The 53,774-nt window shown below is 37.1% G+C and overlaps 1 protein-coding gene across 1 annotated transcript; it reads right to left on the bottom strand.

Annotated features, from left to right (window-relative positions):
- Nucleotides 1-3,772: 3,772 nt before the first annotated feature.
- Nucleotides 3,773-46,755, bottom strand: LOC108678846 (1-phosphatidylinositol 4,5-bisphosphate phosphodiesterase). The gene is made up of 23 exons (XM_047884329.1): nt 46,326-46,755; nt 45,318-45,413; nt 41,803-41,862; nt 40,633-40,770; nt 35,936-36,015; nt 34,906-35,041; nt 33,667-33,767; nt 31,722-31,882; nt 30,724-30,931; nt 29,812-30,073; nt 29,266-29,454; nt 24,817-25,117; nt 20,862-21,019; nt 19,999-20,205; nt 19,193-19,357; nt 17,381-17,585; nt 13,839-14,033; nt 13,610-13,774; nt 11,322-11,404; nt 11,162-11,256; nt 7,704-7,901; nt 6,057-6,303; nt 3,773-4,923 (listed from the first exon to the last, which is right to left on the bottom strand). The coding sequence occupies exons 1-23, from the start codon at nt 46,407-46,409 to the stop codon at nt 4,855-4,857; spliced, it is 3,603 nt and encodes a 1,200-aa protein (XP_047740285.1). The 5' UTR covers nt 46,410-46,755; the 3' UTR covers nt 3,773-4,854.
- Between the last annotated feature and the right edge of the window lie 7,019 nt (nt 46,756-53,774).

The following is a 53,774-nucleotide window of genomic DNA, read 5'->3' as shown; positions in this document are numbered from 1 at the left end:
CAACAAGTTTAGCTTAAACAGTATACCAGCCCATTTCATTGCTAACGCCACATTCTTCAATGCGATATTCGAACAATAAACATTTTACTAACAAAACTGACATCTAAATTAATTTTTTTGAACATCTTCACTCAAAAAGTAAAACTTCAGCCACATAAACTCTTATGTATAGAACAGTTCTGTGAAATAACCTTAGAAACTATACATAGAAGCTACTCCGTGTTTAACTAACCTTCCAACAAATTCTTACCAGCTCCTTATAACATGACCAACACATTCTCGCCATAAATAGATACTTCTATGCATAAATATAAAGTATTTATTTGAAGCTAAGATAATCTATACACTAGAAATTTACTAGCAGTAGCAAACATCATTTCAACTGATGAAAAAAAAAAAACAAAGAAACGCACACCAACTGCCTAACATCAAAACTTGAGAAGGATCAAGTAAACTTGTGTAAACTTTACGGAGAACTCAGCTACTGCATGGGGTTCTTGCAATATCCCCATACTGCTTGACTACAAATAAAATCGAACTTTAGTGCAGAAGATGTTCGTTATTAAAAACCGCAAGAGGGTTAGACTGAGCTAAATTTCCGTGAAACCAATCAAATACTTTTGAAAATCTTTACTTAAAATCATCTAATACGAGCATCCGACAAGATAAATTAGCTGTCTAGTGTCAATTAGACGAAATATTACTTAAATCCAAGTTTTCATGAGATGAAACCGATTGCCACGCATTACCATCGCAGTGAGAGGCAGAGAAAAACCATTAAATGTTAACAAACATTGTCATAGGTGGAGCATTACGAGAGTAATCAACAACCAAAAGAGAGCAAAGAAAATATCGCTTACCATTTTCACGTTAGAAAATAAATGAGACTCACTCTAATGACAATAAACCTCACGTATATCAAATGCTTTTAGTGATAAAATATTCTAATTGGATATTCCAAACAGTGGGCTGCGTATATATGAATAATACATACCCTCTAGGGAATATATAATATCGTACATGAATTAAAATGGCATCGCGAACAAGAATGGAATCCATTTAAATCAAACCTTCGATGGCCTCAATCTATTAATCGGTTCTAGTAACTCCAACTGAATTAATAAAATTTTTAATCAAATCACAATCGTCTGTAATTTTCAGTGCACGAATTGGTGAAAAAGAATAAAAAAAATAGAGCGCTTTGGTTTTCAGGATTTAAATCGAGATGAAACGATTTTTGATTCGTAGGCACCAGAGATTTGGAGTCGCCAGACCCGAAAATGGGAGCGACATCGAAAATTTGAAAACTACATTACGCTTTATCAATATAATAAACTTAATAATGCAGAGGCCTATGAGTTTTTTCTACTTTCACTAGCACTTACTTCATAACATCTACTAAAGCGAAGCACGCTAGCAGTGAGGCAAGATGGCTGGTAGCACGCACGTTCCCGAGCCAGGCAATACGCTTCGTATGCGTTAATTAATACATCAGAACGAAAAACACTTCTTATGTGTTAATTAATACATCAGAACGAAAAACACTTCGTATGTGTTAATACATCAGAACGAAAAAATACTTCTTGTGTGTAAATTACTACATCAGAAGTTCAGAACGAAAAAACACTTCTTATGTTTTAATTAATACATCAGAACGAGAGAACGAAATGTGGCGTCACTTTACAGGTATCCATTTAAGCCTCCGTGAACAAAATCGGTAAATTATAGCCAACTCGCTGGTATCAATAATATTATTCATAAGTTTAACTTTCGATTCTCAAGAGCCCGTATTTTGGTGGAAAAAATTTGTATTAATGCTGGTACTGTGTTGTTTCTTTGATGCAAGATTGTTCATAGGTTGTCCCAATATTAGCCCGTTCGCGGGCATGCTTAGAAATGTGCAAAAAATCCTAAAACTAGTACAAGAAACTAGACCAATATTATGGGATTTATTTACTTGTATGTATCTTTACGAAATTTTGCATTCTGGAGGAGTAAATCGTTTATGAAGAATTTATCAAATGCAGTAACTATGCGAAAAATTGATATTATTCAAATTTAAGGAGTAATTATTCAACTTCAATTTAATTCAATTTCATCAAGTTACCTTATGTGATTGAAAACATATAGCACATTTCATCTTAAAAAAATTGCGGAATTGGCGTCAATATTGCTGTCCGAGTTAAGACTTCAATTTAATAGAAATGTTCATATTTTATTTTTGGGCATTGTATGGAATGATGCTACATCAGATTGATGATTGATAATGATGGTCAGATGATTTATGATCGGCAGAGGAATGATGGTGTAATCCCAAACAGAGACCAGGGAAGATGGAGGGTATTTTCGAGGAGAAATTTTAGGTGAAAATAAAATAACTTGCTCGCTAAGGAGAAATTTTAGGTGATCATGTATGGTAACTTGCCTGCTAAAGGGTCAAATTTAAAATAAACTTAAAGGAACTTCGATACAACTTGAAATTATCAATTTAAAAAGATGCTTTAAACTTCCTAAAATAATTCTTAAATAACATGACTAACATTACACGAGTCCTCTTCTCTTTGATAACTTCAACATATATAAATATACATCAAGCAACCCGTAAACTCACACAAGGCTTTACAAGCTAACGAACTACTATCGAACGGATCATTAGCGATACAACTATCGTACGGAATAATTGAAAATATATGAGTAAAACAATATACTATCACAACGAAATATAATTAACCACATTCAGGTATAAAACAGCCAACTGTTAATAATCATACAGCATCCTTAACTGAATAGCTACCGATTAAAACAAGGACTACACTTCACAAAAACAACTCTTCCAACCAAAACAATTTTAGACTCGCTACATGCAAGTAGCAGAGAGAAGGAACTCGTATAACACACAATCTTCAAATATCTCTACTCTTGGTCATAAATATCAACTCTACTCACTCTAGTACACCAGAAAGTCATCTCCTGTAAAAAATATTTCATCACCATTTCAGTATTGCACTTCGTTTTAAAAGCTCACAGGCATGTCGTAAATGTCGGGAAAAACGGTAAAAACGTATTGGCGTGTAGCATGAACACGCTCGTTAGTTTAGCAAACTATTTTGTCATCATCGCCAGAAGTGCAAACGATTATTTACTCAACATCAGCAGTGTAAACCATTCATCATTGTCGGCAGTGCGAACAATTATTTCATGATCGTCGCCTGTGATAACAATAATTTTAACATTGTCGCCAGTGAGAACAATCACTTACAAACATGTTACATACGCAGGTCAGAGGTAGAAACATTGTTGAGGTACGTACAAGATTTTTGTTAGAGGTTAACTGATAGCTCTGGGTGAACATGATGCTGTTAATCACTCATCCCGATGAAGCTCTTCTGATTCCGTCAATAATCGTTATTAAGAACTAAAAGTTACTCAAAAATCTGTTGAAGATTTGGTTCAAATCAACGATTATAGGATGACAGTCAAATATATGTACAAAGGAAATACCGTAAGTTGCCTTTCCCAAAATTAGAATTTACCGCATGAAGTTTACCTCCAGATATCCTTACCCGTCTTACCCTAGTCGTCCCTACCCTCCTAGTTGTCCTTACCCTCCCAGTTAGCCCTACCTTCCCAGTTATCTCTACCATCCCAGTTATCCCTACCCTCCCAGTTATCCCTATCCTCCCAGTTATCCCTACCCTCCCAGTTATCCCTATCCTCCCAGTTATCCCTACCCTCCCAGTTGTCCCTACCCTCTCAGTTAGCCCTACCTACCCTCCCAGTTTGCCCTATCCTCCCGTTACTCTATTCTCCCTCCCTCACCAGGCAGAGTAAAAAGTTAAGGCTTAACGAATACCAGAAAATAATAAAAGGATCAAAGAATTCCTCTTAATTTACACCCATTCATTATGCCATCTCACTATACGTAAACAAAAATTTTATCCTGTTTTCGTTCTTCAGTCACGGGAACAAAAACACAATTCGCTTTGGTAAAGAAGAAAAGCAACAAGCACTTACAAATGAGAGTGACAATTTTCCTGCAGCACAATCATGAATGCCGACATTCATTATTGTTTGAATACTAGCGCCGTGAACAATTCGATTGAACTGAGCTACAGTATGTTCATTATCCAGTCTAGTAAAAAAAACCATCGACTCTGAACTAACGGATTTTACTAAAGGTTTGTTGGTTACAAAACTAACAACAATAACTTTAATTCACAAATTATGAAATGCTTGAGTGGATCGCCTCAAGGTAAAGCAAATAAAGTTGGCTGGAATATTTTTAAAAAGATCTTACAGAAATAAATGTTGAACTAATGTTTAGATAGTAGGAGCGTATTATTTATAAGCGTTACTCCACAAATGTACATTATAAATAGCATTTGGAGTTAGCAAAATGAATTTCTAAATTTCTACGCCGCTACCTGGTGATTGATAAACGATATTTTTCCTATTTAATATTAACTAATTATAATTACATGAAGATTCATATATTGTTAATTAAGGTTCAATGAATTTAAAAAAAAACCGCAATTCTTTGTCAGCAACTTTCATTGCAGCGAAAAATTTAAAAATTTTACCGTAAATTACGCAATATCATGAATTAATCCCCTGATTAATTAAAAACGTTCAATGCTGAATCAGGTGTGAAAATAAACTATTTTATAGGACACGCCTTGCATCCTTGCAACCTATAAAATATGAAGAGCAGCCATTTCGGAGAGACATAGCAAAAAATACTCGCAAGCACAGCCGGGACTCGAAAGACCTACAAACATTATGCTCGAGAAAAGGCGTCTAAGTCTGCAATGGTCTTAGGATAGTTAGATTCGTTAACGCTAAGGAGGATGTGGTTCAGCAGAAAAATTCGACTTTGCTTCGCATGGTGTACTCTTTCTCGGTGTTTTCGTAGAATTCGATCGCCTGCAACGGAATGTAATAATGTAAAAGTAATATTAAACAATATATATTAATGATAATACTCAGCTTGGTCATTTCAGATCACATTCAATAGGTAACTGCGATTTAAATTTCAGCAATGAGTTAAGAAAGAAATCATTTGTGACTTTAGAACTTAATAATCTTACTACATATTTTATACATTTTCACACGAGAATGGAATTATTTATTTAAAATCATAATAAATTGTTCAAAAATGCGACCAGAACTCAACCTTCTGTTTCACTGAACCTTCTAACGGGAAATTGAGCTGCTATTTTTTGGGCCAATCACCAGTTTTCGGTAGCTTCCTCGCACAGAGCAAATTATTCATAACCCGATAACGACCAAAAACTAGAATTCCAATAACAAACCTACTTAGTGGCACCGGCAAAGCGTTCTGATAGTTGACCCAGTATGGCTGAAACCTAATTTATATTCAGACTTGTCATATCAGTAATATCTGTGATATCACTTTCCACAATATAAATTCAGTTTTTGCACTCTGATGAGATTCATGGAACTTGAAACAGATTCTTAATATTTTACACTTGCAGTCGTAAGCGCGATGCGCTATACCGTATCCGCTATAACCTCTAAATGCGTAGGCGTAAAAATGCATGAGTCATGAAACTTAATGTCTATTTACAAACACACATTGTATCGAACCCAACAGCAGCAGACTTAATTGCAATTCACTTCCCACACTTCCATTTTATAAGCCATTTACCAGCTCGGTCATTGGCTGTTCGTCAATGATGTTCATTATAATCTTCAGTAGTCAATAATAATAATTACACATCAACTTACCGTACATAAAATCATAAATTTTAAACATTAAAACCGTTATGTAAACTAAACTGACTTCGAAAAAATAGTTATGTTAACTCAACTAACTTTGATAAACGCTTTTTTAACTCATCTGACTTGTAACGTATCAGACTCTAAACACACTTCTAAAGCTCACCGTTGCTCGTGAATCTTCTCCATTGAATCACAAACTTACCTTAAATGCACTGATTAACTTCATAATTTGAACCCACGTTACCTAAACTATCCCCACATGGAATCCACGTTACGTAAAATCATATAACTTGGACCAAAGTTCCATCACTCACCGCTTTGATGTCCTTGACAAGCTCTGTCATCTGCTGCTCGTGTATCTTCTTGAGCTTCTCCTTGCCCCGGCTCTGCTTGATGGCTGTCATCTTCCTCTCCTTGATGAAGCGGCCAGTGTTGTTCTCATTCTTCTCCTTAAGTCTACGGTCGCGGTCCGCCTTGTTCCGCAGCGTTTTGTCGGCCGCCACCTCCTTGGACGTCTCGACCGCCACCTTCGCCTGCGCTGCCTTCATTTCTTTATTTTCTCTGCAATAACCCAACATCATCACAATATATTGTAGCTAAAACAAAAATAGTAAATTCCATGAATAATTCAAAAATACTGACTAACATGGACATCCTAGTTATAACAAAATAAAAAATACTAAACAGGTTTTCAACTTGATATCTCAGGGACAGTCTTTTTGAATTACGAAACCCGAAAGATCCTTAACACATCACACAGTCTAAATAATGTGTACAAGTGAAGTGATTTTATTGAACATAATCGTGTGATAAGTTCCTAACAAGGATGTTTCCCACTTATTCAGCAATCATTAATCGAGTGCGCTGCCAGATTCAAGTGAACCTGGTTTATCGTTCAAGTTTTTTTTTTCAAGTGAACTCATTTTCTGTAACAGATATTAAGGGAAAAAATATAACTCAGTACTCACTGCAGTGAGTGACAGAAAGCGCATTTTCTCGTCGACGAAAACGTGAAGTCACGAATGGACAGACAGACAGACAGACAGACAGACAGACAGACGGACATGACGAGCACAATAGGGCATTTTTCCATAAATGAGAAAATGCGCTAAAAGGGCTGAAATGGCAGTAATTACTGAAGCAGTTAACTGGAGATGACGAATCATGCCATCATTTAGCATTCTGGTCGAGGATTGGCGAACACTGCATCTAGCAGCGCATTCGTATTCGATTAAGCTGCACACCGCGCAATTTAATAATTGTATTTTTTAGCAATTTACTTTTGGACGTGGGCAGTGGGCACGCTCCCTATTAAATAGAACCTGGCTTTTCGAAAGTCTAAATAAACGCAGAAAATTTGTATGATCTCTTTTCCATTTAGCGGAATTTTTCTTTTTCGGGTGATCATGGAGGCGACTTGCCTACGAAAAACGAAAGATCTTTGTATTCATATTGCGGACAATTGGTTGAATATCAGAAAATATAGAACCTCAATGCGTAAGATCAAAACAATATAGATTTCATGAGACTTGTGTGACGGTATAACTTTACCACAATGCACACGACAATTGCACGACAGCGCCAATGTGGGAGAACTAAGTTTAGATGTCCAAACATGCACGATACCGGTAGCTGAACACGAGAAAGGATGATAAAGAGATCAGGTACTATTTATCGTTACAATATTTAAAGGCATTTCCTGACTTGTTAAACCTGGATTCATTCCGACAATCAGCCAACAAAAGAAAGTATAACTATTCGGTTTCAAGAAATGTGCTATGTAAATAATGATAAAATACCATTAATTAATCCGTAGCTATAACTATTTGATGCCCATAACTATTGCCCAACAGGCCATGGGCCTATTTCTTCAACGCCGACACTTCTATTCTATTATTATCCACTATTTTTGACCAAAAAGATCTATGATGAAATGGACCAGCAGATTAAAGTTAACTCACTGATTATATCTCTCCTCAAGTCTCTTCATTTGGTTGGCCTGTTCGGCCTCCATGAGTTTCTTGAGAATATCTTCCTGACTCTTAAGATGTTCCTTCAACATTGACCATTCCTCCTTACGATGTCGCTCCATCATGTCCGACCACTGCTGCATCTGCTCCGACACCATCGCCTTGATGTTAGGATCATCCATCACCTCTCTGGACAAAAACATTCAAACGAAATTATTAACAACAAAACAAGTACACAATTTACACAATCATACAATTTACACAATCAAACAATAGCACCATTTACTCAATTGCACAATTTACACAATCATACAATTTACACAATTTACATAATCAAACAATAACACAATTTACACAAATGCACAATTTACATAATCATACCATAACACAATTTACACAACTGCACAATTTACACAATTAAATTTACACAGTTACACAAAACAATAACACAATTTACACAATTTACACAATTACATTTACACAGTTACACAAAACAATAACAATTTTCCAACCTCTTCCCACATGGGTACACGGAGTGACTGCCATCTCACAAGACACGAAATATTTCCATCGCATTAACAATTTCAATCTAGATGTCGGCTGTAAGCCAGAGAATATAATGTAATTCCTAATTGAATTTCAACAGTCCAACCACTTTTAACACTTGACTTCGCATTTTGGAATAATGTTTGTTTAGATATAAATGGCAATTGCATTGCAATGTGCACATAGTAATAGGCAAAATTAATTATCGTAGTACGTATAGTATAAGTGAGACAGAAATTAGTAGCATTACTTACGCAGTGTACTTACTTACACAATTTACTTACTTATACAAAGTACTTACTTACACAAAGTAATTAATTACACAATGTACTTATGTACCTACTTACACAATGTACTTACTAACACAATGTTCTTACTTACACAATGTACCGGTACTTACTCACAAATTAGATTCTTCACGCACAGAAAATATAACTCGAAGATATCCGAAGTTAAAACTATTCGCTTTCATTAAAATGTTACAAAGAAATTGGATCTTGATTATTTACTATCCCAAAAAGGCAAAATTACTTCGGCTGTCAGGACACGAATTTAGAATCCCGTCAAAATTTTTGATCAGGATTATGGCACTCAAGCTTAAAAAATATGTTCATCGATTAAAAGTGAACCTATCCTACGGATCTTACGGAAGTATAAACGATAACAACACTTCACGATAAGTAATACTTATAATGTCGACTTCGGGAAGGTCATCGTTCAGCTCACATTGTTTAATTTTAGAGAGACGCAAAACACAATAATTCCGAGGAGCGAATTCGTCACGTACAGAATAAGCAGTACACTCCCTCAATACTAAACAAACGATCAACTTTGAGACCATATATTGCATCTCTATACGAGTGGAAAACTTAGCATCTCTACACGAGTGCATCTTAGCATCTCAAAAATTACTTTTACTCTTCAAAACCAGGAAAAAGGTTTGAAGTAGGAACCAAAAAATAACTGAAAATGTCCATCTTCAGGAAATATAAACAAGAATTATGAAAAATACATGAATATATCTATTAGTGAGAAGCGGTTTAGGCACTTGCTATTCTCTAAGATTTATTCATAATTTTTTTAGGTTTAGGTTTAGGCTGCCAAACTTTTCTCCTGAATTAGAGGCCACAATAAAAATGTATCCCAACGCACTAGTATCTTCAACATTGATGCATTGATGAATGGTGAAATTTAATTCTGTCTCTATAGCAATACCACCGAATAATGATGAATACCCTAACAGCGAATTCACGAATCACTGTCGCACTGCGTACGAAGTCCATCTATAGTTTTAGGTATCGCTAGTTTTAGTTAAGAGTCAGAAAGACGCTGCAGCGAACCATATTCGAACTCCGAATCTTGCTCTTTAGCCAATTTATTTACACACATGCACAAGACTTATTTTAGATGCTCCAGGTCTTCATGGAAAAATAAAACGAATTAAATAGACACTTCGCCATTATCCTTAAATCAGTCAGAAAAAAAACTCCACACCAGAATCAGCATGCATTAAGTAAATAAAAAGCTTACAAGATTGGTCCTTCTGGTTCTTTATCCTCATGCCAGAATAAAATTTTGAACTTGCGAGCAGGTGGCGGTGACACACAAGGGATTGTGCAAGTTGCTCTGGATCAGAAAAAGAGAACAAAAGGAGAAATGACATTTACAAGCATAACCAACAAGTTCAATACAAAACAAAAGGCGAGAATCATACGATAAACGAATAAGTGCATAATGTAGAAGAAGCAAATTTGGCTACGTGAATCTAGCGAGACAAGAAATAAAAGATGGCAACTCTATACCTACCATCATTGAAGTCACTAGCGTTTACAAGAACATTTTCTGCACTAGTAAAGTGATAATGAACTACTTTGGTTAGAACGTTGAACAAGACTTGCTATTTCGTCCAGTAAAAATCAGATATGTTTTAGTCAACTCAAAAGAATACTTTAAATTTAGCCTAAATGTTGATTGACAATTAATGCAAGCTCGTAAAAAAACATCAGGTTAGGACAGATTGACTTTACTTTATTAGGTCAACATTTAAAATTATAGGCTAAGAAAACGCCTCGATGAGATGAGTAGTTATCAAATCTGATGTTCGTGCATAACTGAAATGTAACGATAAATTTAAACGGGTAGAAAAAATGTTAACATTAAAAACTTCCTAAGCTGAATATAATCATATTTTAGGTCTATGTGCGCAATATAAATAAAAAATTATAGATTTGCAGTTGCTATTAGAGAGACATCTTAAGAGTGCAGAGTGTAACAAGAGTGCAGACATCTTCAGAAATTTTTGAATATTAGTTTCGAGGCTATCGAAAATATCCCCATGCCAATGCACTAAATGTGATCATAAGTGGCGCTTAACTAATAATATGGACTGAACAGGCACTAAGTGATGGCCATCAGATTAAAAATAATAGCTGCAAATAAATGGCAGCAAAGAATAATGGTAAAATAATAGGAGCTTTAGAATTAGAATAAGAGAAGTTAGCCACATAAATCAGGCACCATACACAGAATTAAAATAATTTATGAGAGTAAGTGCCGTAAGAAGTGAAATCCGATACGTAACAAGTGCACCATCAATAAAAGCAAGAGTGTGGCTGCAGAGATGAATCTTAAAGCAGAAAAAACATGCCGAATAATTATAGATATAATGACTATTAGAATAGCAAGCAAACTAACTTAATGCGAGAAAAATATCAGAGTTCATAGTAGCTCGAATTGTAACAAAAATATCAACAATAATATCCATGCGTACAGTCGAATATCTATCCTCCTACACGGAGAGGAACTACACAAAAAATTACCAATACAACAATAAAAGCATCATGAATTTCATACCAACAATTATAACGACAATATTCAAGGAAAAATACAAGATATTTACTGACTTTTTGCCTTTGGAAGCCTTATCAATGGCAGCGCACTGCTGCTTCTGCACGGACAGTCTCTCCTTCATGTGCCTCTTGCGCATGACCTCGAGTTCCTTCTGCTGCTTCTTGGTGGACTTGAGGAAGTTCTTCTGNGCCTCTTGCGCATGACCTCGAGTTCCTTCTGCTGCTTCTTGGTGGACTTGAGGAAGTTCTTCTGGGTCCGCAGCGACTCCAGGTTGATGGGCTCCAACTCCAGCTCCTCTGTCAGTGTTTATGGTCGTTAATACTTAATATTTGCATTTTGTGGTAGTTTATACGGATAATAGTATTTTATAGCCGTTAATACTTATATTAGTATTTTGTGTTTTTTCTACTTCATGGTAGCATTTTATGGTTATTTATGCTTTATGGTAGCATTTTCTGGTCGTTAATACTCAATATTAGCAGTTTATGGTTGTTTATACTTTATATAGGCATTTTATGGTTATTTATACTTAATATTAGCATTTTATGGTTGCTTATGTGGATGTTAATATTTTATGGACGTTAATACTCAATATTATCATTTTATGGTTGTTTATATTGTGTGCTAGCATTTTTTATTGTTTATACTGATATTAGTATTTTATGATAAGTAATACTTAATGTTGACATTGTATGGTTATTTATATTTAATATTGGCTTGTTATGGTCAGAATTCGTTGTGTTTGCATTTACGGTCAGTCATACTTTATGGTAGAATTTTGCAGCCTTTTACAGCAGCCATACTTTACGTTGGCATTTTAAGGTTAGAAATATGTATGTTTTTATTTTCCATTTTTAATTTCAATGATGGTGAGTAATACGTTAATGTTTGCATGAAGTAAGTCATGAAATCACCGGTTACAATACTTAGAAATACTAACTGATAGAAGGGCGGTTCATGCGAATAAAGCTTACTTAAAAAAATTATGAACGTTTTTTGATACACGGCAACAATGAACAACCCAAGAAGCTAAATGACTTTTCATTATGTATACACGTAGTCTAGATAACTTTAATATTTTTGCAAGAGGTATTACGTATATACATTTTTGAGCAGAATGCAAGTATAGCTTATTGAAAACAAATAATTTAATTTCATAAAGCTACTGAATACCAGGGAATTAGATCAAAATTATTATGTAAAAGAACAAAAAATTTAGTTTAGCGTTACTAAACGATTGAACTCGAAGTTTTTTCCTCCACATTTATCATCTAATATAATCAGCATGAATAAGGTTTCGACATCTTAATTAGGTCCATAGAATTAAAAGAGCCATTAAATTAAAAATAGGCCAGAATATATTTTGAACAAGGCGCTTGGAGATCGAACAACATTTCATCACGAAGTTTGCTAATCACTCAAGACTATGTTACTTAATTGATGCGACGTTTCATCTAGCAATATTTCTTAGTCGTGAGCCTAACTGTGAATATTTTTTCCTCGTTTCCACTCTGGAATTTTCTTGTTTTTATCGCAGGCCATTCGAGTAACGAATAAATGACTGCATTACTCGACTTGAATTAGTATTCTGTCTAATAAGATAATAAAGAAAACTGATAGTTGTCTCAAAAATCGTAATGTATTTAATTATATTCGACGATGTAAATCTCAATGCTTAAACAATTTCACAAACTAAACCATTGTAATTTGGAGAATAAAAAACCTAACCCTAGCACTTGAGCGCGAAAAAAAACTGACTCAAGCCTAATTAAAAAAACTAATGGATTTAATTTTATTTTACAAGCCTCGTCACTAACTTATGTTTGAAACCTATGACATCAACTTTTGCTCATGACATGATCAAAATGACATGTCATGAAATGTACTTCATGATCAAATTTTTGACATACGATTATGAAGAACACAACAAAATCCTACCTAAAATAACACCTCAAAACAATGAAGCGTAGAGCAATAATTGCAAGCAAGGCTCGAGGGCACAATAGTTATAAAAGATTATATTGTAAATTTCACTTAAATTCTTTAAATTTATAGCAAACAATTCTATTTCAAGAAATTATTTTGCAACCAATTTCTTGAATAAATTTAAGGAAATCATTTCCTCTTGAATTTATAAATGATTTGTTACATAGCTCACAAGTATTCAATTATCATCGGAAAGCATAATTTGGCAGCAAGTGTACCTACAATCTATACAAACGTATCGAGTATAGATAAATTCGTACCTCTGCAATACTGCAAGAATTAAACGAAATTCAACCGAGTGTACAATTTCATTCAATCTGTAATTTCATTTAATTAGCGTCATTTCGGTTAATTAATTCCATTCAATTTGAACTTCTTTAGTGCCAAAAGAATTAAGCGAAATTCAACCGCGGGTCAAATTTCAATCAATTTCTAATTTCATTTAATTAGTGTCATTTCGATTAATTAATTCCATTAAATTTCACTCGAATTTGTTGACCGAGCGCAAAACTCACCTCTTTCTTCTTTCTTGGACTCGGCAGCGTTGGACCCGGTAGCGCCGGCAGGAGTTTTCTTGCTGCCTTTGTTGACGATGTTGATATCCTTGGTGTTGATATCTGCAGCCTCGATACCCATCGCCTTCATCTGCTGCTCGCGCTTCTCCTGGGCGCTCATGAACGCTTCATTTCGATTAATTAATTCCATTAAATTTGAGTTGAATTTGTCGACCAAGCCGTGACTCACCTCTTTCTTCTTTCTTGGACTCGGCAGCGTTGGACCCGGTAGCGCCGGCAGGAGTTTTCTTGCTACCTTTATTGACGATGTTGATATCCTTGGTGTTGATATCGGCCGCCTCGATACCCATCGCCTTCATCTGCTGCTCGCGCTTCTCCTGGGCGCTCATGAACGCTCGTGGGTCAGACAGAGCGTCCATCAGCTCTGCATTACGAGAAATTAATGAGACATTGTCCACATAGTGATGTACTTTCATGAACGCTAGTGGGTCAGACAGAGCGTCCATCAGCTCTGCATTACAAGAAATTAACGAGACATTGTCCACATAGTGATGTACTTTCATGAACGCTCGTGGGTCAGACAGAGCGTCCATCAGCTCGGCATTACGAGAAATTAATGAGACATTGTCCACATAGTGATGTACTTTTATGAACGCTAGTACAGAGCGTCCATCAGCTCTGCATTACAATAAATTAACGAGACATTGTCCACATAGTGATGTACTTTTATGAACGCTAGTGGGTCAGACAGAGCGTTCATTGGCTCTGCATTACGAGAAATTAATGAGAAATTGTCCACATATTGACCTACTTTCATGAACGCTAGTGGGTCAGACAGAGCGTTCATTGGCTCTGCACTGTTAGAAAAAACGGTGAAAAATCGGTCTCACTGGCGTTCTAGTGGCCGGTCGCCCCGTGAAAATAAACTGTTTCGTCGTTTTTATCAGATGTTTTACGGATTTTTAGTGTCAAATTGGAATAAAAACGGCGACACGGCGTTTCTTTTCACGTGCCGACCGGCCACTGAAATGCCGGTAATACCGGTAACGGGAATTTTTCTAACAGTGTGCATTACGAGAAATTAATGAGACATTGTCCACATAGTGATGTACTTTTATGTACGCTAGTGGGTCAGACAAAGCGTTCATTGGCTCTGCATTACGAGAAATTAATGAGAAATTGTCCACATATTGACCTACTTTCATGAACGCTAGTGGGTCAGACAGAGCGTCCATCAGCTCTGCATTACAAGAAATTAATGAGAAATTGTCCACATATTGACCTACTTTCATGAACGCTAGTGGGTCAGACAGAGCGTCCATCAGCTCTGCATTACGAGAAATTAATGAGACATTGTCCACATAGTGATGTACTTTCATGAACGCTGTTGCGGGAGAGATGCAACATATTTTGCTACCCCAACGGGATAGTAGAATTATTAATGCAATTGGGGAAAAAAATCAGCAAATATTGGTAAAATCAGAGTTATAAATGTTTATTAAGAGAAGCTTGAAAAATGCTCTGAACCGTGAGCTTCAAACCCCCACGCCCAGACAGCTTAAACTACACTAGTTTTTACCACCTTCAGTAATACTAATACCTATTAGCACAATATATACATTTTTACTAGTACACAAAACCCTAACCTAGAATCCAACATAAGTTCTCATACTTACCCCTAGGCAACGCTAACTTGCTGTACAAAAACCTCTTATACATTCTAAGTGATTGTATTTATTTATTGGTGCAATATTTGTTCATAACCGCAGGACAATGATAAGTGTAAACGCTGACCTCAGTGGCGATTGTCAACGTCAAAAGTATAGGTCACAAATGAAGTCAACGATAGGAAAATCACATGAAGATACGTCATAGGTTCCGAACTAGCTCAGGCAACCTGGCTTAATTTCAGTACAAACTAAGTAATTCATCAGTGAACGACGGCACCTCTGGTGGGTTGAAGGGCTAATTCTTCGGAAACTCCACACATTTAGGCAAACCGCGTTTTTCTAGAGTAAACGTCTTGCCCAACCGTCTAGCTGCGGGACCAGTTTTTTTACAGGCAAAGACAATAACAGTATAGTTCCTGTCTCTTATACACATCTAGATGTGTATAAGAGACAGGNGGCAAAGACAATAACAGTATAGTTCTAAGTGATTGTATAACTAATATTCACAGTTCACATTATTCACATAACACATTCGGCTAGTTCACAAGGAAGGTACATTTTACACTTGCACGGAAATCACATGGTAGACGATGAATGATAGCGTCGGTGGTAGACCCAGTTAGGCACGTTCCATGGTCTTCACCCGACGTTGGCAGCGAACGCAACGGAGCTGGGTTCCATGGATACGGCGGTCCGGTCACAAATCAGAATGTCGTAATTACTCTTCAAGCCATCATCCAAGCGAAGTAAGGGGTCGGCGAAGGGTCACCGTTGAGGCTGGTTCTCTTGAATATCCTCCTGGTAGCCACACCAGCCCATGACCGTGGGCAGGATGTGTTGTAGCAACCAGCCCAGGGATCAACGACGAACAGCGGAGCCTATAGTTGAATAAAGAGCCAAATCTGCAGGCCGCCACACGGCGACCGCAAGCAGTCACGCCCGCTGTGGTAGGCGGCTTAATCAAGAGTGAGCCGAATCAGGCTCATGTCCAATCTCAGCTCTGAGTAAGGCGTCGGAAAGAAAAGAAGAGCGAGACCGACAGTCAGAAAGTCGGGCCGCTACATTCCTCCCCCCCCCCCCAAGACGACGCACTTACTCGGCATAAAGAATCACATATGAATAATTCAACTGTCAGTTAGGCTTGTATGCCCCCAGCTGACTAAATACGATCAAAATTGCACATCGTGACCGAGCAACAAACATGTTGCGGGAGAACTAACGCGCTACCAGTATAGCTAATCTTTCACACCATCACAACCTACCGAAATTGCTGACAACGGAACAAAGACCTATTTGCTAATTATCGATACCTCCCCCTAGTTTCCCCATACTGGCCACCAAAAATATATAGCGGGAGAGCTACGCTCCATACACGAAGTTACTGGGTCTCTGCCTACGGGCCCTAGCGTACGAGGATCAAAGTGGCTCAGCCAATCTTCAAAGGACACAAGGTATATTTACATTTCGCGGACATTACAGACAATTAGACACAGATATTTACAGACATTACAAAGTGTTGTGGCACGGGCAAAAGTCGGCTGCCTACTCCTATCAGCTGCTTCTCGATAACACTATCTACTCGTACTTTTTCTCCCTAGTCTTTGTCAGAGAGGTGCGGCGGCTGAATAACTAGCAGCGTTTTAAGCGCGGCCAAGGCTGGCCCGCTACATTCCCCCCCCAGCTGCTCGCGCTTCTCCTGGGCGCTCATGAACGCTCGCGGGTCAGACAGAGCGTCCATCAGCTCTGCATTACGAGAAATTAATGAGACATTGTCCACATAGTGATGTACTTTCATGAACGCTCGAGGGTCAGACAGAGCGTCCATCAGCTCTGCAACTTACTTGCACATTGTGCTTGACCGTTCTTCATCGTCTCATACATAAACAAGATAGCTAGAAAAATCCTGAAACTTGGAAAGAAATCATATGATACACACTTTGCAAAAAATTGCTCAGAATAGAAAGAAACAACTTCAAAACTTGAATCTAAAAAGCCCCAAACACAGATGCAAAAAGATTTTTTTAACCAAAAAGAACCAAAATGATTTTTAAACCAAAATTATTTTTTCAAAAATTAAGCTTTAAGATTGCGCTGCGGTTACCTCCGAGCCCATCAGGTACGTATATCTTGAGTTCGATGTTACAGAACAACATGGGCAGAGACATGGGGAAGTTCCCTTCAGTCCTCAACGAGATGTGTCGGTAGCCGCTCATGAGGCCGTCCAGAGGTAGGATTCTTTGCCCCAGCATCTTGCCGTTCTCGTCGTACACGCCGAAACGCAGTACAGCCAAGTCCGGTAATACCACCTGCCAACAATATGGTATATTGGTTTCTTGCATGCATAGAAGTATAATGTCTAGTTAAATTAAATTTATATCTGCCTTAGTCTCTGATTAACGTAATAACACCTGCCAACATGGTATATTGGTTTCTAGCACGCATAGAATTATTGCGTCTACTTAAATGAAATAGCTGCCTTAGTCTCTGATTAATTTAATACGACATGCCACCATGGTATGTTGGTATATTGGTTTCTAGCACGCATAGAAGTATAATGTCTACTTAAATGAAATAGCTGCATTAATCTCTGATTAAGACCACCAGCCAGCTGGCAACATGGTATGCAAGTTTCTTGCATGCATAGAAGTATAATGTCTACTTAAATTAAATAGCTGCCTTAGTCTGATTAATTTAATATCACATGCCAGCTGGCAACATAGTATGTTGGTTTCCAAGTACTTATAAAATTAGGTATTGCTTAAATCGCAATTTCACCAAGAATTTAGAAGCAAAGAAAACGACAAATACATTCATCATATCTTCAATGAAAACGTTGTTTTCTTGCAGGCAGTCAAGTACAATTCATGTATTTGAATGAAGTTATAAGCTGCTACACATCTTATGAGTGACGTAATCATTACATGGGACGGCTGTAAATTTCTAGTTTTGAGTAAAAAACTGGCACACTTCAACTGTAGAAAATATTTTCTTCCAGCAAAGTTTAACGATCAAGCTTGGTCCTTAGTGCTGTCCATTTTCATGAATTATTATAAACGATGTACAGTAAGCAGATTTAGTCAATTCTAGAGAATTACTACTCGTTTATCATAGTATAGGGACTACAAAAATTAGCCAGCAATCAAGCGAATACATTTCGGATGATTACAAGAAATGATGACGTCATCGTGAATCGGAATATAAGTGATAGTACGCAATTTCATCACAACTTTCATGATAAGAAGTGCAGCCGCATTTTCCGGGATCCCCAGACTATCTAAACAAAAAAAATCTACACGGCTGAAACTCAATACACATCTTAATTTATTAATTTAATAGAATAGATGCGACGATCCAAGAAGCATATTATTTTTATAATATAATTAAGAATTAATTATATTATTAGTAATAAATATTTTATAAGATGCATATTTTATTTATATTATTTATTTTTATAAAAGCTTTTGGACGAAACAAGTATGGACAGACGATTCTACAAATTTTATTACTGCAGTTAATATTATTTACTCCATTAAGGATAACTTCTCTTTAGAAAGAAGAATAATGTTTCAGCAAAAAACTAATTAGCCACTAAGTGTACAAAAAGAAATAGAAAAATCGTGGAAAACCGTAATTTTTAGCAAAAATACTCGGAAGGTATGGCTGTCTGGAAACATGGCTGTAATTAGGCCTCCACTCTGAAGATTGATCGACACCTTAAGAATAATCGGCTTGCTCACTTTTTTCAACAGAAAACGAATCTCAACTTGCTTACTTTTCCGAAGAGAAAACGTGTATCAACTTGCTCACTTTTCTGAAGAGATAACATACATCACCTTGCTCACTTTTTTCGAAAAGAAAGCATGTATCAACTTGCTCACTTTTCTGAAGAGAAAACATGTATCTACTTGCTCACTTTTCTGAAGAGAAAAGGCTCTTCGTTGTACTGCGGGTTTAGGCCGTTCGCAGGCACCATCCGCGTCCGGAACTCCTTCCTGATGGTGTCCGTGGGCAGGCCGTACATGTCAACCTCCACGTATGTGCCTACTTTCTTGTCCGACAAGAACTGGCCGGCGATAACCTGACACACAAATTGAATCCATATTCAAGATAGCTTTAGTAACTTGACACAATTGAATCGATACACAATACAAAATTTAGTAACTTGGACATACATTGCACTCGAGATTAGAACACAAATAATTAATTCTTTAAAAGGCTGAGTCGGGTTACTTTGCACTATGAATGGTTACTCGATCATACTCCGTCACTACTATCACTGTGTATAAGCACCCTATAATGGTTGAAATAAAATTTAACAACAAGCGCGAGTCTTACACTGAATTCATATTGACTTGAACATTCCTGCTCGGTAAACCATAAACGTAAGCAAAAATGAAGGGTTTTTAAGGAGTTTAGAAACTATAACGGGGGTTCCAAACGAACGCATGTACCAAACATATGTGTGGGTGGTGGACTTTCCAATTTCAGATCAAATTATCAAGATAAACTTAATCAATTTTATTGATCGACTACCGGTTTGGTCGAATTCTAAAGAGTTCGAAAATCGATGTACCACTGAATTATCACTATAACCTCCTGAAGGCCTTAAGAGTCCCGTGGACTCGGCATCAACGCGCTCAGCCGCAATAGTCGCTATGCAGTTTTTAAACTATTTATAACTGCAATAACATAAGAACAATAATAACTGCAATAACTCACGGACACTCCGAGCTGGGCTGCAATTACACCGTCCACGGGGCTCTCGGCGAACGGATCGAAAGATTTGTCCATTCTTCTCATGAAGTCCGGCTTGAGGAGATAGCCGCAGTTGCCGTTGTATTCGAACTTGCCTTGGTTTAGTTGCATAGGCAGGTCAGGAGTCTGATAGTTCAGAGACACCATTTGACAACCGGCGTTCCAAAACACCTGCAATACGTAAATAGTGACTTAAAATACGGTAATTGACAGTTCAGTTACACTATCTGGCAACCGCCGTTCCTAAGCACATGAAATGCATGTATGGTGTAAACTGTAAAGGCATAGTAGCGTACCTATTTTAGTTTCTATACATCGAAAAATTAGTACCATTATACCTCTATAATCTTCAATGTCTACGCATACAAGTTGAAGTTATGATTACAATCATCAATTTTACACAAAAACCAAGACGTCAATATAAATCTCAATGTAAGAAGCTTCGAGAACGAATGATTATCCCCGACAGGATAGAATAACAAAATTGAGAGTTCCAATCCAGTAGATCCTCTGACGAGTTCACGTTCTGGGTGATTAGTACTATTAAATAAACTAATATGTGATGAATTTTCAACAAAAAGCTAACCAGCAAAAATAGATTAATCATGCGTTCAGTTTATTATGCTAATTAACAATTTGGTCAAAAAATTATCGAAAATCACATTTTATTCACAAACTAAATAGACAGACAAACTTAAGCCGAGTGATTTCTCATGAGTACGTTGTTAATAATATTTGGTTTTTAATCTTTAATGAAATTTTGCACTTTTTAAAATGAAATCAAGAGAATTATAACGAGATGATTAAATCGAAAAAAGAACACACACCTGAGGCATGTAATTCGAGGAATCCACTCGAGCGCCCTTAGGGTAAATCCTCGACATTTGTCTCTTATTGTAGTTAACAAACTCGATGGCTTGTGTTTTGAGGTAGCCAAGGCCTGCAGTCTCTGAGAAACTTGACATGTTGTGATGGATATTCTTCTCTGTAATTGTAAATGAATACCACATAATGAACGTTAGAAAAAATTTGAATGAAACTTACAAATGTTTAGATACCACCACAAAAACATTCAAATAAAACGGGTATAAGTAGACTATAGCAGGCAACAGACGGACGTTAGGTTTGAACGTTTGATCGTCCAAAGTAAATATGCAAGTTAGGACAACTTTCACCTACTTAATATTATTCATTTTAAATAGATAATATAACATATGATTTTAACTGTTTTGAGACTGTTATCTTTTTAATTGATGAAAGATTGAAGAAATTGTTGCCTGTGATCAATTTTGTAATCAAGTTCCTAAATTGCAAGATAACAATTTTTGTTTCAATTTAAAACAATTGAATTGTGGTAATCGAAGTAAAAAATAGTAGAATTTTTTAATAATAATCCCACAGCTTAACTCTGGTGATATACATACGTTGTATTTAATCCATCACGTGAGTATTTATCAGGAGGGGGAAATCAGGCATTTAGGAAATATACATGGTGCGGTTCATGCAGAATCCATGCAAGAGTAAACAGAGATAATTAGAGCGACATGCTGAATCAGACAAATTCTATGGGGATAAAACGAGTTTATTGATGAAGCACACATCATTAAAGAGCTCCTATAGATGATGTTACATATAAACATCAAACAAATGAAAAACTATTTTACTAGATGAAGGCCAGGAGTTCAAGCAATTCAAGAATCGAAAAGGTAAAAAATTTATCCACCGCTGAACAGAAATAAATAGTTTACGAGAATATGACAATAAGAAACATATTATCGTAACATCATGGATATAAATTAACATAATGGGCTTTTGATTAGCGAATACGTGACTAAGTTCGCGTATTTAAATTGAATTGTACACATGCACGCAATAATGAGCAATAAATGTAGAATATGGCTAAACATGCAGTGTTCAAGCGGTGCAAACTTATTCGAAAGAGGAATAACGAATATTACAGTTCTTTTCCATAGAAATGCAGCAACCATGTTAGCATAGACTTACGTCATAAACACGAATCGTGCTATGCCTGAACTTTCGTCATAAGCACGACTCGTGCTATGCATGGTTCCCAGTTAAAAAAAAAACAAGAGATACGATTCAAAATATCTAGCATTTCCGAAATGTAAATTTTAGGAGAAAATCCTTTCATTAGAATGGAAAGAAACAAATCAAGGTAATATATAATATCTTATAAGAATATAATATCCGACGCAGTTATCGTTTTGAGAACAAAATGGTGACCGGCATAATGAAAAAGTTTTAAGAGAAATGACAATTACCCGCTCATCAGAAAACAAAAACAGCGAGTATCTTAAATGAAACAACTCCCATATATAAAAACAGTAATTATATATTCTATGCAGCACGGGATACCATTTATGTAATCTAACATCCAAAATTGCAATTGTTAACTAAAAAATTATTTGTCGCAATAATTTGTATGTCTCCAACAGATACGCGAGAGTTTTTAGATCATTTAGAGGTGAGTATAAAAGCGAATATAGATGTGAGTAAAGAGGTGTTAAGATGTGCTGCAGGGAACCCAGATAATGAAGCAAAATAATAGGTAATGAAGAAAGAATACAAGATCCTCCGTAGCATACCAGGTACGAGGCGACGTTTTCGATGCTAGCAATAATGCACAAGACACAAGTGCCACCTGACATAATTTACGTTCCAATATAAATTAAAGGAAAGGTTCAAAATTTTCACAGGGATCTCCCAACTTTAGCCGCACCCCTACACTAACACTGTATAAATAATTCAAGTAAATAAGCCGCTCAGCATTCAAAACTGCTCAATATTACTCAAGCCCAAAGAGAAACAGTGTCTTTAAAGGCACCTTCTGCGGCATCGAACCCAACAAAATGCACCGGCTGCGCGTAGTTGACCATAGAAGATAGCCAAGGGTGGATGTTGGTGTTGGATGTGCCCGTGTAGACGGGCGCCGCGGCGACGGCCGCATCCTGGCCGCCTGGCGCTTCCTAAGTGTAAGCTCGTTAATACTTACGAAATACGAGTAGTATCCAAAACATAGAAATAGTATGGTTGGTTGTTCTTACAGTTAATCAATGGTCAATACTTACGACATACGAGTAGTATCCAAAACATGTAAATAGTGTGGTTGGTTGTTCTTACAGTCAATCAATGGTCAATACTTACGACATAGTATCCAAAAAATGTAAATAGTGTGGTTGGTTCTTGTTAAAGTCAATCAATGGTCAATACTTACGAAATACGAGTAGTATCCAAAAAATAGATAGTGTGGTCGGTTGTTGTTACAGTCAATCAACGTGCTAGTTAGTAAACGAATTTATTTCTTGTAACATTGAACGAAATTGTTTGTTGTTACAATCAACAAGATGGTTCATTGTTGCAGTCAACAAAACTTTTCTGCTCCAAACTCAAGAGTTAAGACATATCGTCATATTGTTTCTTGCGATTTGAGTTTACTTTGCGAGGTTAATCGTTAACAAATTGACGTCAAGTTTCTCTACCAGTTGCAGAATCTAGGTGAGAAACTCAAGTTTAAACCACAAAAACTGGGAGGAAATGAGATACCCGAATGCCAATAAATCAAAAAATATAACTCAGTACTCACTGCAGTGAGTGACAGAGAGCGCATTTTTTCCGTCGACGAAAACGTGAAGTCACGGACAGACAGACAGACGGACGGACATGGCGAGCACAATAGTGCATTTTTCCCATAAATGAGAAAATGCGCTAAAACGAGAGCGAATGCCGTCACAATAAATTCAGCGCCCTCAGTTAACGAAGCTCGAACTGCCTATATATATAACGAATAATTGCCTACTATCCCGTCAACGCAACAGAGGATAGTTGATCAACCTTCGAGTACATGATATCGAACATGCAAGATTGTTGTCTGCGGTAAAGCTAATATAATAATAGCAAGTGGTCGGCTGCTGCAAGAAAATTTCCCGTATGTCATCACATGAAAACACCAAAATAAAAAAATATATATATATATATGAAATCGGAGACGCCTATTTCTTCTGCATATGCTATGCTCGAACGTCAGTTTCGAAAAATATAAAAGGCGAATTGATTAACGATCTAATGAATAAATTCAGATAAATGGGAAACAAACAAGTCTTGAAATAACTGACATGCATCGAATCAACGTTTCATAACGTTGGTAAATAAAACTCCGAGAAAAGTGTAAGTGTCGACACTCGACATGCAGCAACAAAATATTTTAGGGAGAAATTTCAATACTACATACGCTGTTCGGAAAATAACCGTTAAATGATATTACCGGCGTTTCATAGTGACCAACCGACACGTGGAAAAAAATACCATGTGGACGTTTTTTTTTTCATTTCAATTCAACACTAGAAACCCGCACAATATCTTTCAAAATTGTCGAAACTGTTTGTTTTCACGTGGCGGCCGGTCAGTATATAGAACGCCAGTGAGACCGTTTTTTACGTTTTTTTCGAACAGTGTATACATGCGCATGTAAGACACCACAAAGTTAACTCGTGACGCAATTAAAGATCAAACACATCAAAACCATATTAAGAAAGATAACAATGAAAAGGTAAGCAAGCAGTATGCATTCCTTTATCCTTGTCAGGCTGCATATCTTCAACTCTACCCATGTTCTCTAACGTTGAAAAATTATGCAATCTGACAGGGGTTTATACGCTGAAATTTTTTGAATTGCAAGCGTAATTCAAAGTGAACATATAAAAGCAAACATCATGCCGACAACACCAAAAAACGATGCAACAGTGGCTTGGGATACAGCACTACCTTCAGCGATGTCAAATCCTTGGAACTTGACGGGCTGGCTGTAGTTGACCATGGAGGAGAGGTAGGGATGTACAAAGGTTGTGGCGCCCGTATACTGATACGACTGAAAAGCTTTCTCTTCTGCTGTCAACGGCTTGTCATCCTCTATGGACGGCTGGGAAATAGGAGCGTTACTCATGCTACCGCTACTCATACTTGAGGTGTTAATGCCAGTGTGGTTAGCATCAAATGAACTGCGTATTGGTGTAACGTCAGGGTGGTCTATGCTAGCGGTACTGTCGACGCTAACGCTGCCTCCCAGCTACTCAAAATACAGGCAAATACATTTTTTTCGTAATTTCGTAGCGTCACGTGTAGAATCAGAAGTAGAATTTAAGAAAATTAAAGTTAATCGGAATTTTTTAGAGGATTGTAAATTTTGTTAGTAGAAAAGAAAAGCAGCAAAGTTAGCAGCGTTAGTTTCGAGTAAAGTTTCGAAATAGTATTTGTTTTTCTTTTTTGCAATTTATTCGTTTGTATTCGAATTATTGCAGGATGTTCGCTTGAATTAATATTGAATTCAATAAAAATATATAACAGATGAACACAAAAATTAATAATTATGACAATCGGGAGCGATTTTATAAATTTTATCACATTTTAATAATAATAGTGAAATACGAACGATTTTCCCACATAGACGCAGGATGGCCAACATCATTGAAGCAAGTCAAGAGTCGAGGTCGATTTAAATCAAGTTTTTAACACAAAAGATTGTAAAAATTAGAAAATAATAATACGCTAATATAATAAAGACACGAATTAAAACCAATAGCATTAGCATAAACTTCCAAGAATATAAACAATCAGCACGTAAAAATTTTCGATTATTTTTTAAATGGAATTCAAGTAGCAACGGAGGAATTTAAAATTTTTTCTGTCTTCAACAAAAGAGAGGAGTCAAAAAGAACTCCGTTAATGAGGCCAATTTATGATAAAACAGGCATGTTAATGTTATTATATTTGTTCATTGGTTTTGAGCAAAATAACTTGGAAAAGGGAAGTCGAATATAATTATATCATAATTTGATTGAGAAGTGACATTATTACAAAATCAATCATTATTTCTTTTAATCGACATGAATTTCGTGCAATTACCATTGACTCGAGTCATGAAACATAACAATCAAGTTTTTATAAAACGAGCATCGTAAGAAAATTTTGATATCATTGAATAATTAGTCATTGAAATTTGTTGTATATGGTCACTTAATTGAAAATGTTTTCGGAATATTCGTTTAAATAGCGAAACAAATAAAAAAAAGTAACAAGTAAATTGGTTTCGGTTGGTCAAGTCGCAGTAACAGATGGTCAACAGAAAATGAAGAGTGAATAACCAAGACCAACGTTAGTCAAGCCCGGGTGGGTGTTAGTCAAGCCCGGACGGGTGTTAGTCAAGCCCGGGTGGTTGTTAGTCAAGCCCGGGTGGGAGTTAGTCAAGCCCGGGTGGGTGTTAGTCAAGCCCGGGTGGGTGTTAGTCAAGCCCGGGTGGGTGTTAGTCAAGCCCGGGTGGGTGTTAGTCAAGCATGGGAGAAAATTAGTCAAACTCAGGCAAGGGTGAATCAAGTCCAGCCACGGAACTATCAAAGCCAGTCATGGAATGGTCAATTCCAGGCAATGGTTAGTCAAGGCAAGATGAGGGTTAGTCAAGACAAGATGAGGGTTACTCAAGCGTAGACGAGGATTAGTCAAGGCGAGATGAAAGTTAGTCAAGCGTATGCAAGGTTAGACAAGCGTATGCAAGGTTAGTTAAGTGGAAACAAGGATTAGTTAAGGCAAGATTAAGGTTAATCAAACGTAAAGGAAGGTTAGTCGAGGCAAAATGAAGGTTAGTCAAGCGTAGGCGCCGGTAGTCAAGCGTAGATGAGGGTCAGTCGAAGCAAAATGTAGGTTAGTCAAGCGCAGGCGCCAGTTAGTCAAACGTATGCATGGTTAGTCAAGCGTAGGCGCCAGTTAGTTAAGCGTAGATGAGGCAGTACGTAGGAGGAAGAGCAGGACGAGCGCCCAACAGCGACGGTGTGCAGGCGACCACAACAGCAGCGGCCACAAGCGACCAGGGGAAAAGCGACAGGACTTTTAGTGGCTGTAAAGTGCCTACTGTATATTCCTCTTCAGTTATTAGATTACTACAGATACCAGTTATAATGCTGCTACCAGTAATGCTAGATTACAGTAATGCTAGATGATTATCATTTCATGTAGCACCACACACTTGCTATATGTACTGTCACTGCAACTACTGCTACTAACAACCGAGTATCAATGCCGGTTATCAATCACCTCATTCGTCCTGCAATCATTACTTCTAAGCCCTCATTATACAAGCCCCTTGAAACGTATGAATGGATTATTAAATAAGATAAAATAATTATTAGGAAATGTTAGTTGTGGAAACACTGGACGGCATGCGTTTGAAATCTTAGGCGTTCGTCTGAACAAGCAAAGTCATATTTTTCTGAACTAGTTTCGGGTTCCGCAGAGACTGAAATCTTGGTGTTGAGTTTAAGGACCTTTAAATTATATCTATGATCCATCAAGATGACCATTTAAAAAATAACCGGGTTGTCTTAGAATGAAGTAAAAAATTAATAATTTAACAGTAGCAAGGGCGAAAGATGTCTGAGAAACCACGCAACAAATATTACGTCAAGAAACTCGTTGCAAAAATCCATTGTTTAGACACGGTCATAATTCTTGTTAAACTTTAACGGGACAAAACTCGATCGACGGTCATGGCAGGATTCAAGTTAGTTTTAAAACAAAATAATCGAGGCTAAGCAGTGATGATGAAGTAGCTCCACATGTAATAAAACTAATAAAGAACCCACATATACCGATTTTAAAAAACAATATTTTACATTGAAAACAGTACTCTTAAACCATAAATTGCTTCTCACAATATCTTCTTAGGATTCAATTTTACCCAGAATTTTTATCAGTGTTATTGTCAAATGACACGCAAGAAACCATCTCAGGAAACAAAGCCAATAATTATTGTATTATTACTAAATTAATAATGCAATAATAATAATATAGCTTTTTCATGTTACGAGCCCCACGAACCGACTAAATTAACTATTGTATAGTTATTCGAAAGTTAGTAGATATAGTGTATTAAACTGAAGGCAAATATAGAATTAAGTGTAAATAAAATCACCAGCAATGGCACTATATTTTGGCATACTAAATCAGAAAGCATTAATAACAAGCGTCAAATGAGCTACGCTCAACAAGACGGACACTAGAATGCGTATAAGTAGTAATCAATAAATTTTAACAAGGACTTTCGAGAACAAAGTACATAAAACATATTTTCCAGTACATAAAAATTGACATGAATGTGCCTGTAGTCAGAGAAACGGCATTCATTCAGCGGAGCGTGAAGTTTTTTAAATGTTACAGCTTAATTTAAAAGATATAATCTTGATTGCTTTTGGTGCAGCTAATTTAAGTGATGTCAGCCCTTGGAGGTAGGATAAGTTTTAAATTTCTAAACCAAAATATGACATAAATTCAAAAGAATCATCTCAATAAGACAGGGCATACCAGCAAGCTTCTGATTGGCATCATTTTTGTCTATTATCAACTACCTAGACCAAATCAATCGAGTTTATACTCTTAAAGAATTAAACATATTAACTAAATAATTCACTTTTAATTTAGGGATAAATTAAATTTTCTCAATTGGGCCAGTAATTGAATTGAATCATCAAGTTGCAGTCTCGTATTTCAAAATTTTTAATAACGTGAGAGAGAAGTTCTGCAGATAAGGATAATTTTCCAGAAGATTTATCCTTTTTTTATGAATCATGAACAACATGCGATTGTCAAAAAACCCTATAGACTAATGGCGATAAGACCAGAATTTACATACAATAAATATATTGTATACAATAAATACAATAAATATATATTGTATGTAAATATATAAGTTGAATATACGTTGTTTATTGAATAGCAATAATGTATGAGTGTTAACCAAAGAGTCGCAAAACGTATACCCTATTCCTACTGATTTTCTTACTCGGTAATTGGCCGTACTATGGAAAAATAATCAAGAGTTTATCGCTACGGAACCCAATCACTGACGGCTTTTCAAGCTTAACCCATCAATCACAGACGAGAAATCGCCACCTCACTTAACTACTATGTGTAGTTAAATAAGTTTTAATTGCACAACCCCTGGGCTATAGCATTAAAAAAATATAACTCAGTACTCACTGCAGTGAGTGATACAGAGCGTATTTTCTCGTCGACGAAAACGTGAAGTCACGGACGGACGGACAGACAGACGAACAGACGGACGGACGGACATGACGAGCACAATAGGGCATTTTTCCGATAAATGAGAAAATGCGCTAAAAATTGTATATTTATCTAAGAAGAAAAAGCTTAGTTTACGGACAATACCTTCTCTTTGAGCGGGGCGCCGGTGGTGGCAGCGTCTTCCTTAGCATCATCCTCGTCGACGAGCTCGAGTTGTCCTTGCTCGAAAAGCTTCAGTTCCTGCTTCTCGACCTCGGGCTTCAGACGCTTGTTCTTTATAAGGATCTTCCTCTTGAGCTGGTTAGGAGACGGCAGTGGCTGGCCGGGCACAAGCTGTACCAAGTAAAATTTTTTTAAAGATAGTCAATGGTTTGGTTAGTAACTGATCAGTCATGAGCTCTCCAAAAAATCCTGAAACATAGCTTTTGCACTCACAATCAAGCGTGAAGGACTCGCAATAGTTTCAACCTCGAAATCATCGATAAAATTCACTTTTACAAAGTGAAAAATGCTCTGCCACACATATCCCGGAATCCTTTCTTACACAATTTCCAGATTTTTACAAATTTTCACGGTCCTGCTACTCCTTTCAGATAAAGTCTATAAAATAATTTAGTAAATATTCTCCTAATAAAAATTTTTCTTCATAAATAGATTCATTAAATTAAAACACTATCAAAATCGACTCACTGGACTCTCAGGCAAAGGCTCCTTAAGAAGAAGGTCCCCGAAAATCTCGTCGCAGTATTTGGCGAGCTTGTACTGCTGTTTCTTGCAGCAGTGATTCTCGAAGGACAAAATGATGGGATAATCTGAGGTGACGAAGGCACAATCTCTGATGGCGATAATGGCGTCCTTGAATAAAATGTCCGTGCACATGGCCATGCCGTGGGTGATGATGGGTTCCTCGTCCTCGCTTTTACCGTCCCAACAATCCAGCTCCACGCATCTAACCACGAGCGAAGCGGAGAGAAGCAAAAAATATAACTCAGTACTCACTGCAGTGATTGACAGAGAGCACATTTTCTCGTCGACGGAAACGTCAAGTCACGGACGGACAAACAGACAGACAGACAAACGGACGGACAGAGGTACGGAAAGACAGACCGACGGACGGACGGACATGGCGAGCACAATAGTGCATTTTTCCATAAATGAGAAAATGCGCTAAAAATGAATAGCAAGTAATTGGAAATAAGTACTAAGATCACTTTATTGCAACGCAAATTAACAAGGAATCTAAAGACAAAGACGATGACATAGAAATTCACCATATATTAGTAAAAGAAAAAGTTTTAGGATTTTCAAACTGGCGATGGATCTGAACTCCTACTATTATTCGCTGGACTCCAATTATCTAGAATTGAGATTTTTCTTTCATTTTCAAGTACCAATAACTTGACTGAAAATTTTTTCTAGTCAGTTGCTACAAAGAACTACATTAATTGGGCCACACTCGCCTGCTTTCAGGGAAGAGACTTATTTAATTCTCACACAACCTCTCAGTAGTGGAAGACGTACCGAACCGAAATATGCACCTATCAACCCCCAAAAACATTCAACCCCCTCATAACCTTAATCGAGCGCTCATGATCTTAAAAACAGCCAGCGAGCAGAGTCTGTCTGTACATCTCTGCCGTGCTCTTGCCACCGAACTGTCGGCCGGAGAGGTAAGTGTTGTGTGAAGAGTTGATGTAGTAATGGCTCAGTGGCTGGTCCATGTCCTGGTAAATGTCAAGACGGTCCAGGAAAACAGGCGCATTCTCGTCTGACATCAGGTAAGCCAGGAGACCGTCCTTGCTTATGCATTCTGAAAGACAACTCAGTTGAAATTTGGTGGTGCTAAACACGAGAACTGCACCCAAAATATGCTTGTTTCAAGTGTCTTCACACGTGATGGACCTAACGTTAAACCTTTTAATGTTAAAATTTCAGGTTTCACGAGCGACGCGTGAATATAATAGGGAAATGGGTGGTCATCCTATACACACGGAATAATAATAACAACAATAAAGATAACTTACTAAACTATCGTGTAAATATGATAACAGATCTTGTCCCTAATAATAAAATATAATACGCTCGTAGCACGATAAGTACCTAGTTAACTTTGGGCATCTAATTCAAGTGCTATCTAGTCTAGATGCATCTGGCTAAATTAGCTAGTATTGAAGTAACTAGTCTAAGTAGCTAGCCTAGAAGCACCTAGTTCAAATATCTAGTCTAGAAACAGCTAGTCCAAGTATCTAGCCTAGGAGCAGCTAATGCAAGAATCTAGCCTAGAAACAGCTAGTTCAAGTATCTAGTCTTGAAACAGCTAGTCCAAGTATCTAGTCTTGAAACAGCTAGTCCAAGTATCTAGTCTTGAAACAGCTAGTCCAAGTATCTAGTCTTGAAACAGCTAGTCTAAGTATCTAGTCTTGAAACAGCTAGTCCAAGTATCTAGTCTTGAAACAGCTAGTCCAAGTATCTAGTCTTGAAACAGCTAGTCTAAGTATCTAGCCTAGAAGCAGCTAATGCAAGTAGCTAGTCTAGAAACAGCTAGTACAAGTAGCTCCTCTACATGCCTAAAGTATTTAGGTTATCATCATTTGGCTCACGTAAGTCGCGGTACTCTTGCTTGGGCTCGTGTGCCTCGATGATCTCGATGCATCGCTTGTCATCGTACAGCGGATACAGGATCTCGTTGAGTCGCGGGTCGCGCTGCTTCTCGTTCATGAACGTCACGAACTGCTTCAGGCTGATCGTGTCTTCTTTCGTGCTGTGGCAAAATTAAATTTAGATTTGAGGCTAATTTCGGTATATTCGTTTATTTTAAATGAATTTACAAACTTATGTTTAGATTTATGGTAAATTTTGGTATATTCATTTATTTTAAGTGAATTTACCAAATTGTGTTTAGATTTATGGTAAATTTCGGTATATTCATTTATTTTAAATGAATTTACAAAATTATGTTTAGATTTATGGTAAATTTTGGTATATTCATTCATTTTAAATGAATTTACAAAATTATGTTTAGATTTATGGTTAATTTCTGTATATTCATTTATTTTTAATTTTTTTATACGTGACACTGTGACACTAAAAGAAGATATTTTATTAATATTAAAAACCAGTCTCATCAATAGTTGCTAGTGACTTTTTAAGCATAATCGTGTGAGGAATTAGTCTTTAAACGCAAAAAAAAATCCTAAAAATTAATAATACTTTATTATTTGTAAGTACAGTTACAAATAGTGTTGATATTTTATTCTAATTTATATGGTTTGAGTGTTTTAAAAAAGCGAGAGAAATTAAGATAGCCATCGTTATTAATTAGCCTATATATGTAATTTTTCTTTGCACAAGCAAAAATTTTTTATATTGAAAATAAAATTGAAAATCTAAATACCGTGTTTATATAAAATTATGTAAATCGCAACTTTATTTTAATTTTTTTTTCATCAAACTTATAACCTTGCTAATTAAGTGCAACCACGTACAAAAGCCAATAAACGCGCACAAAAAGTTAAGCACAGTAACTTAGATAAACAGGCGAGTTGCGAGTTCAGGACATGTTGACAAGTAAGCACATGCAAATGTATAATCACATTTTGATTAAATGATCTTCACAGATAACCCATGAAACATGCACGAGTTTAACCAAGGACACAGCAAGTTCCGTCAGTAGCAGAACCTATTGGGTTCTCAGAACCTAGGAACCTTGTTTAACTCTAAACCAAAAGGTTCTAACAACAAACAAAGACCTTACAAATATTCCATAACATGCGTATGACAGGTTCTGTTAAGTGGGACGGACACAATGATCACAATCATGCAAGTTATTTGATAAAAAACATGCAATTAAATTCATGCACTGTTGCGTGCCTCACCCATTGTCGAAGCTCAGATTTGGTTGGTTTTCTCTCCCAGTTCTAATGGGAAAACAATCAATTCAATGGTGATTCATAATGGTGGTAATGCGGCCGTAGATGCTATCAACCCCTTTTGACACTTCCAGCATCACCATTTATAGAAAAAAACATATTTGCAATCTAATTCCAACCATCAACTGCTACGTTTCAACCATCAACTAGCATCAACTGGAACAACTTTATCTCCACAAATAAAGTGAACGGATAGAGAACCTGAGGCTGTTACTTCGAAATTTTCAAAATTTCCACAAAAAGTGCAACAAAATAGCAATTACGCTCAGGCAAAACACCTCTTGCTTTTATGCTATATATGTTTCTAATTTGTTAGGTCTACATAATGCCGGTGAACCGAAGAATGAACAGTCGGTCTTAGAACATGTTACCATGTACTTCAGTAGATACGTAGTATGCATGGGCGTATAATTGAGAGGTGCAACTGAGTGAAACAGCATTGGGCGTTCTGGGACTGGAAATAACTCAGTTGAAACGTGACTAAAACGCCATAAAGTTGAACAAAAAACGTACGCATTCAAATTGAGTACGAGTCAACTTTTATTTTTGTGGTTGATTTTCGAAGAAAACAACTCTGAAGCAACTGAACGACGCATTCACACGAGGTGGAACTTACATGGAATTGTATAGCTCGTCGATGTCCGTTCTCGGGCAGATTGTGTGGTAAAGCTTGTAGAACTTATCGAAGGTGAAGGCCTCTCGGTCGATGCTGTCAGTCTGAGAACAAAGCAAAAGATTTCAATCAATTGGGTCCTAAATTTGCTGGCAGTGATTTATCCATTTTTCAATGGTTATGGCAAGGAACTGAGTTAATTTACTATTTTAATTAATTTATTATCAATAATTACAATATTTGTGATAAAAGTAACTAGGCTATTATGGTCCATTAAATTGGGTAACAATTTACAAGTTTTGGAGACACTTTTCTAAGCATTAGTATGGCTTCTCGATCATGATCTAAATTCCTGTCTTATAGACTCTCACGTGCATTATTTTTGGCAGTTTAATTTTATCTAATCTCTAATTTTACTTTGGTCTGCATAGAAGATACCAAAAACCGTTAATTATATGAAGCGTGAAGCCTCCACAAAAACGTCACTCAATTGTTTTTATCAAGAATTAAAAAAATATGAAGAATTATCTTTTTCTTATCTCAATGCAAAAATTACGTCGATTCACATTATTCAAAGTAAAGCAACGCGCCAATGCTGATATACGTATCAGAAAAATAATCAACTATTAAAATACTTTGCTATGTTTACAAGTAACGGCGCTGAAAATATTTATTAAGTTAAATTGTTATTCGTTGCATTAATACAATATAAATGAAGGCCATACATAAGATTTACTACTCGTATTTGTTTATTGCTCTATTGAAAAGACATATAAAATTATCCCAAATTCATGCCTGTTGAAGGGTAACCAAGAAGGGGTAAACTTGTACCTTATTTTAGTGAGCAAGAAAATTTTTTTAATGTTATCATAATTTAATTGTGGAAACGAAGGCGCTAAATAATCTCCATCAAATGTGTTATAATGTACAAATATCGTAATGCCGGTCAATGTATTTAAAAAATGTAATGCCTGTTAGTGCTTGGCTGGTAGAATAATTTTTATTAGGAATCTTGCTCTTTTTTTCGAGAAATATTTCGTAATTCTACATAATTTTTAAGATAAATTCTAGGAAGGGCATCACTTGCAAAAAATGGATGACATTTTAGATGTGTCACTGGAATTATATTTTGTTTCCTGTAATTATAAGGACATGAGTCAATAGAAACACTGAAATCAATACAGTACTATCATTATCAGGAGAGGAATCAATCTATATAATAATAATAAATTGAAAACCCACCTTTTCTGAAGGCAGCCCGAGATCAGACAATGACTGGAAGACGAGCTTCTCCGTCTTGCCGGACGCAAAAGTACGGACGATGTTCCGGACCGGAATCATGCCAGAGGCATCCACGGTCATGCCGAGCCTCATCCAACTGCCAATTAAAAGTGGTTATAAGCTTTCGTTTTATTGGTCATCACAGGCAAGATGATGATTACAATTAAATGAGTTTTCGATAACAATGAGTTAGCGTTTATGATATTGTTGGGCATTAGTGACGCTGAGAGGATTTAAACTTGGCAATACTTGTATCGGAATGTATTTAAAATTGTTAGTTTGCTATGATAGAATTCTGCGATTAAGGTGAGCATAAGGGCTTGTAAACTAGAAAATCACATTACTAAACATATGGAATATCTTATATGAATACAAGCAGACTGCTCTTATTTATCTGATATACCTAATTCATTAGAGTAGCTCTTGCAATGCGAAAGAATTCAGCCTTTCCCTAATGTTATTCCTAGCTGAATTCTGGAGTCAATCATCGAACAGTAATAGGCTATAGGCTGATTTGGGCCCAGTGCACAATATGCGAGCGGCGCTTACTGTATGTATATGCGTAATGACGACTAACATTATTCATACAATAATATATGGTGGCGGGATAACATTATTATGAACTATACTCCTTTCAAGGATTGAAAGAATTCCTGTTTGGCTGAAGGTATTGTCGCGAAGATAACCCAGCTCGTGGATTTTGGAGACCCACCGGCTCAAGAGTGGTTAGGTTAGCTTACTGTTTACGAAGGTTCGTAGTGTGACAGAGGTTAGGCACTTTGTTGTTGTTCAGGAACCATTTTATGTTGTTGTTGTTGAACTATTTGATGACTGAGACTTTGCTCAAGAGTAGTTATATTAGTTTACTGTTTACGAAGGTTCGTAGTGGGACAGAGGTTGGGTACTTTGTTGTTGTTCAGGAACCATTTTATGTTGTTCAGGAACCATTTCATGACTGAGACTTTACTCAAGAGTGGTTAGGTTAGCTTACTGTTTACGAAGGTTCGTGGTGGGACAGAGGTTAGGCACTTTGTTGTTGTTAGTGATGACGCGCAGGTAGTTTTGCCACCTCTGCAGCACCACCTCGTCATGACCATAGAGAAAGCATGCAAAAACAACACACCCCGACATGCATGAAATTAAATATCCAGCCACACTTACATATTTTAAGCTAAGAATTATTCAACAAAACGGGTGCATAAATGATGAAAATCTTTAATGGCAAAGAAAAAGGTCGTAGGAACCATAAATCAGCTGAATTAATGTCAGTCAGCTGAATTAATGTCATTAATTATCAGCTGACTGATAAGCGGTGAAAGCGAAACACGTTTCAGGCTGTAGAGGAGGACATGCAAATGCAAAAACTCACTCGAATATATCCTAGATAAAATAGATAAGTGCAAGTGCATCGTATCTATATATATTGTAGTACACGGTAGGCATATGAAACCAGGTGAAAAGTTCAAACGAAAACAGACATATTAAATACGTAATTACATATGAAAATGTCTTTACGGACTGTTGGATTCAGGTGATCATTAATTCAAGATATTAAAAATTAAAGCCTACATCAACAGTGAGTAATTTGAGGAAATTAAGAGGAAATCCGAGAAGTGAATCAATAATACAAGAAAGTAATATTTGAAAGTAGAAATAAGATAGTGAAAAACGCGAAGCTGAGTAAGGAAAAACGCGTTAAAAATTATCATGTTTTTGATCGACTAGACGAGAGTTTACGACTAGTAGAAACGAAAAGATCATACTGACTGAACACAATAAAAATATATAAATAGTGTAGAATAAAGAATGCGTAGGCATACATAAACTAAACGAAACGAGTGATGTGATTTAGTTTTTCTAAGATACGCGTAATCAAGTAAAATCTCAGCACATGACAAATAAAGCCACGTTTCTTCGCGAAAATTCTGATTTCGTTTCGAGAAATAAGCCTCCTAAATCCAGAGGCAAGGCCTTGAAAGAAAAGTCCGCCACCCTTTCCCTCTTGCTGTAAAAAAAACTTAAAATATTACCAGAAGCTTTATGCGTAAGCAGCGAGCGCAAGGCACATCCTTAATTAACTGCGCGCTGCCTTTGTGAAGTAGCTTGGTCAGGCTTATCAGTGATGCAGGGTAATAATGATGGTGACTTAGGCGCCATGCAGCGGCCTATATAAGATAACAAAGAAAATTGAGAGCCGCCCCAGCTTCTGATCTCTTAAATCAAGGGCTGTGGTGCTCTAAATTTTATTTTGGATGTCACCAGCATTGCTATTTAGGTTATTCTATTAACATGTTTTATGAGCCGTGCGTGAAGATCACGAACGCCTGCGTGCAGATAACGAACGGCTGCGTGCAGATAACGAACGGCTGCGTGCAGATAACGAACGGCTGCGTGTAAAAACGACAGTTGCTACCAAGCTTTTCATAGGAAATGCACCGAACTGAACTCCTAATGCATTTTGAACCTCAAATAAAATTGCAGATTGGCTGACAGCTTCATTGCATTTTTCACAAAATTTGAGCATCATCCTGATAGAATTAATTCTCGATACTGAGAATAATCTCGAGCTGCCACCTATAGACATAGCAATCCGCTGCGTTTATCAAGGAAACAGTTATCGATCATTACAAATTAGTCTTATACTAATAGGATTAACTTTAACTTTTATTAATCCTAATTAACTGTTTGTGTCCGCATGTAGGCGAAACTTATCCTTGTCGGTAAGGAGTTTCTACAGAGGTCGGCGTATTAAGGGCAGGATTAAGGGCGCACTAGAAAGATGAAAGCGCTAACTTCGTATGCTGGGGATAATGTAGGCAGCATTAGGCATGCATTAGGACTTGCGCACTCTAACTCGCGTGGGGTAGAATTTCGGTATAAACATCACTAATGAAGAGAGCGCGAGCGGCCGTAGAGCGCAGGTGTAGCGATACAAGAGGAGTGTAGAAATACAAGGGGAGTGTAGAAATACAAGGGGAGTGTAGAAATACAAGAAGACTGTAGAAATACAAGGGGAGTGAAGAAATACAAGAAGAGTGTAGAAATACAAGGGGAGTGTCGAAATACAAGGGGAGTGTCGAAATACAAGGGGAGTGTAGAAATACAAGGGGAGTGTAGAACTAAAAGAAGAGTATAGAAATACAAGAAGAGTGTAGAAATACAAGGGGAGTGTAGAAATACAAGGGGAGTGTATAAATACAAGAAGAGTGTAGAAATACAAGGGGAGTGTAGAAATACAAGAAAGAGTGTAGAAATACAAGGGGAGTGTAGAAATACAAGAAGAGTATAGAAATACAAGGGGAGCGTATAAATACAAGAAGAGTGTAGAACTAAAAGAAGAGTATAGAAATACAAGAAGAGTGTAGAAATACAGGAAGAGTGTAGAAATATAAGGGGAGTGTAGCAATACAAGAAGAGTGTAGAAATACAAGGGGAGTGTAGATATACAAGAAGAGTGTAGAAATACAAGGGGAGTGTAGAAATACAAGGGGACAACACTATGGCGAAACTGTACGCAAGCTGCGGAGCTTTAACGCAACTGTACGCAAGCTACGACGCTTTAACGCAACTGTACGCAAGCTACGACGCTGTGGCGAAACTGTACGCAAGCTACGACGCTGTGGCGAAACTGTACGCAAGCTACGACGCTATATAACGCCTTCGTGCGCAGGCTAAAACGCTATGGCGCAACTCTACGCAAGCTACGACACTATAACGCAATCGTACGCAGTATTGTAGGCCAGCCAGACTGGGAAAGTCATCCTGGGTTGTGGCGTAGGCACATGTGAGGTCATTAGGTTTGATCGGCGCCATAGGCCGTCACTAAACCAGAGAGAAGGACTTTACGAGCGCGCCAGACTCCGATGACGAAATCCAATGCACGTCCAAACGACAGAATTGGGGCCAAGAGATACACTAAAGCAGTAAATTCGCTTAAAATAGCATGGTGAATCGAATAAAATTGCAAGTTAATGCGACGGAAATAAAATGAGAATTGCGACTCATGCATCCTCCGTAGAAGACCGCAAATATACCTATATAAAAATTCGGACGCACGTCTAAATGATGTGCAAAGCGCTCAGTTAAAATATGTTTCATCCTCATATGAATTGCCAAAGCCAAACAGAAGCATCGCTACCATAACAGCAAAATTTTGCGAGTGCAGGTAAAAATCTGCCACAAAGTGCACCTCCCGAAAGGCCCCTTAAAAAAAATTACGTTGTGAAAACGTAATTGGTGCTTAACCCATCAATGAACCATCTCGCGAACATTAAAACAAATAAATTTGAACCTTAAGACGGACTGAATTAAATATATTCAATTCCAGTTTCCTCTCGAGAGCGCTTTCGGCCAATGCAACCGGACAGTGCATGCATGGGAAAAATAATATCATGCAATAAGATACACTTAGAACGGATTTATTTTTCAGATCATGTTCAATTTGCTTGCATATATGTCCGGGTAGTTCCACGCCAATATTGCTAAAAATAATAACGAAATAACCATCCTACAAAGAAACAATGAGAGTCTCTTTCCTTCTCAGAGTGTGACATGTCAGCACACTCCAGGGACGACTATAGGACGCATTAAAGAAGATGGGCAAGTAAGCTGCCCATTGTAACTTTCTTCATGGAGGCCTATATAGAGGAAATTTATGGTTCCGTATCTATGATAACGTAGAACAATCATTTCAGCGCTTTTAATTAAAGCTTCTGCAACGAAGAGAGTTTCCTGAGCATTTCGGTGTGCGGCATTCAGTAGTCAATGCGATTATTACTATAGACTTTGATCTCCCTTGCAAGTGCTTTAACCATCGATTTGTAGCAGTCACTGGAACTGACTTCCTTCTCTTCCAAGATAGTGCAATGCTTTTTATTTATTAGGACATCGATTAAAATATATCATTTCCTTTTCTTTATCATTTAACTTTTGGAAATTTGTCTTTATCATTTCCCCAAAAAATTCCAGATATTTTTATTTACTTTGCACTGAAAGTAAAGACCTGTTAGAATTAAATTAAGGACCCTTCGAAAGTTATCTTCATATTAAGAGAAAATTTATCTACATACTTTTTTCCTGTTAGAATATGCACGAAAAAAATTCAGGAGGGACCGATGTGTTGTAAAAAGAGTTGAAAAACTAACACTATAGCAACATATTAAGCGAAAAAAATTAGACTGATATTGTAAAAAATCTCCTAAACACAATGACATTTTTTTTACTATCGCCAAAAACTACACAATTCTCTAGTACAATGCAAAAGTGTGCCCGTTATATTTCGATGCTAGTAGCGGTAGCACCACAGATCGTTGACATGAAGTTGTAGGAAGATAGTTCTGTGACTTGATTAACATATAGTTCTTCACACTGCAAGACAATCGAAACATTTGACATCACCTAAGTAGCTAGCTACCAATTGGTAATTTCTGAGGTAGGAATAAGTTTCCAAATAGCTCTCCTATTTACATGAATCGAAATGACCATCACCTTTCAGTCTTAAAATGCCTAGCACCTTACGGACCAGACAATAAATCCAGCAGCTATCTCAATCAATCGTAAGTTATGGAAAGATCGGGTTACAAAGGCCGGATCCCTCGTGAATCAAGTCACGAAAAGTACAAGAATCGGCAACAGGCAATGGGCCTATTTCTTCAGTGCCGACACTTCTATTCTATTCTATTCTATCACCTGAGCCTCTTCGACGTCCTTGCAGATAATGTTTGTTAGGTTGACGTTGACGTAGTCCAGACCCGAGCAAATGGCCAACATTTTCTCCTCTACGTTCTTGCCATGTTTGGTGATCAAGCGGTCGGCAAGTTTGGAATCCTGACCATTAAAGAGGGACATTAAACATAATAGTTGCGAGCATAAATGAAGAATTGACATTATGTGCAATGATTTGTAATACGTCAAAATTATCCGTTAACTGTCTGTCTACAAGCGGTAACTCTTGTTATGAGGGGCCGTATGTACTTTTTAAAATTAGTTCGTAATTCCGTCAGCCAATAAATGAGGGCTTTTAAAGTGCAATACACAAATCACTGACGATGAATCAGGGCGCAATTTAACAGTGATGAAATTAAACAATCTTAGTAGAAAGACTGGGCGCATTTCATACAATTCGTAACAAAGTTCTGGGCATTTCGACTCGAGAACTCGAGACAAAATGAAAGGACACAGCGCTTTATGACTGAGTATAGTTGAGATTTCCAAGATGTAGCAGCGAGCAATGGGTTCGAAACCCGCAACAAGCTGTGAAAATTCTGATTGAAATCGGCACGGTAGCCAAGGGTTGAAAATCAGCGACAGGCCAACAAGCCTTAATCAAAGCTTAATCAAGACATCAGCCACAGAGTATAGATAAAATCATCACAATAAATAAAAACAGAACTACGAGCGACGAAGGAGTTACCGCATACAGACACGGAGTAAGAAAAAAAAAGATCACGTGTGTCATGGCGGAGGACATTAAGAAATACGCGAAGATAGCAGTAAATCGTGTGTTTAATTATTAATCTTTAAAATTCACGACTGAAGAATAAAAATAAATTAATACAAGTAAGTTGACCCCTTTAAAAGTGAGTTAACAAATGAGAGGAAGATTTAAGTAATCTTTTAGTCTGTTCCATGATATTATATATATGCTCGAAAATTTTTCAACTTTTCTGAACACTTTTTCCAAGTGCGAAAAAACTAACAATTTTCTATAGTCATACCAAAAAGTATTGCAGAAATGATAGAAGCCATAAAATAAAACCTTGTGAGCAGGCGCTAACTCCGCCAACTCACTGGCCATTTTCTACCTTTTTACAGTGTGAACCAAGAAGCCATAAATATGCGGGAGAACTAAGGCCTTACCTTAGGGAGCTGTCCTTTCCTGATGTCAGAGACTTGCGAGAGCTCCAACACGTTGCCTTCCTGAGCAAGAAACGCCAAAATAAATGAGGAATAAAGGCAAAAATAAATGAGGAATAAAGGCAAAGATAAATGGGAAATAACGGCAAGCCCTCGGAACCATGAGCTAGAGCACCGCCCCGTGAACGTGATCTGCAATCAGGATCTTACAGCCGGCGGTCTAGCTTGGGAATGCAAGTAATGTCTGGACGGCACAGCAACAAAATATGCAGGACCATGAATGCAGTGCCTAGTACGATGAAATTAATTAAACATGAAGGCGCTAAAAAACGTAATTTGTAACTGTAAAATAATAACTAGCAACGGGCATCTGGATAACTGCAGGCGATAAAGCATGCACTGACAATTAATGAATATACGTCGTGATCAATCCTGCTAAGAATAATTTGATTACGGGATTCTAAAAACAAAGTAAATAAAAGAACCAAAAATAAAAAAGCTCCGTTTAGAGCCGACAAGGATTGCAATGTCATGTTATTTAAAATGGTATGCAGCTTTGCCATAGTTCACCAGAGATCGATAACGACTAAATTGTCAATAATTCAACCTGCTTTGTTGAAAGCGACGCTGAGTCCTTAGTTGGAATGTCGTTTTGAAAACTAACAACGTTCGTATTTATTTCAATGTGCGAGCACAATTTCATGATAGCAAAAGTTGGAGGTGAGACCAATTAATAATCACTGTTCCCGTATAACTTATTTACTTATTTGTTTATTTATTTTAAACGTCATTAATGCCGTAAGAATTAACGTATAACTGGCAAGCATTAATTTTACACGATTGACAAGCAACAGAAAGTTAGTAAAGAGAAAATATAATTATATAATGTACATCTATATTATACAAAATACAGCGCAACAGTTCGAAAAAATGATATACATTTGATTTCACAAATAGACACAAAATTTTTGCATTCTAAGAAGGAATGTGTGCGATTGAATTTAAACATTTATTACTGCATGCCGATAATTTTGATAGCACTTTGGCCATGTTACGGGCATTTAAATTTTTCTGTCAGCAATATATAGAAGCAATACATTTTTAGCTCAAAAAAGCACTGCATCAAGGCATAAACTTGATGAGCCAGGCGAATTTTATATTGAGTTCCTGGCTCAGCATTCTCACATAGAAGAATAACAATTGTTTTGAAAATAATTATTGTCATACTACCAGATCACAGTGACCAAAATTCAGATCAAAATCTCAGCGGCACGACGAATACCTGAACAAATGTAAACAATTAAGGTAAATTACTTCGCTAAATTCCTGCATATACATACCAGTCCAATCTGCTTTACGGTGGATTTCCCAAACTGTCGTATTACAATAGTAATACACAGCCCAGTGTGAACACTCAATATACAATATTTGTATTGAGATGGAGCATCACAACTCCAAAATAAGGACACAAATCCCGAAAACATTTATTCAATTTACTCATCATGCTCTTTAGCGTGAAGTAGCAAAGTCATTTCTGGCAAATTCCGTATCGTTTTCACGACAGAGACTCATTCCACCGAAACAAAGTGTCACTGTCTCGTTTTAACGGCAGAGACTCGTACCACAGAAACACATATCAGTTGCAGAGCATAAAAAGTGACAAATTCCGTCTCGTTTTCACGACAGAGACTCGTACCACAGAAAATTTCACGACAGAGACTCGTACCACTGAAACACATCTCAGTTGCAGAGCATAAAGTGACAAATGCTGTCTCGTTTTCACGACAGAGACTCGTACCAGCGAAACAAATAGCAGTTGCAATGGAGCTGAGCTAGCAAGCTACGTGTAGCCATCAAATTAGCATAATGTGGTGTGTGCCTCATCGTTCAAGCCGTACCAAGTGACGCGGCTAAATTGAACTCACACCTCGACCACTCACGTCTATTATTCTTCAGAGTCCTGGAAAATGAGATGTTGCTTGGCCGACGCTTTTGAAACTTTACGCCATTCGATCAGAAGAAATAAAACTGGGATTATGTCAAACAGCGGTAAATAAATAATGAAATCTTTTCCACGGACTCTGTGAACTTTTCAGGCGCGTCGTAAATAGATGCAAAAATTAGCATTTATTCATGATACACGCCGAGATTCCACTATTGCCGAGGCAAAGTATTACTGCAGGATTCAATATGAATTTGTTGGCCTGTCGGTCATTTCACTATAGAACCTTCATGAAACTACTGTGTTCACGTGTGTGAACAGTGAAGTGATCGAAGAGCGTTATAAAACTGAACGAGCAATGAAGTAAACTGAAGAATCTCTCTATACGTCGTACATTTTCTCACAACATAGGCCGCCGCTTTTGAAGAAGCATATTGGTCATTTTACTTTGAAACAGTTCGATTTGCTACTTCCTTATTAAAAACCAATGTAATTTTCAAATATTCACTTGTACCTGCAGCCTCATAACTTGAACTCGAAGCCAAACATACCGACACTGGAATTTCGAATTTCACAATATGAGCGAAAATTGCTTTAATGTAAGCAAGCGGTAATAAAGTTGAATAAAAAACTTCAATAAAGAAAGTACATGTTTTTCAATGTTGACCGAGCGACACAATTTTTTATACTGAAAGAAGTTGATGATTGAACATGAAGCTATAAGGAGACAATAATTATCCAAAATTACGTCTACCATGCAGGCACAATATTGAAAATGCCTGTACTGTAATAATTAAAAACTGCAAAAAATCAAACAACACTATTGTAGCACTGCAGCCTATTTAGAACGCAATACGTTGGATCTGAGTCCACGATTAGAGAAGCAAGCATTCGATACGAAGGGATTAGCAAAGCAAGCCTCGCTGTATGTCGAGGCAAATTAATCTTGACATTCGTGCCACGTTAATGGTTAAACACAATCGCTCTGAATGCAATTGAAAGGATCGCTCATTGAGCAAAACATATCAACTGAAGCCTTATTTATGCAAAATTAATCCAAACAGAAAAGTACTCTCAATCTTAAATCCAACTTAAAAGTAATCTCAATCTCAAATCCAATTAAGTGCAAGGACACAGTAAGAAATTTTCTATTACTAGAAATATTCTCACACCGTTGTCAGAGAATATTTTTGTCACACAAACAGAAAAAAATAGGCTTAAACCAAGCAAGCGCAGACCGGATCACTACCAATGCTCATCGCTGACCGCTAGTGATCATATAGAGGATCATCCATCACTTTAACGATCACACACGAGATATCCGTCAAAATAGCAATCCGGGGACATGTATTCGAAAAACATAGTTTTTCCTTCTTGAGAAAAATAACAATCTTGAATCGTTATGTATCAGAGTCGTCTTGCCGTAACCCGCGATAGAAGCGCGACGATCTTATTCCGAGAGACAACTGAGACTCGAATGTAACGACGATATTGTCGAGGATGTTAACGTAAATAATAATTGAGTCAAGAGATGTCAAGATTAATAAGCAGGAAAAAAATACTCTGAACGGATTACATGAGCCGGAAAGGAGAGAACCAACGGACACATGAACACGGAATAACGTTTAAACAGGAAGAGGCAGCCTGGCTCCACTTCACTCGTCTCTTTGTCCTGTCATGGACCGAACAATTATTAGATAACCGCCAAATTAAAATCACATTTCTGCAAAGTCATCGGCATAGGATTAACCAAAATATATTCCTTGAGATACAATAATCAGAATGCCGCTTGTGTAAATTCAAATCTTGCGAAGTCATAGGTTTAATCGAGATATATTATCATGGGAATATTGTACGAGTGCCGTTACTGTAATATCACAGCTCGGAAAGTCGAAAATCCAATCGAAATATATATATTATCTGCCATTAGGGTATCAATTCAATGGTTGGATTCAGTTCTATTATTCAACGGTATTCTGTCGTTAAATTGTATTTATTAGATAAATAATAAGCGTTTAAAAATTACTTTTAAAAGACAACACTTCTAAAGAATCCAGGGGATCCGATGTTACACAAGTCCAATGAATTTCTAATTTTATTTTCAATTATTAAAAAAAAAAGGTTAAAAATTTTGGAAAAAAAAAAAAATTTTTTCCAAAACTATTTATTCTGTCAATTGATTCATGCATTGTCTCCCAACTTTACGCAAGTGTGCAAAATTTCAGATCGATTGGACAGGTAAAAGTGTGTTAAATATCGATTATAAGATTTGTAGCAGACAAACAAACAAACAACAAGAAGTAAAGTCAAAGAGAAGCGTTGTAAAAATTAAATTTAGTAGAACTGTTCTGAAAAGCTTTACGTTGATGAAAATCCGCTAAAAAACAATTTAAACCATATTTCTAGTACAAAAAAATTATAAAAACAATTATAATGCCATTTATTAGTATATAACACCAATCATCACCCACAGACAATAGCTAACGTATAAATATATTCATCGTATAGTGTCATAGTGGCGGCGGTGATAGTGCTATTATAGTGTTATTTCCGCACTCAACAGCTAGCGTAAAATCAAACCCACCTCAATCCATCTCTCGAAGACAGCCCCCTTAAGCAATTCTGGGTGTACCTCCCGGCGCCAGACGAAGTCGAAGTAACGCGTCATGCTGTGGTTTGTTGGACTTCACCACACGGTTTACACCACAAACAAGGCACCACACAGGGGGCACCACTCCTGGACTGCACCACACCGTTCCGAACTTCAACTACAAGGAGCCATTGGCTAGGCTCCGAAGAAACTTGGATCTCACGACATAAGGCACACGTTTCGCCAAATATCCTTAACAATAATATATCATCGGGTGCTTTGAACGCTTGACCAGAATCGTTTAAACTAATGAAGGGCCAGAGAAATTTTGTGGTCTTGTTTGAATTTTAGAGATTGATGGTTAGAACCTAAAGAAGAAAAAACTCAAAATAAAAAATAATGGAGCAGGTATTAAATCATTCAAATAGAGTCTGAAAAGAGAAGAAAAATACATGAAAGGAGACATAAAATTCATATTATATCATACAAATAGAATTAGTGAAAACTTTGTAATCTTAGAAGTAATATCAACCCTATAGCGTTATAATCCAAGTAAATTTCTGAGAACAAATGTAATTTGGCGCGATGTAAGGGGAGTGATGTTAGCATCACGATGCAATAAACCTATCAACATCACTTGTGCGCTCATACATGAACATCCTACCATTTAAAAAGATTTTTATAGGATCTAATCTCTCAGACTATCATGTTGGAAGCCCGTGCAAAATAGGCATTATTCATACTTAATGTTTTATACCGCCGAATCAGGTTATGAGTTGTGAATAGCTTAATTATTGTTCGCTTTTAAATGATACATCGTTCATTAATCATTTTTCGTAGATTAATGGTAATTAACTGACAAGACAGCCAGTAAGTTACTCCGAACTCTGCATGTAGTGTGTGAAAAATATAACTCGGTACTCACTGCAGCGAGTGACAGCGCGCATTTTCTCGTCGACGAAAACGTGAAGTCACGGACCACGGACGGACATATCATTTTGTGGTCATTTTCACGAACGGACAGACAGACGGACGGACATGACTAGCTCAAAAGCGCCTTTTTTCCATAAATGAGAAAATGCGCTAACAATTACCCAGGGGTAGCTAGTAGACGAGTTCTAGCCTTCCCCAGGCTAGACCAGAACTCTTTGTATTACTTGTGAATGAGCGCTCCCAAGAGTTCTATGAAGGGTATTAAGTCTGAACTCCAAGTTATAAACTTAAGTCTTAGGGCAAAATCTCAAAACTACTCAGACTTAAGAAGAAACTTTGCTTCGTAATCGGGCGTGCTTTGAGTTTGTAGGACGATCTTGAGTCATTTAACAGCGTATTCAGACTAGCAATTTACTGGTTTTTTTTTTCATCTAATTCTTTTGATAATTTGAGACTTAATCAAACTTATCATATGTATAATTAGAAGTATTTATGACCTAATTGACTGAATATAATTAATTTAACGGGCTTGCAGTAGCAATCATTTTCATCAATGCTATATTATCGTGCAGATTCCACTTGGACAGAATCTTCACTCAACCAATCCATTGAATCTATTAAAATAAAAACAGCTCACTAAAATAACTTAAATTCTGATAATAACCCTTTTTCATTTTTAACTGTGATGCCAAACTGCAAAATTGAATGAAACCTAACGACCTCCTTGGAAAAGACACACTGTGAATGACGACAAACTTTAAATTAAACTTTTTAAAATACTTTAATTTTACACAAAAATCGAGAAAATTGTATAAGATTTAAGTAAGATCAGTAGTAAATAAAATGTAAATGTAAATAAAATTCGTAAAATGTAAGGAGGAGTAAAATTAAATTTTCGTAAACAGTTGTCAAATGCTCGTTTTATCAAAATTCTTCAGTGATGGCCTGTGTATCAATCTGCGCATTTGGACATTAACCCTACCAATTGTTTCTCGGGCGTTAAAAATATTAACTGCGTTTTTTTCAATATTTTTCAATTCCACAAAGGTCATGCGTGAGCAATATCCTCTTTTCTCCGAGTCCAACACCACACAATGATTGACTTTGCTTATCAATCACCACCCAAGTTGGTATCATGCTGACACAAGTATGCAATCAAAAATTCTAACTACATTATTGCACGAAAATGTACAGAATATACCAATACTTGATTTTCTATTGAATGTCTGTGTTGTGTGTTTCAGTCTCTAAATAAATGACGTTAATAATCATCACCGGAAATCCTAAAACCACTTTGAAACGATGACACTTTCCGCCAACAAAAAACTCATAGTGACAAAAAATTATTCGAACAAAACAGTTAATTGCTCCGAAGGAACTCTTTTCATGTACTTCACGATAAAATTATCGGAAATATATTTATGCTAGCCTAATAGCGCTTCCATGAATTTCGCAACTGACATGAACCGCTGCAGGCCGAATGCTCATTACACATAATTGGTTGGAAGTCTTTAGTCCATCTCATGCGCCTCTTTTTTTTACATTTTTCGTCTTTGAAAAGTTTTACACGTTTGAACTCGCAAGGATTGAACAAAATTAGAATTAAACTGAATTAACTTTCTTTTCGTCCTTTTTCTTCGAACCACAAAAATCGTTCATGGCAATAACAGCATACTTGAAGTTCGGACTAGAATCCAACCCAATCCGAAATTTTAAAATTTTTCATGATATTGAGTTTTATTTGCTGGCATGGTAACAAATTGTGTAGACTATAGAATAACGTCTGTCTTGTGAACCGTTAGTGTCTGAGACGCAAGACGATGCTTATTCAAATAAATTCACGCTATGCTTCAAGCATTCTTCATAAAATTGCATTAACCAAATAACTGCTTGTAACCTCTTCGTAGGTCAGAAATTGTCCGGCTAGTACTTGTAACCTCTTCAGTATCTGCAGAACGGATGCTCTTAAACAGGAAAAATTTTTCAACACTCCTCTCATCACAAGAACACTTGGAGGACTTGCATTGGTCTCCTCTTGCAGTCAGGACAAGTACTTGCAAGTTAGGGGGACACGCGCTCCACAAGTTAAGCCAGTCTTGTCAATTAGGTGGCGATAAATGAAGACGAGAAGTCGAGGTAATGATGTTCCTCCGCCCAGCTGGCAGCAACTCCTGTCACTCGCCTGTTGGAAAAACGAGAGACAAGCTGTGACAGTGGCCTGAGGAACATGAGGCTTGAAGCAGAAAAAGAGTAATAACAAAATAGCAGTAGAAGTATTTAAGTTAAATTATAGAGGTACAAATAATGGGTAATGTGACTGTTGGAAAAACGAAAGACAAGCTGTGACAGTGGCCTGAGGAACATGAGGCTTGCAGCAGTAAAAGAGTAGTGACAAAATAGCAGTAGAAGCATATAAGTTAAATTATAGAGGTCCAAATAATGTGAGTCAGAGATCAATTTTGTTAGAAATGGATATGAAATTAGATAGACTAGACTACGGGATGTCTGAAGGCGAGTGAATCGCGGAAAAAACGTTTATTGCACTTAAAAATAAAGTCGCTATCTCTAGGAAAAAGTGGAGATTTTTCCTTGTTCCAATCCGAGACTTGTCGTGATTCATCTTTCTAGACATCGTGTGACATATCTTTCATTGCTAAACGAGTTGAGTGCATTATTTTCACGATACTCCTGAACAAATCTTGCAACAATAAATTGTGATGTTGAATGACAATTTTTTCAGTAGGAAGCAATGTTGGAATAGGTTCACATTTTCTTAGCTAACTATATCACACCGAATAACTTGAGGTTTTTCACTACTTTAAAACCACACGAGAAACATAAAACTCGGTTCATCATTCCTGCTACAGGATTTTACACTGGGTGAATTTACATTCAGCCATGAAGTAAATAAATCAACACAGCAACTTGGTCTATATGATCGGATAGTCATCACTTAAAATTACTTTATTGCTAAAATCTTTCAATTTTTTCAACAATGCACGTGTTGGCCGGACCTTTAATTTACGGGTTAAACAATATTCCTAGCTTGGCTTCTTCGTTTAACAGAGTAAGACTAAGCTGGAGGCTTTCATCTAATCAGGCTTCACACAATCTATCAATGCACACATCCGCAATCTAACTTCCGTATTTTCTCAGCTATCACGGCAATAAACAAATGTACAATGACAAATAAAACTTTTGGAAAAATCGCCCTTTACATAAAACATAATGTTTGAAATTCCGCACGTGTTTTCCCTTACAATACGCTGAAGGGAGGAGCGTAGTCTCAGTGCCATAATACAAAGGACCGGAGAAAAATCTCGCGCATTGTCGCGCCAGGCACCTGACGGTCACAGAATTACCTTCGTTTGCGACCAGCTTTGGTATAGCGAAATTATTGGAGGATACTGCATGTAGATGACCACGCGTGACTTTTCCAGCTTTGCCTGCCACAAAAATTAAGAAATTGTACCACATTACAACAGCACAACACAGCAAATTCATTCATCAAAACGCAGCAGTAAAACACAACAAATTCTTCGCCACACACGCAGCAGCACAACACAACAAATTCTTCACCACACACGCAGCAGCACGACACAACAAATTCTTCGCCACACACGCAGCAGCACAACACAACAAATTCTTCACCACATACGCAGCAGTAAAACACTTCAATTTCTTCCTAAAAAATGAAGCAGCTAGTGCGACATTACGACTTCTTAGCTAAACGGCTTACACGAGGGCCACCACGCAAATAATTCTTCTCAAACCCAGCACAAGATCTAAAACCCAAAAAATTATTCACAACCTCTGTACGAGAACCACCATACATGAATATTTACGCCGCAAACCCAGTGCCACAACCCAACAAACTCCTTGCAACAAACCCAGCAGCTAGAGCTACCATGTAACAAACGATTCGCTTCAAGCCCAGCAGGCATTTCTTAATGTTTTGTACGAGCCCTCGACCCAGCCACCGCTGCCCCCACCACAATCCTTAATGTCAGAGGTCCGGCGCTATGGACAGAGACAACGCGGTCCGCTTGCCCTTCTTCTCAGATATCCTCCTGCCTCTGCACTGGCGCTCTTCAGCAGCCCGAGACTTGTTTCATGGAAGAAACTCTAATAAATACGAGTATATTATCAGCAAAATGTTTCATGGATGGAGACAACCGGCAACAACATATGAGCACGTTGTCATTGACATGCTTCACGTATGCTTGAGAATTAATGTCTTTCCAACAATGAAAGAAGGAAGTATTTTTTCGAATGAATGTAAAGATTATTAACGAATAATGTTAACAATTATGATAGAAGTATACGTACGAAATATCTTTTGTATGTGTGAGCAATATGTCTGTGGAATTAATAGACAAAATGTAATGAGGAAGAAAAGACCAAATTTATTGGGTGTGTGAGCGCAAAAGGTATAGTGACTGCATGCGTAAAAGTATAGAAGATATTTGGAAAAAATGTAATGAGGTCAAAAAGAACAAGTGGAATGTAATGGAAATGTAAGGAGGTCGAACGGAAAAAATTTAGCCTGTATGTATGAGACTTATGTAACTTTGGATGAATGTAAAACAATGCGATGTATATTTATGACGAAAATTAATGTAGTTCAGTAAATTTGTAATAGAGCAAGATAACTTAGAGCATCTGAGTGGCAAGGCAAGCAGCAGCCATTATAATGAAGAGCTGCCACCTATGAAGCGATAGGAAGCCATGCAGCTGACAGACTTGAAGCATCAGAGTGGCAGAGCAGCAGCAGCCATTATAATGAAGAGCTGCAGCAGCAAAGTTGGCAGGAGTTTGACACGCTGAGAAGCTAATCGATGGATGGGCTTCAGCTAGGCTCCAGCAAGTCGACCAAAATCATCAGTTGACTATAATCGGCCTCATTGAGGCCACCAATACGAGACTCAGAATTTCCGAAAAATCAACAATTTTTCAGGAAAAATATATGCATATTTTTTATTAGGTAACAAATGAATGAAACATTACCATGCATCAATGTTACAAATATCCATTTACCCGATATAATATCGAGTGTGAATTTATCGGTGAATTTATTTCTACTCCTTGGTATATATTCAACAAACTCCGTTCATGCTCATTGCATCAAAGCAAATAATTGAAACGGTTTATGACGAGATACATCTATAATTATTTTAATTAAATTTAATTGCTTTTGAAATTTGCGCGGTCAGGTTTATATCTCTTACTATTCAGCACTCAAATACTCTGACAACTATTCTGGACTTGTCTGATTCCTTTCATCTTCTCTTTCTTTTAAAATTAAGAAGTAATTTATTTAGAGTTTGCATAAATATGTTCCAATCACAATGGCGATACATAATATTCGAGAGTATTGAAATAATAATATAATTCAAATACGAGCACAAAAATATTACGCTGAAATTTATCCAAATGTTCCGAATCGAAACCCTGGTCGTTTCTACGCTTGATAGTCAATTTCTAACAATAATCCTCAATCAAAATTATCGAAATATCAATATAAATATGAAATATATTTTAATATCAAAATATTAAAATCAATCAGTTTCAACGAAATATCTTAATATTCCTTATTAAAGAGGCTTATCAGCCTCTTACCTAGCATATATATATTGAAGATAAGAGGCTTATCATCAATATTCGAAGTTAGNACAGGAGCAAGGCTGCTGCCAAATGCCAGTTTCTTATTGCGGGTCCGCCTGAAGTTGGGCGATGAATCAAGCGTCGAAGAGGCCGTGGCGCGCCCACTAAAAACCCAACTGCATTTCATATATACGCAGGCGCCGGGAAAATGAACTTTCCAGTCAGCCCAACCGTCCGCGACCGTTGGATGAACTCGTATTATGTACGATGAACCCTTATTATCTAGGATGAAACCATGCAATCTAGGATGGAATCATGCAGTCTAGGACGGAACCATGCAGTCTAGGACGGAACCATGCAATCTAGGAAGGAACAATGAAATCTAGGATAGAACCATACAATCTAGGATGGAACCATTCAATCTAGGATGGAACCATACCATCTAGGATGGAACCATACAATCTAGGATGGAACCATACAATCTAGGATGGAACCATACAATCTAGGATGGAATCATGCAGTCTAGGATGGAACCATGCAGTCTAGGATGGAACCATGCAATCTAGGATGGAACCATACAATCTAGGACGGAACCATACATATAGGACAGAACCATACAATCTAGGACGGAACCATACAATCTAGGATAGAACCATACAAACTAGGATGGAACCATACAATCTAGGACGGAACCATACAATCTAGGACAGAACCATACAATCTAGGATGGAACCATACAATCTAGGATGGAACCATACAATCTAGGATGAAACCATACAATCTAGGATGGAACCATACAATCTAGGATGGAACCATACAATCTAGGACGGAATCATACAATCTATGACGGAACCATACAATCTAGGACGGAACCATATAATCTAGGATGGAACCATACAATATAGG

This window comes from Hyalella azteca, unplaced genomic scaffold (assembly GCF_000764305.2).
Source record: "Hyalella azteca isolate HAZT.00-mixed unplaced genomic scaffold, Hazt_2.0.2 contig15208, whole genome shotgun sequence".
Classification (NCBI taxonomy): domain Eukaryota; kingdom Metazoa; phylum Arthropoda; class Malacostraca; order Amphipoda; family Hyalellidae; genus Hyalella; species Hyalella azteca.
This window is presented reverse-complemented; position numbering and strand designations above follow the sequence as displayed.

Excerpts from the sequence above, each read along its gene's own strand:
- LOC108678846 (XM_047884329.1), bottom strand. The coding sequence starts at position 46,409 with ATGACGCGTTACTTCGACTTCGTCTGGCGCCGGGAGGTACACCCAGAA. Across the intron at positions 45,414-46,325 it reads TCTTCGAGAGATGGATTGAG|GACAAAGAGACGAGTGAAGT; the intron begins GTGGGTTTGATT and ends GGTCCATGACAG. Across the intron at positions 31,883-33,666 it reads GACGAGCTATACAATTCCAT|CACGAAAGAAGACACGATCA; the intron begins GTAAGTTCCACC and ends ATTTTGCCACAG.